General features: G+C 27.3%; 1 protein-coding gene across 2 annotated transcripts; it reads left to right on the forward strand.

Annotated features, from left to right (window-relative positions):
- The first annotated feature begins 3030 nt into the window (after positions 1–3030).
- Positions 3031–31314, forward strand: LOC107451582 (probable RNA-binding protein 46). 2 transcript variants are annotated; one of them, XM_016067736.3, is made up of 10 exons: positions 3031–3743; positions 6386–6430; positions 10094–10268; positions 13452–13632; positions 16773–16875; positions 17636–17734; positions 18091–18211; positions 22099–22194; positions 24178–24366; positions 27334–31314. In XM_016067736.3, the coding sequence occupies exons 1-10, from the start codon at positions 3084–3086 to the stop codon at positions 27423–27425; spliced, it is 1761 nt and encodes a 586-aa protein (XP_015923222.1). In that variant the 5' UTR covers positions 3031–3083; the 3' UTR covers positions 27426–31314. The 2 variants fall into 2 exon arrangements, with proteins under 2 accessions (XP_015923222.1, XP_015923223.1); XM_016067737.3 differs by lacking the exon at positions 6386–6430.
- The last annotated feature ends 40775 nt before the right edge of the window (positions 31315–72089 follow it).

Consider the following 72089-nt stretch of genomic DNA (forward strand, 5'->3'; position numbering starts at 1 on the left):
AAAAGTTTTCGGGCATCTGAAAGTAAAAATCATGCCTGTGGACATCATTTATCTGAAGATTAAATAACTCAACTAATTTGCATTTGCAATCAGAGAGACACTGTAATAGTCATTATTTTAGCTAAGATCTCTCGTAAAAATAAATACAAACTAAATTTAAGAAAAAAGAAAATGTTGTGAAATTCTAGCTCTTTCTGAGATTAACCCATATATCTATGCTCAAACATTTAAATCGTTCTTATAATTCAAATTGAAAATTTATAATTTGGTTTAGTTTGCTTGCAAATGAATAAAATCATCTACAAAATCAAAAAATACAATAGCAAAGAATTCTCAGTCACACACGTCTAACATTTTGACGAAGAGAAAGTAAAAATATCATTAAAATTGAAAAAAAGAAAGGGAGAAATGTCTCTGAATAACCTAAAAAAATTTCTACTCAAGTTTACATAAATGTTAACAAGGAATTCCTTGAATAAAATAATTCCTTTTTTTTTTTTTTTTTTGTGNTTTTTTTTTTTTTTTTTTTTTTTTTTGTAAAATTAGAATATTTGGCCATTTTTTTCTTTAAAAGACAGAAAAGTACGAATTTTTGTCTTCCGGGGTTATATAATCAAATTTTATTACAACACAAGAACTACAAAATTGAATTATTCTACAACATAATCAAAAATAAGAAAGAAAAAAAAAAGTCGAAAGGTTTTTTTTAAATTAAATCTTTAGTTATCTGAGTACATGGTTGCAAAAAAAGTATAAATTTATTACCTTTTCTTTTACATCGAAAAATCCGAAAACACATTAAATTTAAATAATATGAACTATTTAAATCCCTTAGAATTATTTCAAAATTTCAACAATGAAGGAAATTTTGCTTATTTTAAGAATTTAAAGTGCTTGACTTCAAATTCTACTGCTCTCTAACCCTCGGAAACTGTTTGCGTAGATCTTTTACGATAACTTCACTCCCTCATTTCACCTAACTCACAGACTTAAGAGTGCATGGCTAGCAAAAGATCATTATTTTTTTTTGTTCACAGCTCAAAGGAAGGAAAAGAACTCAACTTAGAAATAAAATACTCAAAAGCTAATAACTGGTTTATATCAGAATACTTATTAAAGCATCATGCAGATGACGAAAATTTTCCGAAACATTACTTTTACAAAATATGAGAATCAAGAATCTTCTTCTACACTTATATTTACTTCAAGCAAAGAATTTATAATTTATAATTTTTTCTCTTGCAACATAAAGGTAGAGTTCATCGAATTCAAGCTAATTCTTAATGGTGTTCGTTGGGAGTAATAAACCATTGCCCGAACAAAGCATAAGATCCAGTTGTTCTGCCTCGTTCTTAATACTGTCATTTTGAATTGTGCAGTTCTAGTGCAACCTAAATAAAGTACCTACCTACCTTGAATTCATTTTAAAACTTTTCTCCCTCTATCCGAGATTTTGACTTCTATGAAATGTAAGATTACAAAAATTTGAACTACTTTTATTGTCAACATAAACATTATCTTTAATTGAAATTTATTTTAATGTCAGTTTAAGTTTAAAATTGAATGAATGGTGATGATATTTTCTTGATTTTTTACTTATTCTTGATTATTCTTGAACGAATTTAAATTCGTCTTCTTTTCAATTTTTAACATTTAGGGACAATTTAACGATTTCAGTTCGATGGGAATTAAATCAAAGATATTTTCGATAGGAATTAAATCAAATGGGAAAGTGTGATACTGACGTCTGTTATTTAGAGACTTTTCTAAAGGTTTACCACTATGAAGAAAATCTTCATTACTTTAAATTTTATTGGATTTCAAACGTAATTAATTGAGAAAATTGTTAATTTGCTTCTGCTTTATATATATATATATACATTATTTCTGTTTATTTAAAAGAAATAGATAGATAATTTTATAGCACTTTTTTTGAGTCACATTATTGTAGTAAAATTTGCCGAGGGAAAAAAAATAGACCTTACATTGCTAGTAAAGTTAATTTTAGTCAAATGAAGCGTTATTTTTTTTTATCTGTAGCTGTTATGTTAAATAAATTAAATAATTTTAATTGTATGAATTAAGCGGGTATTTTTTCTTTTTCTGTGCGATATTGCTTGTAGAAACACATTAACAGATATTTAACTGGAAGAGGATTACAAGTAAGTTCCCAACAAAAACTCTCCATTTAAACTATGTTTTCTCAATCCAGAACTCAGTAAATATCTTGCTTTCTGAACTGTTTTCATAATTACAAGGAAACGAAGATTATCTTTTAAAGCATCCAACTCCTCTATTTATCGACCATAGTAATATAAAATTATTAAATGAGATTAAAAATTATTGCTTGAAGTACATAAGCCGAACAAAAAATATTGTGTTTAAGAAAATAACTTCTATCGAGAAGAATATTGCTCAGGTTTTTGCTATTTATTGACTTGTAAAAAGTTTTAAAAAGTGATGTGTTCTGAAAACTTATTAGAACATTTTTCAAGTTGAGCCTGCAAAAATGACTTAGCATTTGATTCTATGAATTATTTAAACATTTTGTTTTTCTTAGTACTTATTAAAGAAATAATTTCATTTTTTGATGCTAATTGTAATTACTAGGCATATTATGCATTTATTTCAGTTTTTTAATTTCTTCCATTGCAATTATTTTGCATTGCGTTCTTTTCAACTTTCCATCCTACCTGATGGAATTTTAAAAAAATTGCTCTATAAAGTAAACAAGAAGCCGAAGTACAGAACTGATTTATATTGTTTGATATAAAATGTAAATGTTTATTATAATAGTTTCATTAGTCTTAATTAGATGGCGCTTTTCAAATTTTCAAAATATATTTTTGATGGGTTCGTTAAGAATAACATTTTAATAAGAATTTACAAAAAAAAAAAGAAAAAAAAGGCGTGACAAAACTTTTAAGCAACCAATCATTTTAAACTGTTTTGATTAACCAATGGAAGAGAGTTCTTTAATTTAAAAAATATACGTTTGATATTTTTCATAATTACTGATTAGAACGCAATTTAAATTTGATCTCGTCGTTTGTCAATCGAGATACTCTTTGATTCAATTGAAAATGGCAGCAGACATATTTAGAGATACACATTTACTAACTGCTTTAATGGAAAAAACAGGATATAACATAGTTCAAGAAAATGGCCAGCGTAAATATGGACCACCACCAGGTTGGATAGGCCCACCACCTCCAAAAGGATCTGAAATATTCATTGGAAAATTACCAAGAGATGTCTTTGAACATGAACTTGTTCCATTATGTGAGCAATTCGGTAACATTTATGAACTCCGTTTAATGATGGAATATAATGGAGGAAATCGCGGCTATGCTTTTGTAACTTTTACAAATAATGAAGATGCATTAAAAGCCATTAAAGGATTGGATGATTACGAGATAAGACCAAATCGTCACATTGGGGTTTGCAAATCAGTTGACAATTGTCGTCTTTTCATCGGTGGAATACCAAAAGATAAGAGTAAAGAAGAAATATTGAATGAAATCAGTAAGTTTACTGATGGTGTATCAAAAGTTATTCTATACAGCAGTATAGCGGATAAAACAAAAAATAGAGGATTTGCCTTTGTGGAATATGAGAGCCATCGGGCAGCTGCTATGGCCAGGCGTAAGCTAATATCTAATAGTGTGAAATTGTTTGATCATGAAATTGCTGTAGACTGGGCCCAACCTGAAGCACAAGTTGAAGATGAAACCATGAAAAGAGTAAGTTTTGTTGAATTAAATGTTTGAAAAATGTAGAGAATTATTTAATTTTTTTAAAGGAATAATGTTTTATACATTTTACATTTTGCTTTTTTTCCTCTTTAAAATTGAGTCATAATTATTCTTAATAATTTTTGGCAATATAATTACGAATTTGTTAAGATAAATTATATATGATACTCATCCATTTCGCCGCTGCAGGCGATAAAGTCGCCAATAAAAAGCAGTAAATTGTAATTGTAAAAAACAGTAAATTAAAAATAAATAAAATATCTGAATTTGTTCGCGCAATTGAAAAAAACCATTTAAATATGTTTAATATAATATTGGAATTTTAATAAATTCAGGCTAAACTAAAAGTAAGAAGTGGTAGCAGGAGTCTGTCTAGGTTTTTCTGAGAGGTACCTATTTTGTGAAAATTAAAAATTATATTAAAAAATCAACACAAAAATATAGATTTATCATTTCTTACGGGATACAAAAATAAAATTTTAAGAAAAAGTATTTTGTGAAACTACCGTTTTTCCTAAAGTTTAGTCAGTTTTAAACTATTTACCTATTTTTGAAAAAAGAGTTACACTTACACCAGTTAGACTTACACCAGTTGCACTTACAATTAAATTAAATTATTTTCTTTAAAAGTCTGCTTACAAATATTTATAAATTTATGAATATTCTTGATTATCAATAAATTGATGATTCTTGATGATAATTTTTCATTTTCCCTTTCCTTTTCAATGGTCCGAAATGTCTTTTCCGTAAAAGAAAAGAAAATTTCAGGGGTCAATTGGGGTCAATAACTTTGAAAATTATTAATATTGAATATCAAATGAGCATTGAAAAATAATTGAAAAAAAAAATTCAGTGGTACTCAGAAGAACTATCACCATTAATTTTTTGTAGACTTGGCGAAAATAATTGACGGTTTATAATAGAAGCCAAAAATAGAATGCCTAAAGTGGTCAGACTTATAACTCCGTTGCTATGGAAACCTCGACTTATTGCAATTAATTAAGTTGTCATATTCACTAGCAGAATGATGTAACCAAACAGGGTTTCAAAATGTAGCAAGCTATAGATAATTTCCCCCCAATTTTCTTTTATTTTTATTTATTTATTGTATTTTATTTTATTCCTTAAGAAAAATATTTTTTATTTACTTTATTATTATTATTTACATATTAAGAAAATAATATGCAAGTTAGAGTCATTATTAAAAATTAATTGCTTAATAACATTATAATAGAAATAAAGTTCCAAACGTGGCTTCGTTGTCTAAATACTTTACTAGTTTATATTATATAGATAGAATATTGAGAAGACCCACGGTAACTTCATGACTCAAGTTTAAATGAGTTTTCATTAAATTGCCAGTAAGAAAATATTGAATAATTGATATTGTGTTTCTCCAGTTTTAAAGTGCGGAAATATGTACAAATTTGTCGAAAACGATTTATTGTCAACAGTTTTATTCTCTTGCCAATTTAACTAAGCAATTATAAGACCTTAAAAATCAAAATTTATTTGTTTAGTAAAATTCATCGGTGAAACACTTCTGTTTAGCATCATTTTTTCTGTGTTGATAATAAGGAGAAAGGTTGAAAATTAAATATTTTATGGTGATTTCACTTTTATTATGTCATAAATTGTTGATTACATTGTGTATGTATTTTGTACGGACGCAAATTACAAATTTAAATTACATTTTTGAAATTAAATTCTAATTCTGTGAAGCCTATACTAAGACATTATTGTGTAAACGTCTAAAAGTCTCTAAATAGAATTAATATGAAAAATAAAATATTTATTAGTTTAAAATTGGTGCATTCCATTTTTTAAACTTTAAAAATTAAAATCTTATTTACTTTAGAATAAAAATGTTATGACGGGGGAAAAAATAACTCGAACGATGGTGAATTTGTAATTATTATTATTATTTTTTTGATAAGCAATTGATAAGAATAGTACATATATATGAAAAATATAATTTATTTATATATATTTAAAGCTCAAATAAAATCTTATGGACTGACTACCCAAGTAAAAATAAATGCGAACAGTCACCTGTAGAAGATTTAAAGAGCTTGAAGCAGTATATCAATCTAAACAAATGTGCGTATTGTGCTAACTTAAAGTGAAAATTACATCTTGAATCTAAACTTGTATAGTAACTATTTAGAAACATTACGAAGGAATAGTTAGGAGTAAAAATTCCCTCCTTGGAAAATGCGACATCTATACCACCCTTAAAACTCTTTATTAGATATAAACAATCTGAAACAGTTAATGTTTTTATCTGATTCCATTTTTAATGTTACAAAAGTGAAAATTTCTATTCTATATTGTAATTTAATGAAACTAACATCTATATTAATTTAAGATATTAAATTCGATGTAAAATTTTATCTGAATTATTCTTTCACGTTGCTTTTTTTTATTACTTTTTGATTTGAAACCATCCATAATTAATAACTATCTTTGTAAAAAAATATATGATCTGAACTAAAGAGTTTTATTGCATTATTGTGAGCAGAAATGTCTTTTTTGATCACTGAGTTTATATATATTTACATGTATACTCGAAACATGTTTTGTGAATTTTGATTGAATGCAGTATACTTCAATGTTTTTATTTTTAACAGTTTTTGAAATCTACTCACAAGACAATTTTAGAAACTATATATCTGGTATGTATAAAATTATTCGAGAGAGATTCGATCTTTTCCAACTGACTTTACCTCCCTCCCTTCCATGGCTTTCATCTTTCTTCTAACGAATTATGTTTTGCTATTCATCACAATAATAAACACAATCTAAAGGCTTCGCTTGTAAACTATATTCTAAAAATACACAAGTTTGTTTTAAAAAAAAAAAAATAATAATAATTCACAAAATGAAAATTGTTAAATTTTAGATAAATCACCAAACAAGATTGTTCTAGTATTTATTCATTTTTTTTTTACTTTTCTTTTCTGTTGTGGCTAATGCCAATATTCTCGCCAACTAAGCTAAGGTATTCAAGCATGTTGTTAAATTATAGTTTGTTTATTAATTTTTTTTATATACTGTCCATTTCTGTTAATTTTTTAATGAAGTTTAAATTTCATCTTTTAAAACCTTCCGAACATTTTTTTAATGTCATAAACTCGATAAAAATAAAAGTATAGCAAACGTAGTAAGCACACTAAGACTTGTCTTATAAAAAATTATTCTTATTTTTTTTAAAAAATATGGGCGACTAAAAATGTAGTCAACCGATGCACTTAATTTTTTTCGGTATATTTCCATTTCGCCGACGCTGTTGATTCAGTTGCTATTGCAAAGAAGTCACCAGGAGCAATGAAGAAAGAATGAAAAAATAAATAAATAAAACAGATTAACACCGGAAATATTGAAAACCAGGAATTATCTGGGAAATCGAGATTCGGAAAAAAGTCAGGAAGTAGTTAGAGAAAAAGAGATTAAAGTCAGGAATTATTAAAAAGCGTAATTTTTCCTGAAAACCGGGAGTTGTCAAGGAATTTGACTCCCTAACAAATTGCAAAATTTCACTCTGCCATTTTCAATACCATAATTTGCGCTTGCGCAAGAGAGGATTTTTAAAAAAAAATCCAATTTTTTTCTGTACTGACCTTCATTTGGTGCATCCTCAAGATTCTTGTATTATTCTTCAGCGTTTTTGCAGTATTGCCCATTGGGTACTTGCACTTCAAGAACAAGATCTGCCATACCAACACTTTTGACCTATAACGTCAGCGCTAGCTGGTCGTTTATAAGCAAGATGGCGTGTAAAAGTTTAGCAAAGTTTCTCTACATAAGTTAGAATATTAATTAACGATAAGTTAATTAAATATAGAGCCGTATCGCACATTGAATTAAATGAAATATAATTAATTCTCGTCTACTTCTTTACTTAACTTAGATTTATAATTTGTTTATGTATTTCATTGGAACCATGATATATTTTTGTTTTGTGTACCTAGCGACTTCGATGCATAATTAGTTTGTCTATAAATCACAAGGCTTCTAGCTCGTCTTTGTGTAAGCCTCTGTGTAAATATATTGTGGAAGAATTGAAATCTTGGAGAAAAATTCTTTGTGAGAGAATTCAGGATGTGTCTCTTAATAAAAGAATTGATACTTGACGTGCTTGGCTTACTCGAAATAGAATGGAAAGAACAGTTGCTAACGTAAGCAAATGCCGCGTTTCAACAACCAATCAGGATCGAGATACCCAAACTACGTCCCATTGCGTTGTAGGAGTCGGAATTACGGAACTTGAAATTAATGCCCTACGAGTTACATGTTGTTGTTTTTTACTCTACTTTTGTTTTTCAGTTTTCGTTATCATTGATTTATTATGACAAATTATTATTATTACCAGTATTTTTTTTTTTTTACAATTTCGATAATACATTAACTATTAGGAACAAAGCGTTTTTTTTATCGTCTGTTAGTTTATTTAATTTATTTGATATNTTTTTTTTTAATTGAATTGAATAAAATCAAATTTCTCAGGCGTGTGCATTGCAAATTTTGCCTGATGTGGAATCACATCTGCTTTCATAAATAAATAAAAACAGAGTAATAGTATAAGCATAATAATAATTGTAATAGTATAAGCATATCATTATTAATTATTAAAAGCAGACGATTGTTTTATGAAGCAGATTGTAGCTTTTTCATTTTACGAGTTCTGATACCACTACGTTTTGTGGTAGGGTATTGAGGTTTATTTTTCGTATTTAATAATATATATAGAGAGAGAAAGTAAAGGAGAAAATAAATCTTACACTACCTAGTAGAAAATTCGGCTACCTTCTCTACCATAAATGGGTTCACAGAAAATTCTTTACTTTTTCAAAGATTTAGTTTACAAGCTCCGAAATATGATACTCATATTTATGTTATGATTAAAATTCAAAAGGAGATGAGTAACAAAATATATTGCCTCTTTCTTCGCAGCTGCTTTCTTTTTAAAAACCTACTCTCTTTTGAATAACTGCAACTTCTCATAGCTTGCCAAATAATCCTATTTAAGGAACATCATGCAATACTGTGTACTTTGAACTAACTTATTTTCGATTTCTTTTCTTTATAATTCATTCATGTTTCCTGTATGCTTTAATAAAAACAAACTCAATATCTATTTAACATAGTTATATTTTTAGTTTATCTTACTGCACTTTGTATGTTATTTTATTGACTGTACTGTAGAGAGTAGCTTAAAAATTTAAAATAATAAAAAAAGATTTTTAATTTTATTTACTTATTTAATTATATAAATCTGATCCTTGTTCTGCTCCAGTTCTAAAACAGTTTCTTGACATTTCAAGTTTAATTCGAAACAGCAAAGAAATTCATGAGCCATAGCGCTGCTCATGAAAGCTTCTAAAAGTTTTTATTACAAAATAAAAAGGAAAGGATTTTGGGAAGCGAGAATCTCCCTAGAACAACTCGATCGATTATTTTAATTCCTTTTCTTTTTTGTAACCTAGCTTAATTATCACTTTAGCCCGCCCTCCTGAACAAACTATCAGGATACCTACATTGCGAGATTATTTTTATGTTAAAATTTTATAATTTGGATTTACCATTTCCTAAAATATTACATAATTTTTTTAATGAAATCAAAAATTATATTTTCTTTACTAGTTTAGCGATTAAGAAATTTGAAATCACTTACTTAGCGATATCAAAAAAGCTTTTTGTATTATAACGTCACATTTACATTTGCGTATTTATATTTTCCAGGATTTTTTACTAGATTTGATTTGTATTATTTATATAATCAGGGGTCTGTCTAGGTTTTTCTGAGAGGTACTCATTTTGTGAAAATTTAGGCTCAATATTTGTGAGAAATAAAAAATTAACACAAAAATATAGATTTATCGTTTCTTACTGGATACAAAAATAAAATTTTAAGAAAAAGTATTTTGTGAAATTTTTCCTAAAGTTAACGGAAGTAAATTTGGCCCCGACAGACCCCAAAATTATATTAAATATAATTTTGATAAATGATTTTTATCATTTATTCCTTTATAATAATGCTCATATACATAATTTTCTTCTCGTTCATTAGTTGAGATTGATTCTTTTTGGGTATTTATTCTATTTCATCTACCTAATTATTATTATTATTATTTTATAATTTAAAGGGAACATATAGTTTGAGATATATTTTATTAAATTTTCAAACTTTCATTACTTATTTTGATTAATAATATTTTTTTAAATGGAGTTATATCGGAATAGCAGTCACATTTAGTTCCTTTCCAGCAGTTAAGAAAATTTTTTCGTTATTTTCAGTAAATGATGATGTTTTGCATATTTTTTCCCCCGTCATATAGGTCAAAGTGCTTTATGTCCGTAATTTGTCAGCTTTAACTACAGAAGATCAGCTTCTTCGCTTATTTTCTATGGGTGGTGTTTTGAGAGTTGAAAGAGTTAAAAAAATGCGAGATTTTGCTTTTATTCATTATTCCAAGAGAGAAGATGCTGAAAATGCCCTGAAACAACTTGATGGTAATTATTTTATTTAAATAATCAGTTATTATTCGATTATCAATAATAATCTGATTTTTACTAAATGATAATTTTAATAACTTACATTTTGTTGTATTACTTTTTAAATAGTGATTTCCAGTAATATTTGTACTTAGTATTTATTCTTTAATTATATAAATCTTCAATTTTATTTTATAAAAGATTGTGCACTACTAAATCGGTAGAACAATATAATATCTCTATGAGAAATAACACTTGACCTTAGTATTTATTCCTTAATTACTTATAAATAAATCTGCATGGTAAAATGCGGGCATGCATGCTCGAATATAAATAGGGAATTTTATTGTTCGAAATTAGATTGAATGTGTTTTATAGGTTCCTTAAGTTTTTTAATTTTCTTTTTAAATGTGAAAGGTCTGAATTTTTATAATGCCTTTTTGAGCAGACCTTGCTAGCGTTGTTCATTTCAATTTATTGAATAGGTATGACTTGAGATAAAAAACTACTTGAATTATAAAATGAGGCCGTCTTCACGTATCTATGTAACAGGTTTTTATTTTTTTAACTTTATTAAATTTTTTAAAATTTAATTTACTTTAAACTGTTAGATACATTTTATGAAATTTTATGTATTTACCCAATCAAGTTTCCATTCTTCCTTGACGGTTCTCATCGTTCCACAGTGTAAGACACTGTTTCCGAAGTTAAACTAGTGCGGAAAAAACTGAAGTTTGATTAACCTGCAAAGGGACCAAGGGTGTGCTGTATCGGTCCTCGTTCAACAGATCTACCGTAAAGTGCTCGTGTTCAGGTCTTCTGATTACCAAAGGGGGAAGCCATCTCCTTCGCATTTGATAAAAATTTTAACGGCATGTCTTTGGAGTATTCTCAGTGTGTGGCATAAATCAAGGACCACCATCCTCGACGGCAACCAGTGTGTGTGAATTGCGTAAAGTAAGAATAGCCCTTCAGGAATTTTGAGAAATTCAAATTTTCAAATCGGGTCTCAATCGAAGCAGAAATAGACAACCGGTAGCGACTCGGCATTTGTATCTGAATCAGTTAATAAATCTAATCTAAATAAACAAAATTTATCATGGAAAATAAATTAATTACTTGTTTGGTGTCTACTATAACCTGCTACTATATTGTGGTACAAGTTTGTTTTCGTAAACATTAATCTGAATTTGTAATTTATCTTTTAAAAAGTGGTTTGATTAATGTTAACTTTAATAATTTATAGTTTTATTAAATATTTTGTTATTTGTCCTATGCACGGTTTTTTTAATAAATGAAAATTGATTTATAAAAGTTTTGTGTCATAGGGTGCTGCCAAAATTAAGATTTTCTCTGAATCGATAGTAAATAACTACAGAACGAAAATAATTGCTATACTGTAACTAGTATTGGTCTTAATTCTTGAATTTCATCAATGTATTAATACTTTGTCAACTGATTATTTTACACAGAAATTATGTTATGTCACGGGCTATTTTTTTGCAATTCAATTTGAAATAAAGTATAGATCTGTAAATAGGATATAGATCTTAAAAGCGAAAAACTTTTTGATTTTTTTAGGTTTTTAATTTATGGTTAATTAATGAAGGGATAGTTGTAAGTTGTATAATTTATTAGATATATATATAGATGATATTAGTGAGGTATTTTAAGAATTATTTGAATAAATTCGTCATTTTTGGTTTTTGTATTTTTAATTGTTATAAATTTTTATTTTATTTAAACTAATACAAAAATATTTAACAAACCTAGAATTGTCAGGGAATTTCTTTCAACTCCAAAAATCAGGGAAAGTTGCAATTTTCTTACAAAAACCTGGAAAATTCCTTCATTATTCCTGGAAAAAACCAATCTTAAAATTGTCAATAACAATACTCAGTTAAGGAGGTTTGAATTAAATAATTCTAACATCTATTACAATTATTCATTGTAAAAATTTTACATTTTAGACTTACTGAAATGCTTCCTTCCTCATATAATGATATTTATTTTACACAAAAAATCTAATACTTGGCAAAACAAATAAAAAAAAATCCAAATTTTCTGATGAAAAATTTTGTAGTATAGATAAAATATGGTATGGATTTTCATTGAAATCTACCTAGAAAAGTCAGGGAATTTTTTTTTCTGAAATTGAATCTGAAATTGAATCCCTGTCTAAATATTTGTAATATTTAAATGTTAAAATTGTGTTTGTAAATTTTTTTGTTCTGCATAAATATTTGCTATTTTTTAATAAAAAATAATTAAGTAAAAAAAATACATTTATAGGTTTTAGGAAATATATGGTTCTTAATTGTTATAGGGACCATAAAGCTAAGTTTGCCATCATATTTATTTATATTTATGTATACATATATATATATATATATATATACCAATTTATTATATTGGTGAAAAATCTGACAAGTAGTAGAAAACACATGGTCAATCAATGCATCAGGCTACAAAATATAAATTTTGTTATCAATTTGTTCTAGATCATCTTAGCAACCTCCTGTAATTAAAACTATTTTCATTTCAAGTTAGTTCAGTACAAAAGATTCAGTCAAATAAGAAATTCAATAACCAGCTTTTAATGTGATAAATAATCTAATCGAAAAAACTAGATTACTGCCATACATCCTATAATTAAATCTATCATGATCCATGTAATTTTAAAATTTAGTTGTTCAATACATTTTTATTTTAATTTTACATAATCCTAAAATTTTATTAACTAATGAAAAATGAAATGTATTTTATTTTTCACTCACCCTTAGATTATAGAAATTATTCTGTGTTCGCATTTAGAAAATGTTAAAAAAACATCGATTTTTAAAAAAAATATATTACATTTAGAGAATATGAATTTAAAAATGGTTACTTGATATTCTAAAAATAAATATTTAAATTTATATAATTCTGTTCAATTTTTATTCAGGAGTAAGATTTATATAATATTCTTATTAAATTTTCTTTGATTTAATTCTATTATTTTGGAATTATTGTCAAAAATATTTTATTTTCTATTTTATTAACTTTAATAAAGTTCTGATAATGACTTTATAATGTATTATTATAAATATTATGCTATATAAATATTTATTCTAAAATTATTTTCATTTCAAATACTATTTAAATTTATTGAGTAATTGTTTATTTTGATTCCTTAATGGATCTATTTTGTTTCTTTATTAGGTTGTGTATTTGATGGTTGTACACTTGAAGTTACTTGGGCAAAACCTCCTGATGCCCAAAAGCTAAGATCACCATCTGATAAGAGAGATTCACTTCATAGCATCTATAAACATTTAAACTATGATAGTTTGGAAAGCAGTTTTGATCACCTTGGTTTATCTCCTGACTCTATTTTGACCAAGTAATGTTTGAATATTTTTCTCTTTCTAATTCATATGCATATATACACACACAGCGGTGCAAAATAATTACGATTCCTTGCTCAAGATTGTGGTTTTACGGTTAGGGATTTTGAGAACTTTCTTAATAAGCTGTATTTGAAATAAGTTTTTTTTAATAAATTTTTTTTTTACCTTAACTACCAATGGTTTTGTTGTTTGCAGTTAACCTGTGATGTTTTTCTACTCCTATTAATAATTCTAAAAACAATAAATAAAAAATTGAAACTACTTGATAGAAATAATAATTAAAAAAACTCTCCCCTTTCTAACATGGTATTTTTAGAGTCAGTAAGGTCAAAGGTTAAAGAACTTGCTTGCAGGTGTTTCAAACAAATGATTATGGCTGCTTTATTTTTATTATTATTTTTTTCAAGTGTGTTTTTTCATTTGATTGTATAATAAGAATTTTTTCTTTGTTTATGCATGGATGAATATTGAAAAAGAAGTATTAAAAATGCTCACAGATGTTATTAAATAATTTGTAAAAGCCAAAGTAACACTCAAATTTTGTGGATTAAGTCCACTGTTTTTGGGATGTAGTTATTCAGATAAGAAGGATAAGGATATTTACAAATATTTGAAGATTCATAAAAAATATGAGGATTCCGTGAATCTGTACTTCTTATTATTGAAGAATTTACTGCCTACTTTTTTTTAGTTGCTATACTTTATTCCTACTAGAAAAAAAAAGGAGATTCAAAAATTGATTAAGGTGGTTGGTAGATCCATTAAGCATTATGCAATTAAAGTAATTATTAATTATCATATTAATTATTCTACTGTCTACTACTATTTTGGATTTTTTGCTTGTTTCTCATATATCATTGCTGTATCAAAAAGTATTTTAAATTTGGCAAGAAAAAGTCAAAATCATTTTTGCCCTACTCTAAGAACTGATACTTTATCTTCTCTCTTTAAAGAATAGCAACTAATGAAAACATAGCATTCCAGATATTTAAAATGTTATGAGTAAAAATTTTTAGTTGTTCAAATTAAAAGCTCTAAAAAGGCGATGAGGTCAAGTTCTCATTTTTAACCAAAATATAGAATTTTAATTCAAAGTAATCAATAGATAGATTTTTAATCAACCAATAAATTAAAGTGGCTTTTAATTAATTTATAAAAACTTTAAGAATTTATGTTTCTCTCTATTCTTAAAAATTGTATGGGCCTCTGATACGCTACATTTTAGGTGTTAAACTTAGTTTTACATTTTGTTTTGCTGTGCAAAACACATTGAAATTATTGAGGTGTGTAGAGAAGTGTACGGGAAGAACATTGGAATTAAAAAATTAACATTTGATAATTATTTATTATGTTATTAATTATTAAACTTGTTAGAAGAAATACCATACGAGCCACTCTATGGACTGCAGGAAGGCAATTGCAAAACTAGGTATTTGAAAGTGACATTTGTTTATAACTTCAACATGGAGTTTTGTTTTAAAATTCTGGTTTATTCAAAAATTATTGTCACTTATTTTTGCTTTATGTTAAATTTTACTTTGCTGCTTAAAATCTATAAGAATTAGAAATTTAAAATCTTGAAAGTGTTGAAATATGTACGAGGAGTTCAATGGAATGAAAAAAATTGCAGTTCAGTTACCAGTTCGAGAATTATTTACTATTAAACTTAAAGTAAAAGGAAAAACTATATGGGTCAAAATACTCCTCACTGAAATGTAACTACAGAGTTAAATTTTGAAGTGCTATTAGGACCATTTTGAAATTTAAACTTGACTAGAAATTTTTTTAAAATTCATATTTTGCAATTTTTGTTGAAGTGAAGTTTATTTCTCTTGAAATTTACATTTTGTAAGCTCATTGTTGCTGAAGACAACATGAATAAATAAATAAGAGAGAAAGATTAGATGTGGCCAGATTTAAATTTTAATATTTACTTTGAAATTTTTAAAAATATAAAAATTGAAAAGTATAAAAATTGTTTTCAAACTGTTAAGTGCTTATAGGGACCACTGATGTATATTGTTAAAAAAAATTACTTCTCATTCATTGTCTTTTTATTGCGTTGGACATTCTGTTTTCATTCTAACATTCTAAGTTTTTTTTTTCCAAATATATTTGATTATTTTTCAAAAATGAGGAATTTTTCCATTTCTTTGTAATTATCATTATAATAAAATGTGCTCTCTCAAAATTGTAATAATTAAATATTTTGTAACCAAATGATCTTTTTTATTGACTTTTTTTTACAAAAAAAGCTTTAAGAAGATGAAGAAGGAAGAACGGTTTATGCCAATGAAAGCTGATTCTGAGAAAAAACGAAGTTCTGCATAGGCAGAAACTGTTTACCTACAGGACTGGCCTATCTTTACTATAATAACTTTGATTATCCATGTTATTGATTTGCCAAAATTTAGTAATTCTGAAAATTCAACTGATGGCAATTCAATTGTAGCTTTAGTAAAAGAGAAAGAAAAAAAATGATAAGAAGCAATCACGGGGGTTGATGAGAAACGAACAAGGGGTGGAGCCTTTTAGCAATGCAAAAAAGAGTAATGTGCGATAGCTGTCTCAAATGTTAAAGGAATTATTAACATGTTTATCAATAAATTATTTTACTAGATCAGCATTTACTATGTAAACTCAGATTATTGTGAGTTTTGTTTAAATAATATTTATGATCCATACTTCATATTTTAATAAAAAATATGTTTATATTTAAAACTTTACTTTTAAATTTGAAGCTTATTCTACTAAAAGTTCTATTTATTGGATTAACTATTGGAAGTTCTATTGAAAAAATAAACACCTAACAGAATGAAAATTGTCTAAAATAAAGTTTGTCTAACTAAATTAATGACTAAATTTATATACATTTTAAAAGTAAGGAGAAAGAAAGATTTTATGATTATGGGCCATTGAATTGTGCTAGTTTTTTTTAGTTATTTCTTGAATTTTAGAAATAAAATAATTTATTTTACAACTGTTTTAAAATTTTATATATTTTAAAACAGGCTTTAATTAAAAAAAAAATTAAAATTTCTTGAAGGATTTTTTATAATAAAGAGTTATACTTATTTATATGCCTATTTACATAAATAGTTTTTTAATTGTTTTAAAATAAAACTATTTTTAGTTATAATCCTCTTCTTTCGAGAGCCAATTTGAAGTCAAGACTTCCTTTGAGCAGCAATATTCAAAACTTCAAGAGCCCATTTACAGTCACCAGACCTATTCAAGTATGCAAAGTTTTGTTTAATTAAGGCATTCAAAGTGTTAACTTATGTTTGTATTTCTTTTTACTGATATTTTCACAAAAACAGATTGTAAATTAAGTCTTGTTTTACTATTATTCATTTAAAGTTACTATTTAGTTTTGATATAAAATCCAGTCACGAATGGTTATAAGGTGCATTGTCTCATAATATTTCTCCACTGGTTCACATTTTCTAACTTCATTTCATTGATGCAAACATTTATCTGAACTGATACACACTTCAGTTTTGTGACATTTTCCTTTATTAAGTATATTAACACTTCTACTGCCGACTGCAAATAAGTTATAGGAATTGGATTATTTCAAAAGGTGATTAGAAATTAATGTATTGGTTGATAGTTATGAATAATTAATTATTATCTCTTATTGTTGATTATATTATTCAATATTTAGAATTCCAATATTCTGTATTGTTGATTTATTATTCAATATTCTGAAAACATTCAATATTCAAAATGATACTTATTTTAAAAAGCTTTTAAGCTATAAAGTTAGCAGTATAATTGGTAAAATTATGGTCAGCATAAGGTAATAGCCTTTGTGCAATGCTGACAACAGTACCACTATCTTTTTGTTGGTTTTGAAATTGTTAAGACTTACATTACATTATCCTTGTTGACTGACAAACTGACTGTTGTTAGGATTGCTTTTCTTTGAATCATATTTTTCTGTTAATCGTTTTCTGTATTTTTTAAAAAGTTAATTGCGAATATTTTTTTCAGCTACTGAATTATATTTGCCTCGAAAATGGATGGGGAGAACCAATTTTTAATGTTTCTTGTATTGAAACTGATCCATCAGAGTTATTCTTTGTTTGCTCAGTATGTATTATTTTTTATAAATTTTATTAATGATGTAGTTCACATTCACCAAATAACTCAATGATTAACTTCTATCTGGTTATTTCAACATTTTTAATTTGATATTCTTATTATGTAGGTGTATTTTGCAAAATCAGCATATTAATGTGTTATTATAGATGGGTTTATATGACAAAAATTACTTTTGTAAAACTGATAAATTATAAGATATTTAAACACAAAAATTCTTTTGTTTCATCAAATTTTTTAGTGTATTACATTGAACTGTATAAAAGTGATTTCAAACTCAAATACAGAAATTAAAAATCTTATTTTATATTTTTATTTATTTGATTTATTTACTACAATTCATATAGGTTGTTATCCCAGGATTCACACCAATGGTTCGTAAATTTATGTCTGATAAGGTGTGCCGATCTCCAGAAGAGGCTAAATATAATGGTGCCAGCTATGTTTTGAAAAAACTTAGTATCACTGGTAAAATTCCTATTGCATATTATTTTGTTATTTTACATTTGAATTGAAAGGGATGAATTTTTATTAGGTTTTATCATTTTATTAAGTAAAATACAAATGAAAAAAAATTATGACACTTTATTTTATAGTACAATTTTAATTAACTGGGATCTGATTTGCCCCATCCCAGAAAGAAATGAGAAAGAAATTGAAATGTGGATCGGAGCTGTTGAAATATGCTTATCTAGTCAATCTTTGGTACAGGCAACTGGTTTTGCTTCCGTTCTGGAATGCTGGTGAGGTGGAACTAGGTGAGATATGATAGGAAATACCTTAATGGGGGAGGGGGTCCTCACAGAATATGTCTACATTAATAATGATTAATATGTCCTTGCAATATCAGTTTTGTTCAGATTAACATATTTCCACATATTCATTCCATTTTTTTAAATCAAAATTTGCATAAATTAGCTTTACTGGGATATTTTTTTATCTGAGATGTAGCATTTCACGATCATCCTGGTTAATCAAAAGTTTACTTATAACTGATTACTTTTGTTGCCTTAAGTATATACTATTCTTCAAGTTTACCATGTAACCATATTATGTTTCATTTCATTTCAACCTTAAATTTTGTTACTATTACAAACTTTTCTTTTTTGTGAAAATCATATCAATTTTTGATTTATACTTAGCTTAATATTTTCTTATAAAAGGCATTTTTAGATTTTATGAAATTATCAATACTATTTAACTGTCAAATATTAATGAATGAAAAAAAAAGCATCTTACATTGATCTAAGTGAATATATTTTAATGAAAAGGCAGTGTAAAAAGCTGGAAAAAATATGAGTATATAAATTAATATAATTGTTTTAGTATTACGAGGGCAACTGTTGTGCAATAGTTATATGTTAAATCAAGTAACAAGTTGACACACAGTTCATTTTATGATGCTTTAAGTGTAAATTAATTCCATGAGAGATCTTCATTCTCTGAGCATTAGTTACATTATTTCTGCACTATAATACTAAGGTAAATAGCTAGTTTTTCTGCATCAAAATACCGGTTTTACTTATTTTATTCAATTGGAAAGTAGCGTGTGGCAGAGAAATATATTTGTACTAGTACAATGTTGTCAAGGAACTCTATGCTTGGAGGGTTTATAATATATGTTAACTTTTGCACCTTAAGCAATATTTCTCATTAAAATACTTATTTTTATTATTTAATGGTACACTTTGGTTAAAATACTCACAAAGAGTAAAAAATATATGCATCAGATTTCCATTTCTTTTAGGTTTAATAAGCTTAATTTGCCCATAAAAGATATGTGGGTGACTTTATTGAATGTAATTTCTGTACCCCTAATTTTCTTTTAAGAAATGACAAACAAGTAAAAAGGTTTTAATTTGTACAAAATGTAATATTTTTTTAAAATAAAATAAGAATAGTTTAATTAAAGAAATGAACTATTTATTTTTATCTATTTGGCAGAAACTATTGTTTTTGTAATTACAGTACCTGTAATTACTGCACTTTTCTGAAATGTACTTAAAGGAGACAGCTATTACCTAAGCTTTTATGCTTACTGTACTGTTCAAAAAAACTTTTAATATATTTGATTCATTGGGTTCTGTTATTACATGTCTAGTTTCTTTTTTGTAGGATTTTGAACTATAATAAGGAACATCATTATTTGACAATAAGAACCTTGTTAATAAATATAAGAATACAAAATTTTAAAACTTAAAGGCAAATTTATGCCTGTATTTAAATAATCTACTTACAAGCCTTTAGATGGGTATAAATACATTCTATTTTGTGTTCCAACTATATTTGAGTATCAAAGTTTTAAATTTGTTAAATAAAATTAAACAGATAAGAAAAAAAATTCCCATTTTTATTTATTTATTTTTAAATTTTTAATTAAAAGTTTACTTTAGCATTTTTGTGTTAACTTTTTACTCTTATCAAGAATTGAATGATTTAGGTTATTTGCACAATTGCTTTAAATTATAATTTTAAAAACATTAATATCTGAAATTAGTAATTTTTTTTTGTTAATTTTTGTATAAAAAATTGTGAGTACTAATAAGAATTGGGGTTATCTGAAAATATTTTTTAGGTATTATAGAAATTTGCAATTTCAATTTTAATTACTCAGTGAAATTTTTTAATTTTAGATAAATTGTATAAATATTTATATAATTGTATAAATCTGGGAAACCTTCCAAGAGTAGAGTTCTTGGACAGCAATAAAACTTTTCCTCGAGTAAAAAGTTAACTGAAATTTTACTGGGCTGTTTCGATAAAAGGTTTTATTGGTCATAGTAACAAGATATACAGAAAAATGAAATGAGTCATTTAACAAATTCCTCTAAGGCCAATTTCACTCATTTTCAAACCATAAACAATTTAAATGAAAAATACAAATTATATTTTAAATTATTATAGAGGGAATGGAGTAGTTTAGAAAAATATATATCTTAAAATTAAAAAAAAGGAAAAAAAATGAAATTAACGAATTTTTTTTTCAGTTTATGGCCATTATTGTCCAAGCACTCAAAAACATAATTTAAAATAACCAATAAGAGATTTGGTTTTAAATTGCTATGTGTTTGTTTATAAAATGTGGTGGGGGAAAATATAAATAATGCAAAGATGTTTTTGAAATAAAAAATTAAAGATTCTTATGGAAATTGTTGTAGGCAAAAGTTAACATTTTGAGAAAATTACCCATATAGTTTTTTATTATACATCATTTTATTAATTTGAAAAACTTTTTTTAACGCAATAAATTAAAAAACCCAAAATAAAAACTATCATAAGAACTGCGAAATATTAGTAAGACAAACTATAAGTTACTTTCCAAAATAATAGCTATCAATATAATTCATGTCTTTTAAGAAAATAGTTTAATTTAAAATAGAGCTTGGGGAGAAAAATTATGTGAAATTTATTTTCATAGTGTCAAGTATCAAGTAAAGTAATTAGATTAGATTTTAGATTATTATTACTAGAAAACTACTCAATGAAATATAACATGATTAAATAGTCAATGACCTTCACTGAATGAAATATTCTGAAAGTTTGATTTTAACCATTATAGTTTTCATTAAAAAGTGCAATGAAAAAATAGTTATTACCATTATTAGGCTGGTCACAAGACAGGGAAAAGTAAAGGAATTTTATAAATCTGGAAATCTCAAGAAATATAATTTAAGTACTCAAAACATCAGGGAAAAGTCAGTATTCACTTTCCGACTTTCCACATTTAAGAAAAAGGATCTTGTAAAAAATTTTTATTTTGAATTTTAGTAACAATTGTAAGTGTTAATATATTTTATGTACAAGAATGTCATAAAATTTATTTATGAAATACCCACTGGTTACAAAAATCAGTGAAACTTAATTCAAAAAGTTAAAAAAATGTGAATAATGTTTTTTTTCTGAGTATTTGTGATCTACCCTGATAATATAATGAATAAAAAGTTTGCAACACAACCTTGTTTTTAATCTTAAAAATTGCATTTTAAATTTCTTTATTTAAACTAAAATTTAATTTAACTAAAATTTAATTTAAAATTTTCCTGGATAAAAAAAAATTCATTTTGGTTTTATTTAAAAAAAATTCATAATGATTTCAGTATATTTAATTCTAGAGTTTTCTGTTATAGAGTCTGGAATAACTGAACTATTTGATGTAATTTCATTTTGAAACTTTTTAAAAATGAAGTTTCCAATACTTTAAATAGCCATTCTTCGCCATATATATGATCAAATTCTAAAGTTTATAGCTAATTTTACCAGTCACTATTATTAGCTAAATCTGCATTGCTTATAAATTTTTTTTAAACAAAAATGTATGTATGTTCACAATAATATGCATTATTTTTTTTTTAAAGATATTGATGGTCCAGTTGTTCCTCCTTCACCAAGTGCTTCAAATTCTTTTTCAAAGAATTATTCTATGGGAAGTGGTTTGTTTTCTGGAAAATCAAGTAAATATATTTAAAATAATTGATTGAATTTTTTCACTTTGTAAGTTTATTATTTTATAATGGAATCTATAACTTTATCATAAAAGATTATTCTATTATCATATATTCTATTAAAGCAAACCAGAGTGGTCTGATTTCTAAACTTGATAAATGCCATCCAGAATTTTAATTTATTTTTAAAAGACAATGGATTTTCAAAATCAAAAACTGTAATTTTTATTCGATCATTTTGAAATTTTAACAAAGAATTTGTATCATTAATGCCAATGTTGACAAAATTTTTCCTTAAAGTAACTGATTTTAAAGCTATTTTTTAAATTTTTTTCCTAATTTTTCATAGTTAAAAAATACTTTGTGAGTTTAAGTTTTTAACTTTTTACCAAAATACTATTTTCTATCCATACACTAGAACCTTGGTCGATCGCTTCTCATGGGACTATTCATTATGAATGATAGATACAGGGAATGCAGGTTAACATACATTAAGTATTGACTTGAAAATGTATCTGAAGCAATAAATTAATGGACTTGAAAATTAATAAGTTTACTATAAGTATAAAAAAAATTATTGAAAAATATTTTGTCCATTATGCAAAAACATTTATGATGCAAACATATGAACACATTTATTTATTTAAATATTTCTAATGCACATACTCATATAAATACAGAATATTGCTCTTTCTCCCTCTTCTGTAAATGTTGGCACTAGCTGTGGTTTCGTTTTTACTTTCTCGTAGTATCACTCTGCGCTACTTGAGATTTGCAATTTTTTCTTAAACTGACAACACCACACCACAAGTCTCAACATTTTCACAAAACTGTAACAAATCCTTATATTTTCTTCATCATTAACATCAGGAATTACTATTTTCCTTCTCAAAGCAAAAGAATTTTGATATTTTTAATATGCCATCAGAATTTCTGAACAATAGATGCTAGAATTTTCTGGTTTTAAAAGCTATCTAAATGGATTTTTATTCACATTATAAGAATAGCATTTGTAACGAAACCATTAAAACACGAAGGCACATATGGTAACAACGTATCAAGGTTCGACTTTATTTTAATAGACTTAAGCGGTTTTGGTAACCATAAAAATATAAAACTTATGTAAGGGTTAAATTTTCCCATTTCAGCCAAGAAATGCATTGTCTATTTATAAAATAAGTATATTTCTTACATTCCAATAAGAGACAAAAGTATTAAATAAACCATATCAAACAGCCGTATTATAATAAACTTATGTAGTTTTCAGTAATCAATTTATTATTTACCTAATTTTTTACTTGACTTTTAAGGAATAAAGTAATTTTTCTGAAGTCTAGAAAATATTGTTCTTCTTAAAATTTTTTTTTCACTATAACTAAGGAGACAAGTGATATCAAAGGAAAACAAACACTAAATAGTAATAACTGTCTATTTTAAATTATATAGGATTGTAAGTAATAGATTTTGCAGTAGGAAGCTTTTTATACATATGTTTTAAATTCAAAATGTTACAGATTGAAATTATAAGAATAATTTTTAGTGGTAAGTAATAATTTTCTTTATTTTTATAAATAATCTTACATCAAAATTACTTTGCTTTCAATTTTTATTTATTAATGAAATTTTGTTTGGTTATTATATGATCACCCATCTTTTACTTTTGTCAACTTTGTTATGGAACTCTATTAAAATCTGCTTTATGCGGAGGGGAAAAAATAAATGTACTTGTTTTTGAAAGAAAGGTTCTTTTAAATTTGAGAAATATATCAGAATTTCAAGCAGTGGGCAGGAATAAATGCTTAAGTTTAAGGAATGCAGGCCTTTAAGGTACACATTTAGACATTTTAAAATTGATTGGTTTGATTTGTTTGTAAGTAATATCTGTTTCTTCCATGGAAATCAATTGCTCTATTCAAAACAAGCATTTGTTGTTTTTGTATTAAAAAAAAAAAATTGCTTTCATTCATTCTTTATTGAAATTTTGTCCCACAGTTGGTAATTTGGACTTTTGTTCTCCGCAAAAAAGTTCTCCTATTCAACCCTTTAAGACACAAGGACAATTCTCATCTTTTTTGAATGAAAGAGGGCAGGGTGATGGATTTATGAATGCTGCTCAGTCTTTAGACGGGAATGCATTTGATGATTTAGAAAATTGTCCCCCTCTGTTGGATCCTAATACTCGTAAGTTTATTTATTTATCATTATTTTTTTGGTTTACTGGATTAGCTTTATTTTAAATGCATATAGTATTCATTATATTTTTATAAACTTAAAATTAATTATTATTAAGTTATTTACTAAGACAAAGTTTTTAGTTTAGTTAATTTAGTTCAAGCAATGATAATTCTTTTCGAAAATGTGAACTTTCTTTCACTAAATGGTTATTTGCTCTTTATGATGGTTAATGCCTCCCTTTCCCCTTGTTTATCTCTTACTAACCAAATGAATGGTGATATCTGATGTAATTAATGGGTTTGATACAACTACTAGACCCTATTTTTTTCGGCTTTTCTTTTACAGTTGCTCAGTATTTTTGCTGACAAAGCTCTGACACTGGTATTATTATATATTTATATCGAGCAATTCCAAGAATGTCCTAGCTCAGTTGGTTAAAGAGTTGTGCTAATAACAAGAAGGTTATGGATTTGATCCTGCCATAAGTCAGTATTGCAATTTTAAATATAATGTCTGACCCAACTAATTGTTTTATTGATAGAAATACTAGACCTTATTTTCTTCAGCTTTCTTTTACTGTTGATCAGTATTTTTGCTGACAAAGTTCTGATATAGTCATTATTATGCATTTATATTAACCAATTGCAAGCACGTCTCATTAACTCAGTAACTTTGTGTTAATTACAGAAAGGTCGTGGGTTCGATCCTAGGCCAGTAATATTGTGATCACAGTTCATAATTGTTGATGTTCATTATTGTTCATTTATGCAATATTTTAATAATGACTAATAATTATAATAGTAATAATTTTTATTATTGGTATTTGTAAAACAATAATAATTTGTAGCAATAATTATCTAGATAAAAAGATTTATTTAACCTTTTATTTCTATTTAACACGGTTGGTTTCACTATGGATAAACCAATGCATCTCACCTCAAATTGCAGTTTACTGTAGGTAACAAATATACAAAGATGAGAAAATTTTAGGAAAAATAAAATGCAATTTTTTTTAATGCTAAACAAAAAAGTTGGAAATAAAGTAATTTAAAAACTTAAAATCATTTGAAAAAACTTTTCTATTGTTCTGCTAGTAAAAGTAAGAAATAAGAGTGTAACTTGTAAAAATTAAGTTGATATAGTCGCAGTGATAATTTTCCAGATGTATGTTCATTTTTATGAATTTACCTTAAAATATGTTGTAAGAATTTCTTATAAAATATTTAAAGAAAGCTGTTAAAAAGTCAGCAGTTTTTGCTTAATAATAGTAACGTCAAGTAAACTACCGAATTTGCATTTTATAAAAAGTTTTGAAAGAAATTATTGCAGCACATTTTAAGATAAACTTTTTCTGAAATGAACTTAATATAACTGTTTTTATTTGTTGGTGGCTGGAGAAGATATAAAAAAATTAAAAAACAAATTTCTGTTAAATTTCTATTTTTTTTATATTTTTCTAGTTTTTTAAGACATTGCAAAATTTTAAAAATAAATAAATATATAAATTAAAAAAAAGAAATAGACTTCATTTTATACGAATAAAAATTGCAAATTGTAGTGCCTTCAATTTGAAAACTTTCTCCCCTTACATAAATTCATAAATTTATGTGATTTTCAAGGTATGAATTTTGAAATTTTTTAACTTAAATTAGCAAATAAAATTATAAAATTGAAATTTTTATACAAGAAATAATAATTTAAGATAACATTTATTTATTGTCATATAATATTTCCATTTATTTATTTTAATAATATGTTTTAAAAATTTTATATCATTGTAAATAATGTTCTGCAAAACTATTAAAATTAGTTTTTCACAAAATGATGTACCAATTTCGAAATAGAAAATTAAAAATAGTTTTGAAGATATTTTATTGACCTTGACAACAAAAATAAACAGCATATCAGGCACTTCTTATCTTTCATAAAAGCATTTTGTGAAAGAAATTTCTTAGTTAGCAATTTAACATCAAGAATATAAATTTTAAAATTGATATTACAACCTAGAGTTCTAATTATGTTTTCAATAAGAATAAGAAACTTAAAAATTTCTTTGATTCCTTTAAAATACAATTTCTTGTTTATGTTAACAAAACAAAATAAATGTATAAAAAATTCTATAAATTAAAAGTTTTGCTTAAAAGTTCTACACTTTTGCCTTTCATAATAATTTTAAGTCCATCTAAAATGTAGAATATTAGCCCATAATTTGCCTGGTGAGTCATGGAGATTAAAAGCTCCATATTTAAAATATAAATGAATAAGTAGAAAAATAATAATGAAAAAAATACATTATATTACAATGAAAACAACTTGTTCTTTTGTTATTGAATTTACAGAAAAAAAGAAAAAAGATGTATTTTTCTCACTTGAATTACCAACCTAAACCTAAATGCTAATTAATAAGTTAAGAAAATTCTTAGTAAGTATGGAAAATATTTATTTTTATTATGTATAATTCTATGTGTTACATATCCTTGATCCAGCAATTTTTAAAAATTTTATGTGACATTCTCTGTCACACTTTTTTGCCAAGTTCGTTAGGGTGTGATTTAAAAAAAAAAAAATCAGTGTTCAAAAATTCAAAATTTCAAACTCTTTAATGCTGAAAAACTGCTTTGTCAACTAACAATCATTTGAATGATTAAAGTTTTGAAAAATCTTTCATTGGCACTTTTCAAATTGTCCAGTCAAGAGCCAAAGTAGCTGTAAATTCATTCATTTGAACAAAATAAATGAGAGATTTGGTTTAATTAATCTTTTTATTATTTTTTTCTTTCTGTTTCATAAGTTTATTTCTACTTTGGTGATTCCTTCAGTGGCTGATCAGCTCACTTCAGGAATATTTTCAGCTTTATCCAAGTCTTTTAGTTTTTATCCAAGTCTTTTGTGTTGATTTTGTCTTTAATTGTTATTGCAGTACTAAAAAGAATTAAATGTATGTGATTAAGTTTGTAATTTTTTTTTCTTTAGCAATTGAGCCTAATAGTATTCTTGGATTGCTAGCATCTGTAGCTGCTGCCTCGAATGTGGATCTTCCTATTTTCAACAAGCCTAAGCTCTGAAGATCTTTGTTGAATTTATTGATAAGAATTTCGTATATATATTGATTTCTTTTTCTTTTTGTTGTACTTAAAATAATTCATGATATTTTATGTGATGCTGAATACTTTTTGATTGATAAGAAATTATTTAGCTGTCTCAAAGATATAGCCAAAATTATAAATTTTCTACTTACTGTTAAAGAGCCTTTAACATTTACTTTATATTTGAAGACTTTGAGTTCAACAAATTTGTTAATGAGTTTTATATGAAGTGAATTTATAAATCACTTTTTACTATTTTGCTGATATATATATAGTTTTTTGAAGTAGCGTTACTTGATAACCATAACTGGAGAAATTGTTAAATTACTATACCAAATTCTTATTTTCAAAAATGTAATATTTCATTTAACATTTTTTTCTAATAATTGTTACTTACTTAATATGCTTTGAAAACTTTTTTGATAATATACTAATGAGGTAATGGTATTCAAAGAAAATTGTTGAAAGCATCAGATCCATTCATCAAAATCTTAGTTAATTATTTTTTTTGTTACTCTTTTTAAATATAATCAAAATTGTGTTCTCAGCTTCTGCACTAATTTTTTTTTATGATGTTGAGTTAATAAATGGTAAAAGAAATTGTCTTTAAAATCTCTGTTAAGAACACTTGTTGAATAACAAAATTATTATTGTAATTTAAACAAAAATATTAAAACTCTTTGAATTTTTTTCTAAATTTTAGTATTGTACTGTATTTAAAATGTGTACTTGTTTATTAACAGATTAATTTTTGCAGTCATAAATTTAGTATTGATCAAGTTATTCAGAACAATTATATAAGGTTGTTGATTTCAGCACTTTATTTAAATTTTAAATATCTAGATATAACTTGTTGCTGGTATTAAGCTTAAGAAAAGTATCTAAAATTTATAATGATGTTTACAATCCCTTTAAATTCCATCACTTTTTCAATAAGAACTGGATTTAAAAATAGAGCTTTTCAGTATTTAATAACTTAAATCACCGCTCATAATTTCAATAAATTTTCATAATCATTTCCATAATATTTGATTCAAATTTTACTTACTGTTAAAAAAAATTACTGTTTACTTTAATTAGTTTTTCTATTGAAAATTCATAATATTTAATACATGTTGACTCTTTTTCAAGTAACTCGGATCTTCAATTTAAAAAGAAAAATCTATGTATTTTTTTTGGTTTTGTTAGTATGATCTAACGCAAACAAATTTATATTTTTAAAAAGAAATTTCTTAAAATCGTAATGAAAATCTAAAGTTTATTGATAAAACCTAATGTTATCATGAATATATATGCAAATGTTATAAATATGTTTGCTTGTTCGTATGATGCATTTGGTTGCAAACAGGTTTATATATTTTTATAATAATTTCCTTTAGACTGTAATGAAAATCTCAAAGAAGTTGAGGAAACACAATTTCTCTTCTTAGTTTTCTTGAATTTATGTGCTGATGTTAGAAATATTGTGTTTAAATTATACTTTAAAGAAGGAATCAAAAAGAAATTATTGATTTGATAAAGCTTCAGCGTGTTTTTTCATAAAAGATTTATATTTTAAAAAATAATTATAATATTGTTTTTTGAAATATTTTAGTTTTCAGATAATTTATTGATAATGCCATTAAAGTTATTAATATATATATCCAAGTGTTATTCAACATTAAATTTTTCATGTGACTGTATCATACTTATAGCAATGATTTTTAGAGAAGTAATAATATTTCTTTAATTTTATAAGTTTTTTTAATACTCAATTTTATTTTTATAAATTATTGGACTGAAGTTGTTATTTTTATCAATGACTTTAAAACACTCAGTATATTTCACTATACTTTTTAATATGTTCTTGCATAACATATTTTGTACTTTTTTAAGTATGAAAACTGGGTAAATGCAAGCTCACAAAAAAAAAAAAAGCTTTTTAACATATTTATTGCCTAATTTAAGATTTTATCAATGTTCCAAAAACAATGAATTTAAGATTTTTAAATTGTTTAAATGGGTTGTTCTTTTAATAACTTATTATTTTCAGAATGAATTATGCTTAGAAAGACATTTCATATATTTATTATTTTTCCTAAAAATTTAATTTTGTTGTCCTGTGTTATTTTAAATTTATCCCCTCTCATTTATTGCCATACAGAACAATAACTCTATGCTTGAATTTAAGTTTATTTACTGAAGAGTGCAGCTTATGGATATTTGTTTCACATATTTATTGTATACATGTTATTTTGTTATATTTATTGACTTTTGCCAACATCCGAGTAAATAGAATATTAAACCTATGCATTTTTATTTATTTTAATATTTTCTATTTTTAAGAGATAAAATCTTTTGAATTCTAACATTCATTTTTATTACATTCTTTATGTGTGAATAAACAATAATGGAATTTTTTTCTGCATTATAAGCATAAAACTATAATGAATTTTTTCTATGTTTTATTTTTTATCTACTTAGCATTGCTTGTTTTTAAACAGTAATATTTTTGAAGCTTAACAGAAAAGTTTACTTAAGTTTATGTTAAATGGTCTTCTTAATATTTATTGAATAAATTTTATCTTGTTATATTTGTTAACTTATGAATGCATGGAATATTAGGTCAACGTTTTTAAAGTAAAGTTATATTTTTGCTTTTAAATTTTTAGAGAATAAACTCTTCTAGCACACTATATGCATTCTTATTTTATTTATTCCTTGTGTATAAAACTTATAGAATATTAAACCTATGCATTTTTATTTGTTTTAATATTTTTTAATTTTAAGAAATAAAACCTTTTGAATTCTAACATTCCTTTTTTATTACATTCTTTATTTGAGAATAAACAATAATGGAATTTTTTTTTGCATTATAAGCATAAAACTATAATGAATTTTTCCTATGTTATATTTTTTATCCACTTAGCATTGCTTGTTTTTAAACGTTAATAATTTTTGAAGCTAAACAGAAAAGTTTAGTTAAGTTTATGTTAAATGGTATTTTTAATATTTATTGAATAAATTTTATCTTGTTATATTTGTTAACTTATGAATGCATGGAATATTAGGTCAACGTTTTTAAAGTAAAGTTATATTTTTGCTTTTAAATTTTTAGAGAATAAACTCTTCTAGCACACTATATGCATTCTTATTTTATTTATTCCTTGTGTATAAAACTTATAGAATATTAAACCTATGCATTTTTATTTGTTTTAATATTTTTTAATTTTAAGAAATAAAACCTTTTGAATTCTAACATTCCTTTTTTATTACATTCTTTATGTGTGAAGAAACAATAATGGAATTTTTTTTGCACTATTAGCATAAAACTATAATGAATTTTTCCTATGTTATGTTTTTTATCCACTTAGCATTGCTTGTTTTTAAACATTAATAATTTTTGAAGCTAAACAGAAAAGTTTAATTAAGTTTATGTTAAATGGTCTTCTTAATATTTATTGAATAAATTTTATCTTGTTATATTTGTTAACTTATGGATGCATGGAATATTAGGTCAATGTTTTTAAAGTAAAGTTATGTTTTTGCTTTTAAATTTTTAGAGAATAAACTCTTCTAATACACTATATGCATTCTTATTTTATTTATTTCTTGTGTATAAAACTTTAATGAATTTTTCCCTTTTCTTATCGACTTTTCATTGCTAGGAACTGTATTAATGAATTTTTAAAGCTAAATTGAAAAATTCGAGATTAAAACTGTTATGATATAACTTTTTATTGGATTTATGTTACTTTATCTGATGAATTGTGAAAGGAACTATTTATTTGTATTTTAAACTATTTAATTTATTACTAAAATGTATTTTATCTAATATTACTGTAGCTATCAAAATTTTTTCATTGAAAATAAATGTTATTTATTCATTTTTGTGTGTGTTTTTAGTGCTTAATACTCTGTTTTTATAATTTTTTTCCGTAATTTTTGCCTCTCAGAGAGGAGAAGTATATTAGTAAAAGAAAATATTTATATCCTTTTAGATTAAAATTTTTTCATAAAAATGGTTATACTATCAATGATATATTAAATCAACTTATCTTACTGTTTTTAAAAATTGAAGGAAAGGTGATTCTTATAGTTTTAAGTTAACATTAGTAGCAGACTATTTTAAATGAAATTAAGCTGAATAATTAAACTTAAATAACTAATTTTGTTAGTCACTTTGTTGTTTTGTAATTATTACAAAGAAATTTTCAACCAGTTTTCAATATTTTGAACTACTTACGAGTCCCGAAGTGGAAACTGTCCAGCATGGCAGTGGATGCTGCATATTTTCACATCACTTGCAGATTATTTTTTATTCAGATTAAGAAATAATAGTAATAATTTGTTTGTCAAACAATGTAAATTTTTAAAGTTTTTTAAAATTTTTATTTAAAGTATTTAAAATTGTCGAACAAAATAGAGATGAAGAGAAAAGGTATATATTTTTGTTCTATCTCTATCTTAAGAAATCATTTCTTTTTAAAAATTAAGACCCAAAACAGGTGCTGTCTGCATGGGTGTAGTACCTTACACTACCCTACAATAATGAAGGAGACACTTCAGTTTTTGACGAATTTTTAAATTTCTCAAGAAATATATAAAAGATTTTTTTGTAACTTTCAAGCTAATTAGTACATGCATTTTTCCATACTTAGCAATAATGTTAAAACTTTCAGATGTTTCAGGGACTGACAATAGATTTTGATAGAAAACAAGTATTTCTGAACACCCTATATCAAGCAATAAGCATGTGACTTATGCCAATTACTTTGATTGTTATTTGCAATAACTGCATAAAATTTCATAAACTTAAATGTTTATGCAGACATGGAGATTTAAAAAAAAAAATTTTTTTTTTGTTGCTATTACTGTAAAAATATTCAATATTCAACAAAATTTTTGGAGCAATTAAAAATAATTACTAAATTATTGTTATAAAATTAAAAATAAATTTGTAACAATTTGCCTAAGATATGATTATTTAAAATAATTCTTCTATACTGCACATGTGTGGAAAAAATGTGAAAAATCTTTTTTATAATATTGTAGTTAATCATCTTTGGCAACTAATGAAGAAGGTCTGCTTTGAATATCTTAAAAGTTTGTAAAGTTTCAGGCAATTTTCTAAGTAGTTTTTGTACTTTTTAAAAGAAAGCTCAAAATGGTATGGGATTTTCCACAAATATCATTTTGTACTATTAAACAAGATATATTAAAATGATACCGACATTGTTGGGGATCATGCCCCCCCCCCCAAAATGTTTTCTTTCACCTGTTTTCTTTTTTTATACCATCACAGTTTGGTGTCCGGATGATTATTGTAAGGTATCATTTGTTATTAAATTTTGTCTTATGATACAAAATGAAATTTGTGGAAAATCCCTTATCATTTTGAGCTTTCTTTTGAAAATTACAAAAACCACTAGAAAATTGTTTGAACCTTTAAATTTTTAAGATATTTCTTCTAATTTATTTCTTCAGACAAATCTCTTGAAGACTATGTTTCAGAAGCTGAGAAAATTTACTAAAAGAACAAGGTTGAAGGATGTCAAAATCATTTCAAAAATTTCAATGTCAGAACTAAAGAGCAATTCAGAAAGACGAGTGCATAGGTGCGATTTATCAAATGCTACGAAATAATAAATGGATGTGTAATTCACAATATTTTCCGGAGTTATTAGTTCATTCTTGGAAATAGAGAGCAAATGGGTCAGGTGGGATAAAGTAGGTATATGTTAAAAAAACATCTATTTTCTCCTTTTAAATTGAGATAATTTGTTTAATATTTTTAGAGATATTTATTGCGATTGTGTCAATCATTTTTATTTCAGTTTTAGAAATTGTTAAAAAAATTTAATGTTTTCAAACTATCTGTTTTATGATCAAATTTTATACAGTATGTAAGTTTAAGAAGTTGATAAACTTACTTTTAATATCATTAAAACTGGCAAAAACAATTAATTTTAGTTCAAACTAGTTGAAGGATATCTAAAGAACATCTACATAGAAATGTCAAAATTCTATTTATAATGAATTGTTTTTTTATGGTGGGGTAAAATGGGTGTATGGTTAGACTCAGCTGAGTGTTGCATCATTGGGATATATTTTTTTACTTCTATGTTATCTTTTGCAAGTATCTAATGCTCTATATTTTATACTGAAATAGCTACAAATAGTTTACTTATTTGGTTTTAATCCTTTAGTTGTCCTGGAGGAATCTTCAGTACCTTGGCCCACCTTGACCTGTCTTGCTAAATATAATTATGACGATCATTCCAATAATTTATCGGTAATAGTATAGGGGAAAAATGATCTTTTTTCATAACTTTCAAGCAAATATATCACCTGTTTCGCCTCATTTGCAAGTGGAAGATTTTTTAAGTTTTTCTAAATTTATTCTAAGTTATGCATATTTTTCACCATCGCATACATTTTTCTCTAAATATCTACTCACATTTAAGTCAGCTTCTTATTTTCGCACTAATTTTAACACTGAGAACAAAATTTCTTTTAAATTTTATTTTTTAAAGAGAAGAATGATAGAGGGAAATAATAATATAACACACATATACAATCAACAAAATAGCAAAATGTTACAACTTAGTCAGTGAGAATATTTAAAGATATGGATGAGTTTTCACACAAGTTTCTGCCTTCCTATGGCAGTTTTTCACGGAAAATAAAACAGTTTTCTTAAAATAATCCTATTGAATAAAAATGTATATCTGCTTTAAATAGTAAAAACGCTTTAAATTATCACTGTAGATATAAATTTTTACACTCTCATTTAAATTTCAAATAATCCAAAAACTGTGGTGTTTTTTTTGTTGCTTTTTGATGAAAATGTGTTGAGTTCAGCAAAATACGTCCGAATTGAAACCTAATTTTGATAGCCATGAACATTAAAGCTTTAATTTAATAATATTAAAAAGAAACATTTTTTAGCCTTTACTTTTTAAATATAATCATGATACATTTATTTAAGAGCCTTTTTTAAAAAACAATATTTGCATTTAATGAAATATGTTATATACTAATTTTGGAACTATACCTACTTTACCCCACTCTGTGGTAAAATATGTAAATCAAAACATGTTCTTTTGAAGATGTAAGAAAACAATCAAACAAAATAGATAAGTTATGATGTATACGAATTATGATCTATTATTATGATCTATATGAATCCAATGTATATAAAATGCATCAAAATTTTCAGTAAAATAAATTTAATGGTTTAGTTTTAGAGCCTTCTGAAAAAAAAAAATTGAAAGAGCTTGAGCTTTGAGAGAAGGGCCACTTGAGCAGCAGGTTGACTAACGAAGGGCCGCACATATATTTAGACATGTTAATGACAAATGTAGTAATGTTTATCTAAACATTAGCGTTCCATTTTTTTTATCAATAAATTTAGTGACATCAATAACTTAGTAGTGTTCCATTATTAGAATTCATTCAAAAATTAAAAAACTTGCTATTTTTATCATATGAACAATAGATTTATCAAAATAAATAAATATTGAAGAAAAGAAATGGTTTTTTTTATCATATGCAATACGAAAATTCATTTTAGAATTAAATTCTAATAAATAAAAAAGAACTGCAATGCCTACAGAATGAAAGTAGGAAAAAGTTCAGTCATATTTAAGTATTATAAATTCAAATTAAATATTTTAATTGAATTGATTAATTTAATTGAATTTATAGGTTTTAAACAAAAGCCTAAAATAAAAACAAAACTGTGATAGTTCAAAATAAAATTCAATGCTTATTTTGTAATGTACTTTATTATTTTATTTTATTAATTATTAGATTTTTTTCTATCGTAAACATTTTCTTTTTCTTATCGAAAAAGATCACTTAAGCAACAAAAAATTGAAATCTAAACTACAAACAGTGAGCAGTTTAAAAATTCCCGTTTTCCGCCATTTTATGAATTTCTCAAGTTGAAATAACATTGTATTTAAATTAGGGAGGGGTGTAACGAGTATTTGGCCATTCTGTGAAAAATTCAGTTGGTTGAATGATCAGTCAAATATTCGGCAGAATATTTTTTAGATATGTATTTTTCTAAGCATTTTTTATTTTTGAATTTTTATGCATATTACTTTTTTTTTTAAATTGTAATCAGACAAGTCAATTTTGTCATTTTTTCGATACTTTGAGAACTGAGAAGGATTTTCTTCCATTTTTTGCTGCTTTTATTATAACCCAGCATTTTAACAGAACGTCTCATACTATTAATTTATTATCATTCTTTCTCTGTACTGTAATATAAATAACCAGTAACATAGAAAAGTGTGATTTTCAGTATTAAAGTTTTGTTTCAGGAACTAAGAAAAATTTGTTTTTTCTGTTTTTCTTTTTTTAGGCATTTTTATTATGACTCAGCATTTTTTTTTAAAAATAAAGTTACTAATAAAGTTTATTTTACAGCAATTTTTTTTCTTCTGAAATTATGGCAATGAGAAAAATTTAAATTGAGATTTTCGGTATAAGTTTTTCATTTAAAAAATTAAGAACGTTTTTTCTATCTTTTTATTTTCTTTAAAGAAAAAAAAACAAACTTTTTTTAGACATTTTCATTATGACGCAGTAATTTTTAATAGCATTTCTGATGACTTAATTCTTTTTTCTTGGCTTTTTCTGGTAATTGAAAAACTGAGATGTTCAGCTTTAAAAATTTTTTTCAAAAATTAAGATTGATTTTTATGTTCTTTGTTTCGCTTTTCGACATTTTTAAAAACGTTCTTGATTGACGTTCGTCTTGATTGACAAAAACGTTCTTTTTAGAGTTAATTTATGAATACGTTTTTCCAGGAAATATTATTCTGAGCATTAAAATTTTAGTTTCAGTGTTACTATGCTGCTAAAAGATTTTGCTTTTTGACCCCAAGTGTACGGCGTTCAGTCGACTTTTTCTTCTTTTTTTTGCCGAATACTTGGTTTTTGACCAAATCACAATTCATTACCACATTCGACCAAATCATATTCGTTGCGGAAATTAAAACGAAGGAAAAATAACTAGGATTTACGATAAAACTGTACCGAAATACCGTATCAAAAAGTGATTATTTAATTGCTCGATTAACAATCACGTGTCGTAATAACATCATAGTTAAATAACGGGATTGTCAAAATCACGTGGAAAAGTATAGAAATAATTGAGAAAAAATATATTTATGCTGAACTCAGCACGAATAAAGGGTGTCAAATGCATGATTTAAAATTTGCATGTCGTAATAGAACAATTGGAATTTTTTATAATACGTGGGAACGCATAGCAATAACTGCCGAAAAAATTTTTTGAAAAAAAAAAGGAAAGAATTTCAAAAAAAGAAAAAGATAAAAAATCACTTAGATTTAAGATGAAATCGTCACATATAAAGTGCACGAAAAATGATTATTTAAATTTGCTATGTGAAACTCGCGTCGTAATAAAAATTCGGGATTTTCGAAATCACGTAGAAAAGCGGATATAACTGTTTAAAAAATCATTTATATTTACTATAAAATCGGCTTAAAGAAAGCGCGTTAAACGTACATATACTAAGGAATCGTTAAAATTGATTGTGTCAAAACGTGATGACTTAAAAGTGCGATTAAAAATTGTCATTTTTTAAATTTTTTTTATTGTGTTTAGAAGATCTCGCGGGCTGCACTTCAGTAGTCGAAGGGCCGCAGGTTGTGCACCCCTAGTATAGGGAAAAAAAAATTAAAAAATCTTTTTCATAACTTTCGAGCCATAGACCTGTTTGCAAATGAAAGATTTTTTAAGTTTCTCTAAATCTATTCTAAGTAATGCATATTTTTCTCTTTCGCATGTATTTTCCACTAAATACTCACTTTTAAGCACTCACTTCAAATACACTTCAAAGACACTCACTTTTAAGCCAGCTTCTAATTTTTGCACCATTCTTCCAAACTATTTTTTTCGACAGCAACTAAATGATCAACTGACACATAAGAAAAGAAAGAAAAAAAAGAACCACAGGTGTTGTCAACTCAAGCAGCGGTAGTCAATTGAAAATGTCCGTCTCTCACACATCAAAACTCTTCTCTGGAGAATGCCTTGCCACAAAAACCGGACGTATATTATTCGCTTCCCTGACACCCGAATAAAATGCTAATCGAAGATAATCAAGCAATGGATACCTATCCTTGTACAATAGTCGAGGGCTCAAATGTGCCGTACAAAATGTCGAAAACTCCGGTGAATGAAAATTGTACTTTTAGCATCTGGGGCTTTTTTATTTTCCTTCAAGCATATCCAATGTGGGTAGTAAGGCATTTGAAAAGGAATGACTTTCTTTTTTAGAGTTGCTACAATATTGTGCTGTCAATACCTCTAACCACCCGTGTAATTTGGAGGCCTAGGGGTGGGAGGGCGAATCTTTTATAACTCATCGATGTGGGACGGGGTTTTCAATGACTCGACTCAAAAACATTTATGCAGCTGTGAATTAGAGTCGGGTATCATTTTACTTTGCCATTTTACATACTTTGAAATATCAAAATGTTGTTTCCTCATAAAGTTCTTTAGGGGGAATTTGCAGTGGCGTGGTGTAAGGATACCTAGGATAAATTCTTCGATTGAAGGATAAATTCTTCGAAGCCCCCGAAAAGAATATAACACACTGAAGGGGGGGGGGATAAATAAATCAAAAATACATTGAAAGGATTTATATTTTACCAATCAAAATTCATTCTTGAATCCGATACTTAATATATAAATTCAAGCAGAAATTATTGTTTGATAAAAAATTAATTATTTTAAATAAAATATTCTTCCTCCCCCCCCCCGTAAATATAAGGGGAGTCGGTAGGGTATATACCAATAACATAATGCTATAACTGACCTTTTTTGATGTACTTTTTCTTAGCATCTAAACAAGATAGTGTTTCAGTTTTTTTTTCTTCTTCACAGAATATTTACATATACACGTTTACACTGTAATAACTGTTGACGCATATCTTTGGCAGAAATTTAAAAAAAAAATTATAACTGAGAACTTTTAAATTTTGAAAAAAGTTTCATCAAAAATTTTTTATAACTCAAAAAGTATTCCTGTTAACGATAAAACATTATCACAGCATGCAACTGATATAATTTTAAGTATCCCTTCCCCCCACAGAAAAAAAAAATCAAATCGATATCATAAGTAGTTTCTTGGGAAAGGTATATCGAAAAAGGTCAGTTGTAGCATTATTGTACCGACTCTTCTTAGAGAATTTTCAAGTTTTGATAAATTTCATTATAAAACTTAATAAAAAAAAATCATTCTTTATTTTTGATAAAATTGATTGAATTACAAGCATTACTTTTTTATTTTCACGAAATGCGTCCTTTTTATACGTTATAATGCTTTATTTTGAATTGTATTAGTTTTTAAATTTCAGTAATAATATACATTTTTATTTTGGAATAAAGTGAGTTATGAATTTTTTCATTGCATGTAATAGTTTTTTTTTCCTCCAATTATACGAACTTCATGATTTTTTAAGGTACGTTATTTAACATAGTATAATAAATAACAAAGACATATATTTGTTATAGGTATCCAGAATTACAACTGCATAGTATAGTTGATTATTTTTACGGAGAATTCGGAATTTTGAACCTCTAAATGTAGGGGTATAAATAATATGAAATAGGTATATGGTCTCGAAAGTTTAAAACTTTGGTTCTCATTATGTTAATTTTGCTTTTTACGAAATACCCTCAATTTCTGGAATTATTTAACTATTTAAGTAAATCAGAAATGTTTTACACGCAATTATAAAATTAGTTTAGCCAAATACTATTCCAAATAATCCTTATAGGATTTTTTTCATTACTTATAATTATTTAACTTAATAATAATCAAAAACATTTTAATAAATTTCAATTGTAATACAAACACGTTTAATTATTTAAACTACGTAACTTTAAATAACAAATTTTGAATGAAATCGGCTAAAATATTTAAAATGTTTCAAAAGAGTAAAAAGATAATTTGGTGAAAGATAATAAGGAAAAAAAAAAAAAGAAAGAAAAAACCTCACCCACGGACTCTAAAATACAATCCTTAGAGCACGGATCTAAAATAAGGCCATATTTCAACTTACGAAACAGACACAAATCTTTTTCTGAATCCTAATGAAGAAATCTTTTCAACGGAGTCAAACTTTTGATCATAAAAATACGGGGGAGGGTATTAATCTTGAAAAATCTTGAGCAAAAAAGGAAAAAAAGGGTGTGGTTGTAACAGCCTCTTAACCTCCCCCCCACCCCCCNACCCCCCCCCCCCCCCAGTTTAAAATTTAAGTCTGTAATGTTACGTTTTAGGTTTTTCTTTATAGTTTTGAAAGCAATTGCACGGATGAAATGTTTGACTTTTTAGTACTTTTTAATACGTTTTCACATAGGTTTTCTGCTGGAGTAACGTCATAAATATCGATAATTTTTTAATTTGAGGATGAATGTTTTAAAATTTTTTTCACTGTGACATTGAGGTTTCTTCCGGGCACTGAGCATCGGTCTATGGAAGTTAGCTAAGAAAAGGTGTATAGATATATTTTATTTTTTAATTTCTGCGTTAGATGGCGTCACTGTAGTTGTTTGAATCAATAAGAAAATAACAGCTAAATCGAATTCTTTTCTTCAGAATTTTGAGAGAACGCGAAACGGCAGATTTTCGGAGTGAACTAATAACTAATTTTATTTGATTCGTTGAAGTTGAAATTTTTTTATTTCATTACGCACAAAAAGTTTTTTTTTAATAAATAATTTAAATAGATTAAAATAAAATTTATTTACTTATCCTAAACATTGAAAAGTTGTTTATTAATTAGGAGTCTTTTTCTGGTTCTTAACATTTTGTGTCTTATGTTAGTTAAATATTATATCTTTCATTTCTGATCTACTATTTTTAACTAAAGGGGAAAGAAAGCAAAAATTCTACAAGCTAACAATAAAGATTGAAAGCCACATTTCAAATCTTCCCTAATATTTAAATACTCGCAAAATATTATCATAAGTAGTTTTCATACTGAAGTTTCTTTTTATTTTTCTGTGTTCATTCAATTCATTTCAGGCTTTTTGCTTGAAATGACTTTTATTGTTATTTAAAATTTTTTTTCTTTCTTTTTGTAGGATTTAATGTTTTACTTCAAGATATGGAGAAGTTATAAGGAATTTCCACTCTAATACTAGTGTATATAAAAAAAGGGACGTGTTCTTTTTTTCTTTTTTTCAAAGAGCAGCAAAAGTGGTAACACTTCGCCCAAACAGTTTCAGCGCCGCACTTTGACAAAAAGTCTTACTACTAGTAAGATTGATCTGCGTTTACCATTTTCTTTTAAGGTTTTTAATTGAATTATTATTAATTTTTTAATTGAATTATTAATTGTAATCGTTTGGTTATTTGTGTTATTTTAGTTTTATGAAAAGCTTAAATGTAAAATCTTTAGAGATGTCGCGTGTTAAGTGAGGTCAAAAGTACGTATTGTAAAATAAATTGCATTTTATTTTAATTTCTCACCATTTCTTTGATCGTAAATTTATTTTAATGCCTAAAAGAAAAAAAATATATATCCACGTCATCCATATTTATATGGATGACGTGCACCATTAATCCTTTTAAACTAATAGAAGAATAAAATACAAAAAATCGTTAGAATGTTTTCCTTCATGTCTGATTTCACAAAATTTAATTAAATTATAATACAGAATGTTAAAACAAGATTAAATAAAAATATAACAGGAACACTTTTTGCGTAGGGGAGAGTGGGGTCAATTGTAACATTTTTTACTTAACTATTTTTAACTAACAAAAAATCCAATATATTATTAGTATTAATTGACAGACGAGTAAAGTAGACTCTCCTCTAGTAGAAAAAAAAAGTAAATACCTTATTTTAAATGTTGTTATATTAGTTATTAACAATTTTTGACAGTCGTGCACTTGTTACAATTGACCCCACTTACGGGGTCAATTGTAACAGTTCATAAATTCAACTAAAACATAGTTAATCATACAGATTATCATAGTTGTGATATATTTTTTTATTGATTAAAATAGTAGTGATATTTTAGGAGTAAAAATAATAATGAGTAGAGACCTAAGGGGTTAAAAGTTTTAATTTGTGCTGTGAAAGGTGACAAATAAAATAATGCACATGCAACATAATATAAATGACATAGGAAACTATTTGTGGTTCTTAAAGAGTTAAGTAATGGTTTGTAAACATAAGAAATGGGACCTAAAGGGTTAAACAATTGCAATTGAAATTATGAATTTATTTTCAGCTGTTACAATCGCCCCTTTACTTATTGTTACAATTGTCCCCAAGACGTCATTTCAGCTTCATTTGTTAAAAACAATGCTAGTTAATTGACATAACTAATCTTTTTCTTTTTGAAATATTAATTAAGGTGTCCACTTACATATTCGGTTAATAATTTTTATTTGTTTAAACAAAATTACTTTGTTACAATATAATATTCTAATACCAAAAAAAGTACTTACGCAGCGTCAAAATATCTTTTGTGATGTAACTCTTTCAAAAGTACATAAAAATGGTTGACAGCAGGGGTGTACATGTAGATTTATTAAATACACCTTGTGCGCCACCTAGGAACCAAATCTAGAACCCGACACTCGAAATTTTTGCTCTGTTACAATCGTACCCTGTTACAATTGACCCCACTCTCCCCTATAGTTATAGTAGAACTAAAATCTGAGATAAAAGATTTGATTTTTAAAAAATTTATGATTTTACGTGAATGCATAATATGGAAAAATTTCAAGGCAGTAATATAGTTTTACGCACTCTTATCTGCATTTAACAATCTTTATTGGAATAAAGCAAGAAAAAATCCGACTTTAAAACCAAGCACTCTCACATACACTTACAGAGAAGTACATTATTCGTTTATAACAGTGGTTACCAACTGGCGGCCCACGGGCCACATCCGGCCCGCCTTGTTTTGTTGCCCGCAAACTAAAATATATTAGTTGTCATTTTTTTGCGAACATTTTTCGTAAAAAATCTATATGGGTTTAAAATACTTTTCTATCGTTAAAAAAACCTAATTTCTTCGTTTCTGTGAAATTTAACATATCAACGGTGCAAAAAATTTTATTTCTCAGGTAAAAATCTACTTCTTATTTTAATTTCTAATTCAATACTTTTTTTTGTACAACTTGATATAAGTCTGACAGTAATATTTAATGTTCCTTCAAGCATAAAAGTTTTATATAAAATTTTGATGAAGTTGCGGCCCGCCATTTGACTGGTGTTTTTAATTGCGGTCCCCGGCCTCATGTAAGTTGGAAACCCCTGGTTTATACTATAAATATAATCATCGTTTTTGATATAATTGTACAGAAGTAAACAAGAATATTTATGGGTTATTCTGATCTGACATAATGAATGAAGTAAAAATTCCGTAAAATTGGTATCTTTTTCTAGAACGTTGTGAGAATATAAAAAATTAAATTATTGATCAGAATTTAGTTTATTTATCTTATTCAACTATCCAAGAAGTATAAAAAACGAAAAAGCGCGTTTGTTTCTAAATATTTAGCCAACCTAAAAAAGTGAGGGAAAAAAAAACGGATTTTTTTTTAAAGTTTTCATTAACTTTAAGTACGATGGGCGAGCGGAAGATATTTACTGATTTTAAAATTTTCTCTGCCATTTTTATTCTTATTAAAATAGGCAACTTTTCCGAACTAAATTGTTCCGAAATTCCAAAATTCATTTTCCCCCATTTCTGATTGGGAAAATAGATTTTGATAAATAATATCTTCTGTAAATTGAGACTGCTTTGTTTTAATGTTAAGAAAATATTGAGATCTCCTTAGAGAGGATCTTAAGAGGATCCTCTTAAAGAGGATCTCTTTAGAGAAAACATTAACGCTTTACGGAACAAAAATTACTAAATTTTCAAAATTTAGTGATGAAAAGTCATAAGAATTGTGGTCATCGTATGCACGATTAGGTCAGAGTGATGAACTTTATCTTAATATATCTCAATATTTAAAGTGGTTGATTAAAAGCTGCGTTATTTAAGAGATTGAAACTACTGTAGTTTATATTATTGAACAAAATAATTGGAACAGTAATTCTTTGAAAGGGTTAAAGGAATTGCAGTAGACATTTTATTACATTTTTATTTATTATTATTTATCATTATTCTTATTATTAATATATATTCTTTTTTTATTTACAATTAGTCGACTTTCACTGCTTAAAAAAAATATTTTTTCCCAGCAGAAAATTTATTGCGCTGCAAAAATATTTTTTTTTTATCATCAAGAAAGAAGAAAAACCGAATTTCAATATTATTCATTGAAACTTAACAAATTTCCCTTTAATACAAACCAAACCGACTTAAAAGCTTTTAAACGAAATTAAGTCCATTTTGAATGGATTTTATAATCTAAATTTCTCGGTTGAGGTAAACCTACGCAATCCAAATACACTTCCAGCTTCTGGTGTTGCTCTAATGGACAGACCACGGTTCAGCCTTGCCAAGACCATCTGTCCAGCCGCATAAGCTCCTGTCCCCCAAAGTGTGCGCTTGTGCGTGTGCATTCTCAAATCCATATCTAACCTACTGGATTTAACTCCGGATAACTCTGTCCCGTGACATGCATCTGCGTGTAAAATTTGTCAGGGTTGGAGGATTTAGGACTTAGTTTTAGAGTTGGTTGCAAAGGGGGTTGGAGAGTTAAGCGGTGGAGTATTTGCACTGGGAAGTAATAGATGAGTGTTAAAACGATACCGCCGAATGCTACGAAGTTGATTAATGTTCAGTCTTGCTATACATGGATTGTATTGTTAAATGACTTGCTCATGGGTTGAAGGGAGAGGTGAAAAAATTTACATTCTTAAATAGTAGCGAAGTTTTTGTAATGTTTTAAAAAGCTCCAGCAGCCCTTAAATTTTTAAACATTGAAAGAAGCCTCTATTTATTAATTATCGCGTTTAAATTATGCAAACACTGTTATTGTAAATTTGGATCATATGACTATGCATATGAATATATGTATGGTTAAACATGGATTGTATAGTTAAATGATCTGCATATGATTGACTATTTGACTGCAAGTCATTTAAAAATACATAGACAGTATTTTTAAATGACTTGCTCATGGGTTGGAGGGAGAGGTGAAAAAATTTACATTCTTAAATAGTAGCGAAGTTTTTGTTATGTTTTAAAAAGCTCCAGCAGCTCTTAAATTTGTTAAATATTGAAAGTAGCCTCTATTTATTAATTATTGCGTTTAAATTATGCAAACACTGTTATTGTAAACTTGGATCATTGTTTAATCATACACCATATGAATACGTGTATGGTTAAACATGGATTGTATAGTTAAATGATTTGCATATGATTATACATATACTGTATTTTTAAATGACTTTCATATGGTAACACGTGAATATCTATGATATACTACTTTTTATTTTATTTTATAACCGTCGTTGAACAGCCGACCCAATTTTAAGGGTTCACGACTACTAATGTTCAACTCCGCTGCCTTGTAATTTTGAACCCAATCCAGAAGACAAGGGAACTCCTGAATCGAGTATTGGGTGAAATTCGCCTTCGTGGAGGACGTTTTGATGGAGCTAAACCACATTTGCGTTACATGCAGAGGAAGACCACAAGAACCTCCCACTGTTAACCTGACGGCAAGGGGACTCTAACCCATGATCCGTCTACCATTGAGGATATTTCATGTCACCACTGTGGTCGGTGCAAGCCGGATGCGGAATATGATATGCTACTTGTACAATGCGCAAAATAAGAAGAGTGGGCTCTCTGAATAACCTTTAATCTAATGATAGGAATTTTGAAGTCTAGTGATAGAATGGGCCTTATTTTAGATATGTTAAATAATTAGTGCTGATGCTGTTTTAGTTAAGAAATAAGACTCAAAAACTACTTACTCTGAATACACATACATGTTTTTCAGTGTTTTCGGATTCTTAACTCTCAATCGCAAACTGGAAAATATGCTTAAAAAAGCGGTCGAAAATTTAGACCCTAAAATGTTAATTTAATCTTTTCCATATTTAGCCATACCTCAAGAATTTTTTTAAGTGAATTAATAAATTTTGTTTTGCACAAAATTATATTCGTCTACCCAAATATAATTCCATACAGTTAAAAAATTATTTGTTATTTTTTTATTCAATAAGAGTCAAAAACTAAAAAACTTGAATTGTAAGAAATAAAATATTTAAAATCATCTCAAAAAATGATTCAAAATTCAATGTTATTTCAATATAATTCAATGTAATTTCAAAAGGTCAAATATAAAATTTTAATGAAATAGGTTTAATAATTTCTAAGTTATCCAATTTTAAAAAAGTCTATACTTCAAATATAATTCTGAAATTTAATTCTCAAGTTTTTAAATTTCAAAGGCCTTGTTATTGTATACAACATCAGGACCTATAAGAAAAATAAGAACAGCAATATGATGAGATTACAGCCTTACATACCACCTATTTACCCTGAATGCTTAATTATTATTATTATTGAAATTAATTATTCATGCATTTATTGTCTTCTTTTAATTATTATTTTATATAAAGTAATTAATTTCAGTAAATTAAATTTACATAAAAATATCAACTAAACTTTCTTCTTAGCTTTATTTCTTATCAAATGTTATTATTCAAAGTGAAATAAGTTCATTTGGAGCTAAAAATATCAGTTATTTTATTATTATTATTGTTTTTTTTTTTTTTTTTTTTTTTTTTTTTTTTTTTTTTTTTTTTTTTTGCATTTTTAATTATCATTATTGAATTTTGAAGTTAAATCAGATTATAGTGTTAAAAACATCACACAATATACTAATATATTTTAATTCATTCATACACTAAATATCTCGGTGCATGAACAAATGAACTAATTACAATTTTCAAAATTAACTCATTTTAATAACTGAATCAATAAATTTGTGGAGTTTCAGACTGCCTAAATTGTAAAAAGGACTTTCATACTAGTATGTGTAAGCATTGCTATGTTTTAAATGCCTTAAAAAACTTTAAATTGAATAATATGATATCAAATCAAATGTCTGAATCTCTAAATCAAAGCTAATTAATATTTCTATTAGTAAAAACATTGCTCTTGGAGTTTCTTTTAGACGATAGGATTTTTTTCATTTCTCTACTCCTATTACTTTTCACTTTAAGACAAAAAGCAATAAAATAAAATTCTTTTCTGATTCAGTTGTATTTTTTAGATGTGGAAATGTAAAAGTGTTTTGCTCAGAGCAATGCTGACCACGTTCAAATACCTTTTAAGGTTATACTCCTGAGAGTTGACCAAAAGGGTTGCCAGAAAAGAGAAAAAAGTTCTAAATCGTTTGGCGTTTAGAAAAAGTAGAAAAATTTTAATTAATTTCCACTTCTTGTTTTTACATTTTGTACAAAATTTTAACACTTTCATTAAGACGAGGTATTCTTTTTCTGAATTTCGAAAATTAATAAAAAAAAAACTGTTAAACGATGAACAAAAAAACATTCATTAAGACGAGGTATTCTTTTTTTGAATTTTGAAAATTAATAAAGAAATTGTTAAACGATGAACCAAAAAATATTCATATGTTTCAAAAAATTGTTCTGTCTCTGTGTTATGCGATTTGTTCTGCCCGTGATCTGATGATAAAAGTTCTAGTTATAATTTGTGTCAGAATGAAGTTTACGTATCGGAAATTTGAATAATTTTTTGCTGAGGAGCTTTATTTTTATGCAACTTATCGTTGAAATGTTTTTGTAATCTTGTAAGAGAGGTAACAATTCAGAAATAGTGTATTAGCTTGTTAAATCGTGGTCTGATAATAATTTTTGTTCTATGCGTTAATGATTGTTTAAAGAAATTGTAGCTGGATTTATTTGGAATTGCAGCTAGTTTTAGATAAAGTTTAAAATCTAGAACTGTTATAGACCGTTGTAAAGAAAAACTCAGCTCTAAAAAACCTTTCCCAACATTCTTTTATTATAAATATTAAAAATGGTAATTTGTTTTATTTAGTTTCTGGGCTAATTTAATACCGTATAAATCAATCGTTTTACATGAAACTTCTAATAATGAAAACCCATTATTATTAAATGAGTTTCGTTTTTAAAATTCAAAAGACAAGAAACCGTTTGTAAACTTAACCCTAGATTTTTCTATTCTTTTTTAATTATTTTAATTTCTATTTGGTGGCTTGTCATTGTTTCAGAATAAACCCACCCCTCAATTAATGTTACAACGGTTTTTTTCCCTTCAAACAGTTAGTACAAAAACTGAAAATTTGTTTGCAGTTCAGTTATGTATAACCCGAAAAGTTTGATAATTAGTGTGTAATATTATGGAATAATAAGTGTTATGAAAATTTTGAGCAGTAAAATTTGTTTTTATCTGATCTGTTTTTATCGTATCCAATATTTATCCTTTATCGAAGCGTGGAAGATTCTTTTAAAACATTGAAATTTTTCATCATCGGAGATGAAAAAATGAATGCAGTTAATTGCAATATTTATACTCCTTTTGTCAAAATGTAAGCCAAAAAGTTTCGAATCGACATTTAAAAATTTGATGGTAAATATACCTCTACTCAATTTAAAATAACATTTAAACAATTCTAATCTTTTAACGAATTAACCTGTCTGATTACTGGAGGAAACTGAGAGGAGTTGAAAGGTAAACTTTAGAAACAGCATTTATCAGACAATTGAAATGGTTTCATATTTTTTATTCCGCTTTCCTCGCTAGTAATTTGATTCTCGCTTACTTAATAATTAACATCCCCTTATGTGTATATTTTTTTTATTCCATTTTCGACAAGCATTCTAGAAATTTATATGAAATGTGATTATTATGGAGCACGCTGTTCAATAAAATTTGTATTTGGTGCATTTGTACATCCGACTTCAGTTTGTTTTTTGTTTTTGTATCATCAAGCTCTACATGAAACATTAAATATTTTATTTTATAACAGTTGTTGAACAGCAGACTCTATTTTGAGTTCACGCCTGCCAAAATTCAGCCATGTAATTGTGAACCAAATCTAGAAGACAAGAGAATTCCCGGATCAAGTATTCGGAGAAATTTGCCTTCGTGGAGGACTTTTTGATGGAACTAATCTGAATTTGCGTTACATGGAGAGGACACCATTAGAGCCTTATTTCACTCATATGCCGAATTTAGAGCCTTATATCACTCATAAATATACATAAAGCATCCGACGATTATGTTCAGTCACTATAGAATATGGACATGTTCTATTTCTTGGTCAAAGTACAAGACATCACAATTTATGGTTTACTATTTAGGATAGGTTAAATTTTGTAATTGTGATGTGAAATCTATGAAATTTTAAAATTTTGAATTATGCAACTGCTATTTTTAATTGATAATTAAGTTGAAATTCTAAATTAAATCAAGTAACTTTATGTTTATGCAACAACGAATTTATTAAAATACAGAAGAATTAATAGATTAATATTAAGTGCCGTATGATAGTAGAATAATCGGGCTCTTTACAAATGACCGCAGTCTTTTTTGTAATGTTACGAGCTAATTGTAAAAATTTGTAGTATTTTCTAATCAGTCTGACACTTTTTGGGCTAATTGTAATTAGTTTAAGCCTTTTACCTTTAAGCTATTTTGATTTGATTTCATAACTGTCGTTGAAAGCCCATCAAATTTTGAGTTTACGACTACCAATGTTCAACTTCGTAGCCTTGTAATTTTGAACCTAAACCAGAAGACAGGGGAACTCCTTGGTCAAGTATTGGAAGAAATTTGTCTTCGTGGAGGATTTTTTGACGGAACTAGTCCATATTTGTGTTACATGGAGAGAAAAATCACGAAAACCACCTACGACAGCCTGATGACAATAAAACTCTTAACCATGATCCGTCAACCACTGAGGATATTTTATGTTCTCAGTGTGGTCGGTGCTTCCCGGAGGCGGAATTCGTATCGACCAGCTATTGCAGGAATTCGAACCCAGTTCACCTCAATGGGAGACGAGTGCTCGATTTACTAAGCCTCTACGACTCAATATCAACATGAAGTATTGGTTATGTTAAGTTTTCCTACTTGCCTAAATTGACCCCTCTTCAAAAATTTGAAAATGAATTCTCCCGCGCAATTGAAAAAACAACATAAGTGTTTTGCAATATATTTCGAGAAAATATATTTTTCTTTCCCTTGCTAATGCTATCGAAGTTAAAATAGAATTTCAGAAAACTAATAAAAAAAATTTGATCTTTTAAAATAATTTTTTTCGTTGCATAATGTAGTTTATAAAAAAAGATCAAGTATCTAAAAATCTCAATTTTAAATTTTATGTAGCTGAAGCAGCTTTGCTCAAGAATCGGATGATAGTATAATATTATTCATTTTTAATTGTTAAGTTTTAGACTCGTGCAAAATGAGTAAAGATGATTTCTCATCATTCCACTTGGCATGGTGTTTGGCGACATTTCATTTTCTATAACTGAAAGCAACATCTGCTTTGTGATACTTAAGTTTGTTCCCTCAAAGCAATTTTTCGCTGGTTCCGGAATCACACTTGACCAAGGGGCGAATGCTCTTCAGAATACTAATACGGTATATCGCATCATCACTCGAATTTCCGAATATCTTCAGTAACAGATGGTGACAAAATCGAACTTCGAAAATGGAATTTTTCTCTTGTCATCTCCCACTTTCTTCCAAGCTTTTCTGAATATATGACAGTTTTCATAGAACTTTATATGAAAGTGTTCCCTTTCCTAACTTTTTCTTTATTCCGAACACCAAACATTCTGAAATATTTTTTTCTAGCAGTTTTGCAGTGTTCTTTTTTAAAATCTCACAATAAATGTCATGAAAGTTTAAATTATGAAATCAGAGTGGTTTTCAAATACCGATTTCGCTAAGTATAACATATGAAGCTGAAGCATACACAATGGTTGAAAACGATAATGAATTAGCTGAAGTTTTCGAGAGGAAATGATGAAGGCGTATTTTTGGTAAAATGCATTTTTGGTAAAGTAAACTGTACAAAATCTACAGAGATTCGATTTTAATAATTATTCTTAATATACAAAAATTGAAAAGGACTGGTCACATTTTCAGAATACCCGATGCCAGAAACCACGAAAAAAATTTTCTTTGCTATACCTCCAAGAATTCGAAAAAGAGGCCGTTTTAGACAGTTTGGAAAGAGACACGAGCAACCTCAAGGCTATGGATGGAGACCCAAGGCTAAAGATGGGGCAACTTGGAATAGAATTTTAAGAAAGGTTAAGGCCCACACCGGGTAGCGGAAGGAAGGAATTTGCTAATTATATGTAGAATTACCCAAAAATTAAAAGTTGAAATCACAGACAGAGGGAATGACTAGTTGATAAGTATAAAGTTAAAATTGAAATTCAGCAATAAATGCTAAAATTGAATTTAGTTTTAAGACGGCATAATATATATACAATAGAGGCAGAAATTTCGAGAACATGTTTTTTTAAGGTAAACAATTTCTGCAACAGCTCCTTCATGGGGCATTGAGGTTAAGGCAAACGGTATGATTGTGGCAAGTTTTAAGCACACTGAAACGTCTGACAATATGATAAAACGATAATTGAAAATTTTTACAACTTTAGCAATTATAATCGTTTGATAAACGGTATGCCAAAAAATCGATAAGTGGTACAAACTAATTGTAGAAAAAAAAAATGAAAAATTCTTTGTGATTGATTTGAACACGATAGGATTTATCATCAAGTTAAAATTTTTAGTAGCAGAGAAACGGGATTCCATAATTTCTAATCAAAGATTATTTTTTAAAAACTACTAAAAGTAGTTAAAAATGTATACTTTAATATTTTAATCGTCATTTTTTAACAAAGTTTTTTACATTAATATTAAATGTAAAAAAACCACCAAAAATCCTAAAAATATTCTTCTTGGGGGGGGGGGAGAGAGGAGTGAAAATTAAAAATTTTTAAATTATGAATAAAAATTTCTAATGATCTGTCAATCAAAGTAAAAGATAGAGAAAATATAATTGTATTAACTAAGATATTTGTTGTATACGGAAAAATATGTTAATTACCTGATAAAAAAAACTTCATTCACTTCAAAAATATACAAATAGTAAATAACAGTCGACATTTTTAAGCGCTTCAAAATAGGAGTCCATTTTCAAGACTTGCCGGACATGATGGCAGCAATTTCTGAAGTGCTTGAAACATGTTAACTGTTATTTATCATTCGTATATTTTTGAAGCGAATGAAGTTTTTAAATCAGTAATATTATTACAGCTTCATTTTTTTGAGGGATTATTTATATAAACATGTTAATTGCTTAATTAATGAAATATAATTCTTCGTTACACTACCCAAAACCTAATAACTCAGACTTGAAAATGAAGAAAAGTTATATAATCAACCTGATATTTAATACTCTTACATTGATAACACTAAAAGAAGGCAAATTTTTTTTGGTCAAATTTATTATTAAATTTGATACATGATTTTTGATCAAATTTGTTATTAAAAATGGCATGAGCATTCCTATAGGCATGGAACATTCTTCTTCTTAAAACTTCCCAAAACCTTATTTTGGATTGGAATTCCAAATTAAAAAAAGGCTATATATTCATAACGGTTTAAAATTTTGCATTAACAAATTTATTGAGCCTGACAAATAATTTTTAAAAACAAATTACTTTTAAAGAAAAGAACGATAGTTGCATTTAAATAAATCGAGTTTTAAATATATGAAGGGCAATTGCATTATAATTCCAAGGTGCAAAATTTAACAAGAGTTTATTTCCTGTCAAACTGAAAAGCAAACTGATATTTATAATTCGAATTTGACCTCTCAATGACTTGTTAGATAAAATTTAAAACATACCCTTATACAAGGTTTTCTCTAATGACCGCCACTTATGTGTCCTTTTAGAATGCTACTTTAGTATGAAATAAAGTAAGAAGTATGCTCATTATGCATAACATGTTAATATTTATAGGAAGAAGAATTAAAAAAATTATCGAACAAATTGCTTTGATGGGAGACGGAACTGAAAATATTAATACCTGTTTGATTGCAAAGAGATTATTGGGAAATCCACCAGTTCCAGAAAACTGGTTGTGCCGATTACATTAAAAACTTCCTTCATAGTGTTTTGGGGAGGCTTGAATATGTTTTGTTTATCATTAAATAATGATTTGTGAGCCCTAATATATAGATATTTTTTATTCCTCTTTGATAGGGATATTAATAATATATATGGATGGTTATTTCAGGAACTCTCAGATATATGAATCCGCGCGATGTGGTTAAAACATCATTTTAATTTAAATTTCACACGTTATCGCATTACATTTAATACAAATATACTGTTAGCAACCATATCCAATAAAAATTATCAGGATTATCGTAGAACTTTAACTATACTACTGATGAAACATATTCTAACGAAGAAATATTTCTTGACACTTTTAGAAGCGAAAGTTAGATTTTTACCTACGCTGGGTCAGAGAAGATAAAAGTAGTTTTCCTGCCTTGATAATGCCTCAGCAGCGAAAACACTTCTACACATTTTTTATTTATTTATTTATTTTTTGAACCTGAAAATCAAAATGCTTATTTGGTTTCCTATGAAAATATAATTTTTTCCTATTCCGCCTATTTTTTCAAAGAATGGTCTTAAGTCTTATTCTTATTTTATATGATTCCGATTTTATTTTTTATTTTTATTTTTATTGTAAAAGTACTCAGAATTTATTTATAATTATTCTTATCATGTGGAATTTATTTATTATTTGTATTAAGATTATTTCTTCCGACAATTTAGTACTGAATGATGCTTGACAATGATGTTTTTATATTCTTGATCATTCAATATTCTTTCGATATTTTTGATTATTTAATATTCCTTTCTCAAGTTTGTTAAAACCTTAAGAAATATTATTATAACCATAAAAATTAAAAATTATAACCTACCTTAAAAATTCTCAGAGTATTTAGTGAAATTTTTCATTACATTTAAATAATCTAAGTATGTCTTATTTTATGGCGTAACATGAAAATTTTAAATATAAAAACTCTAATTCAAGTATTTTTAAAAAAATTTTGCTCACAATTTTTGAAATTTTACGTTTTAAAAAAGAATGATCTATTTTCATGTGTTGTACGTTACATGTTACATTACATTACATTGTACATTACATGTGTTGTACATTACATACATTTGAAGAGATTGCTTTTTTAGTTTTTCTTTTACATAAAATTTATTTCTTAAAATAGTCATGTCTTGTCAAATAATTTATTATTTTATTTTGTTTCCACAAGTTCTTTTTTTAAACCTTAAGTACAAAACTACTCACGTACAAATTTTTAAACAAATTTGAACGAGGCGTTATTTTGAGGCAACTACCAGTGATAGTGATAATTTGAAAAATGAGAGACAATTTAGTTGCGAATTCGAAATAATTTCAATGACTTATTTGATTTTGAAAATACGCTTCCTTATCAATAGTGAAACAGTTTAAACATTTTTTTACAAATAAAAATTAAATTTTCTAAACATTTATAAAAATTAAAGAAGTTCTCTATTTGTGGAAGATTTGTTGAGAACTTTTTTTTCGATTTATTGTGCAGAAAAAATTTCTAAAATATGCTTATTTAACAATCTAGTGGAGCTGTCTGATCTTTAAAACCTAATAAAAAATATTTTCAACATATGACTTATTATCAGGTTTTCACATCGATTGATGCTATAATCAATTTAATCTAAACGATTTCCACTTCAATCAAGTAAATTGTTGATAACCACTCTGTAATTAAATTAATTATCCTGACAATCTTTTTCAGTTGAGTTTTTCAAGAAAAAGAATAAATTTATTCGAAATTTGATGTAAAATATTCCGCGTTGAATTAAGCGGTATTTAATGACAGGGGTATCAAAATACTTCCGAAAAAGCCGATGACTTACAAAATTGGAACCATTAGTATGGCAACACATCTGATGTCTTCTTCCGGGATATCACATGTTTAAAAAATCAATTTTGATTCGCTGATGACAAAATATGCAGATACCCTGAATCTATTTGCCCGGAGCAAAGTTCCATCGTCGCTGATTAGTTGGATATTTCTTTTATTTTTATTTTAATGATATGGAAGAAGGATTTTTTTCCCTTGGTCTTTTGGGGTTTAATGTTAAGTGCGGTTGTTTTGATCAATGTTGATGGGTGTGAAAGGAAGAGTTTTGGGGGAAGGAATGCAGATTTTACTTCTAATGTTTTCTCATTTCTTATTCCTGATAAGATTTCGAGTTTTGAGGAAGTTATTTGCAAATGGAAGGTATGAGATGTCTAGATGAGAAAATAAAGACCTAAAAGTTTTAAAAAAAACTAAAAGCGTTGCACTCTTATTAATTTTTAACCCACTGATCGGATTTTAAGATAAGTGTAAATCAGGGTCTATCTACTTCTTCCAGAGATTGAATGCATTTCTGTTTAAAACTAAAATTAAAATATCGTAGTTCTGATATCTGATTTTCCTTTAATCTATAACAGTGATGTTTTCAGTTTATGACAACTATTATAATATTTTTATATTGATAAAAAGAAGTAGTTATGAGGTTCAGTTTGCTCAGTTTTTATTTTATTTTTTATATAATGATTTCAATTTAAATCTTTTTTAAATGTTTTCAATTTCAGATATTTTTTTAACGTTTTTATCTTTTAAAATAGTTAATTATTTTTAGTATTACTAAGGAAAGAAAAATATATATTGTATGATCATAGATAGAGAGTAATTTTAAAAAAGGAGAACAGTTTAGAAATTCTTTGCAAGCAAGCATATTAGTAAAGATTATGTGTTCAATATTTCCGGTAGGAACTGGTTCAACACAAAAAAGTTTCTTTAATAACAATTAATCTTTTCGTATCTGAAAAATAGTTTGATTTCTTTTTATAGTTTTATTGACCAAAGGTCACTTGTACTGGTTGTATTAATAGACTTGTTTCGTTCTAACTAACCACTATTTTCATTCGTTTATTGGCAAAATTATAAAGAAAATTCTTATGAAAAAGACAAAAAAATTGTTTAAAGTTCGAGTGTTTATGGTTTAGTTTCTCTTCCCTGAAGTAAATATGAAAACCGATGGAAATTGGATACAGAGAGAAAAAATTACTGAAGTTAAATTCGTAGTCATTTCTGGAAAAAAAAAACAAAAAAAAAAAAAAAAACATAAGATATAGAAAATTAGAAAACGTTTTTCCTATTGCGTGATTGGGCATCTCGACGTCTGCAATATTGTTTTTCTGTTATACATTGTCCTAAAAAACATAGATTGAATGTGTAAATATTCAGAAAATCTAAATTCGAATTCAGAAAAATCTAAAATTTTGTTTGAAATCAATATTTAATGTTATACTTGGTGCTGTTTCCTTGTTTGTATGCAAAATTCTGATCAATAAGTCTGTTTTTTTAATTTGTGCGCTGTCCATCAGGGGCGGAACCAGAAATTTTTCCTGGGGGGGGTCATAGACTCAGATCCCCCCCCTAATTAATATTTTAATAAATTTTTTTTCTAAATATTTTAAAAAAAACGGGTTTTTAATGCTAGTCTTCTCATTTATTTTTTTCAGAATGAGCAATAGAACAATAAATAAATAATTCAAGTATTCAAAATCTTTAAATAATAAATGTAATGAGTTTTTTTAGAAACTTTGGCAAATCTGTCAATGATTTGTTCAATATCCAAATCAATTTCTCGATGAATGTTTAATAATGTGAGTCCATTTAATCGTTCTTGATTTTGAGTTGCTCTAAGTTAAGTTTTGAGACGTTGAAGAGTTGAAAAGAAACGCACAATTGTCTGTCAATTTCGAAATCCCCATTTTTATTTCAGTCACTATGTGGGAGAAAAGTACATTTGTCACAATAGGATTTGACCCTTCCCCCATAACTTCCAATTGAATTTCTGAGTTAGTCTACCAAAAGTAAGTGATGCACTACTCCAATATCGAGATTCCGGACAAAACGATTAAGATTCACTTAACTGAAAACTAAATTCACCCTGAAAAATTCGACGAAAAACGATTGTAAAAATTACTCAACTTCACTCTTTAAATGATGGGTGAAAAAAGTGATTTTTCTCTAATATAGACCCCCGCCATGCCACGATGTCTTGGTGAATGCTGTCGGAGGGTTACGCCCCTGGGTGACATCTTTCCCTTAGACATGGGGTGGGTCAACATCACCCCAGAGGTAATGTTCCCCCTGGGTAGGGATATAAATTATCTTTTTTTTTTCCTTCGCTCGTGTGAGGAGGATAAGTTACAGCTGTTGATTATGTAAAAATAAAGGAAAAATGATTGTTCCTTCAAAGCCAGAAGTTGGGAGTTGTGGTCATTTTTTTTCTTCACACTTTCATGATTCAATCATCCAAAATCAATCATTTTCGTATTAAAAGATATTTACTAAAAAAGTAGCGGAAAAAAAAGAATATGGTTATTGTTTATTAATATTAAAATATGAAAAAACTCATAAATCAAGATTTCTTGCAAGATTACAGGTAAAAAAAAAAACTTTTTTTTTACTTAATAAAAGAATTATTTTTATTTAATGTTTAAATACATAAAATAACAACATTTAAAAATATTTATAACTAAATTTTCCAGTTTCTAGAGTACCATTTAAAAAGTAACCTTAAAATAGTCAGGATATTTCATGATAATTTTATGCGGAGTGTTCTGTAAACATTAGAAATCCTCTGTCAAAAATTAAGTAACACAAGAGATCGTAAAATAATATGAATGGTAATAATGCACAAAACTATTTTAAAACAAGTAAAAGACAAGAAAGGTATTGGGATCTGCTGAAACAAAACTGAGTAAGGTGGAACTGAAAACAGCAAAAAGTGCTTAATATATTCGTATACTTTCTTTTTTGTGATTTTGTGTATCGCTGTTTTTGGTTCGTGGTTTTGTTAAGACATCTTTCTAGAGCTTTTACTTTATAGCAGGTATTTTAAATCCTTTCAAAAATTATAACTCAAAAAATCAAAGATTATAGAATACATGGAATATATATCTTTTATGGAGCATATATTTTTTTATTATGAATTTTAAGTATACATAAGAATAATTGAGTTTCAGAATACATTTAGATTTTTGAAAGACTGCACTGAGAAAAAAAGTATGGTCAAAACTACCAAAATACTGTAAACTTTACCGTGTTTCTAGCTATAGGAGAGCACCAAAAAGCTCGAAAAGTTTTACTGTTGCATTTTTACAAAGATTTTGGTAAAGTTAAAAAAAAAATTTGGTTTTATAATGTATGGTAAATGTGGTACATTTTGTTAATTTGATCATGAGATCTTAGAATATGGCAAAAAACCATTTACTATTCGGTTAAAAATGCTTTTCAAAAATGTGTTTTTTACTAAATGCTGGGTAATAAGAATTATAATTTTGAAAACCAGAATCTCCGGCAAACAAATGCATGGTTTAAATACCATATATTTTGGTTTTATTAACCAAAATTATGTTTTCTTTTTACCAGAAATTTGATAACCATACAGTGAGATAATTTTACCAAAATTATTTACTCAGTGAGAATAAATTTAAAAACAAATATCGATCGAATGTAATTTTAAAATAAATGTATGAATGTATATTTTTAATAGGCAGTGATTTGCTTGGTTTTTTAAATTGCATTATGAAAAGTGAAGAATTTTATAGCAGAAGTTCTTATCGAATATTTGATTAAATTCGTGCGTATATCTCAATTTGCAATTACGTGATAGTTTAATCGAATATTTTTCCCAAGGATTTATTTTGGGAAGCGCAATATTCTATGAAATTGTGCTTTGTACGAAATGTTGCATAGTTTCTTCGACAGATGCTTGCAGATTTCAGATTAATATATAATTTAGATTTTGAATCTAAAATCAAACCCGCTTTTACAAATATATTTATCAATAGAAGAAACAAACCTACCACCCGAGTAATTGCTAAAACATTCGCGATTCCTGTGACAGGAATAAATCGTCCCAAACCGTGAAGATTCGAACTTTTCAAATTTTCGTATTTTTAGCAAATTTAGAGATGGGAACCCATATTAAAATGGCATTCTACTGATATATTATTTTGAGGGCATTCTCGACAAGAAATTCGAATAAATCGAATATTGAAATTCCACGTTTCACAAAAAAAATGCAAAATTTCATATTTTGTGGAAGGGGGAAAAATAAAACGATCAAGCGTATTCGAACTTGGAACTGAGGTAAACATGCTCCGTTTCAAACGCACCAAACGAAAAAAACTTGTATTTGTTAGAATAAGAAACGAACAGTGGCAACAAAGACTACTCCCACTCGATATCGTCCTGGTGGAATACATTCTTTCAAAGTATCGGAAGTCACTCAAATTCGATCGCAAAATGATAATCAAATCCCTAAAAAAACTTCTGATTCTGGAACGGAAATCAGAATACGAAGGAAATAAACAAAAGAATAAACTTTAGCATATCGATTTTTTTTAGCAGTGCCGCCTTTTTTTCTTTTATTTCTAATAGGCAAGTTATCAATACCAAACCGGTTGCGCCAACCATTGGATATTTGATTTGAGTAACGACGCTTAAAATATTAACAAACAGGTCTTTTTTTTTCCATATAATTTTATAAATACAACAAAAATTACTCGAACATTTTTTATGAGTTTTTATTAAAAAAAAGTTTGAAGAATAAGTACTCGAAATTTCAATTGTTTTAATAATATTTATCCACATCTTAGATACGAAAGTATTTTCCTTCAAAAACATTGGACCAACAAGAATGACACTTTTCTGAAGAAAAAAAAGGTTTGTTTATTTTATTTGTTATGGGGAATATGTACTCACATTTCAATTTAAGTTGGTTTTTCTAAAATGAAGGATAGCGCAAAAGTTCCATTTCCAAAAAATGTACTTAAATACTGAAAAAATTCCATATCTTTATATTAAAAAAAAAAAAAAAAAAAACGCATAATGGTATATGAAATTGTAATTAAAAACTACCCATAAGTATTGAGAGTCTGCCAAAGTTATGAAAACAAATGCTAATTTGACATTAAATATTAAATAAATTTATATTTATAATTCGCGATAATAGATTTAACTCTTTTAGTACCCATGAGATCAGAAGTGGTGATAGGTTAATAATATTTATAGTCAATAAGAAGTTATACTAACGTATGGTTTTTTTTTAAATGTCTGTCTTTATGAGGTAAATCCACTTTCACTAGACACTTTCTCATTATATTTCGCTTGTTTCCTTCCTTTGTTTTGAACCAGACTCAGTATGTTACACCATTTAATTTCATTTTCTAGAGTCCATTATGTCAATTGTAAAGTAATGCCACATGAGCGCAATACAATTGACAACCAAGGCAACCTTTTGAATTTTTTATTATTATATTTTACATTAAATTCAACCCATACAATTTTAGATTATTTTGTTGTTGCTAAGGTTTAGGAAAACAGCAGTGGTTCAGGGAATAGAGCTCTCGCCTTCCAATGAGGTGACCCAGGTTTGAATGCCAGCGGTGGCTAGTTGATACAAAATCTGATCCCGGATCGCACCGACCACAGAGCTGATTTAAAAATATCTTCAGTGATGGACGAATCATGGGTTTGAATCCCCTTGACGTCGGGCTGATCCTGGGAGGTTTTTCTTGTTTTCCTCTCCTTAGATGGAGGTATCATTTCCTTTAACCTATCATCAAATCGAAAATGCATCCATGCATATTTGCCCATTGAAAAAATGCCCATAGATTTGCCCATAGGCGGGTTAGTTCCATCAGAAATTCTTCCTCGAAGGCTAGTTTGCCCCAATGCTTGATTTAGAGATTTTTTTTGTTCTTTTTGGATTGGGTTCAAAAGTCAGTTGAACATTGATAGTCGCAAACTCAGAATTTGGTCGGCTGTTCAAAATGCTGTTAACAAAATACAATGAAAATTTTCTTGAAATAGAAATTCTCAAAATAGAAAATATTTCTATCTGTGGAACACATTGCATAAAGCACATAATTTGAAAAGTTCTTTCTCTTTCCTCCCTTATTATTATTATTATTATTTTACGAAATAATATCAAAATATCGAATAATCCAAGAAAGGAAGTATAAAAAACAAAATATTGAAATTTTGATGAATCCGCATTATGGAACACAAACAATCTCTTCAATCTGGGGAAAATTAATCGCAAGAGAAAAGAAACAGTGGGAAAAAATGTCTTCCAGTGCTGGTAGTGTATTTACCGTTCACTATCTAAGCAGAAACAAAAGAAAAAGAAAGAAACATTTGCGGACACACACCCACTTACAAAAGCTCTATGAGACAACCATTTTCACCCCACCCCCGTTAACAAGTATTTAAATACCGCAGTCAAGTACTGATTTGAAAGGGAAAATCGTGTATCTTTCTCCTTATCAGGAATAGAAAGAATAGCTTTCCTTACAACTGATACCGTTGAACTTTGAGATCAGTAACGACAAATATTCCCCCTTCTTTTTTATTATTCTTTTCATTTCCCACCATCTTCCACACAAAAGACGGTGGTATAAGTCGTTTTTCCTATATCTTAATACAAAATAGATAGATTATTTATTTTTTGTAATTTTTTTTCCCACCAGAAGTTGCCAAAACAAGTAGCGTAATATAGTTTAGAAATAAAATATTACTAAAATTTATTTGACTTTCTGTTTATTATGTTTGCATATTTTTTATTCAAGTGAAGTGATATCGAATTGAATTATACCTATATGCATTGAATCAACATGCATAAATTTTCTTGAGCAAATGAAATAAATTGCAAATGTAGAATGAAATTATCGATATCGAATTGTTACACAAAATGGGATTGTCTAAAAATTAATCAGAGGAGAACAGAAATAAAGGAAGGAACTACAAAGCATAATAAAAGACAAGAACGCAACGTTAAAAATTGTAAAGAAAATTTAAATAGCATACTAATTCTAGTACTACACCATCTTCAGTGCAAAGTATCATACAGAGGATATGATATATTGCAACGGAACCCTGAGGTTCCTTTGAAGGGTTACAGGGGTTCCGAGAGTTAAATTTTTTAAAACCAATACTAATTCTTGAAACTTATAATTATGTTTTTATCAAAATAATAAGCAATTATTTCTTTGATAGTTTTGTTATTTTTATGAAATTACTTAAGTAAGATGCCAGTAAAAAAAAGAAATGGCGAAATTTCTTCAGCGAAAAACTGCATCACTTTTCCTCGTCAAACTTTTGAACACAAGATTAAAATGACCAAATTCAAGAACAATGAATTATGTTTCTTAGATAACTATCCTCAACATTTATCAGAGTTTATTTCGAAGGTCCTAATTCCTCTTATTTTATTCATTTTTAGCCAATGTATGCACCAAAAACAAATTCAGAACTAGACTAAGTACCAATACAGGTCCGCGAAATCAAGTGCTTGACATAAAACTTATTATTTTAAAAGTTTTATTGATAAAACGATCACTGAAAAAATTTCATTCTTAAAATTTATTTTATTACTGTCGTTGAACAGCCAACCCAACTTTTTGGGTTCATGTTCAACTCCGTAGCCATATAATTTTTAACCCAATTCAGAAGACAAGGGAACTCCTGGATCAAGTATGGGGAGATATTTGCCCTCATGGAGGACTTTTTGATGGAAATCACCCGTATTTGCATTACATGAAGTGAAAACCACGAAAGCCTGCACGATCAATCTGACGTAAAGGGGATTGTAACCCATGATCTGCCTATCACTAAGGATATTTTACGTCCGCACTATGGTCGTTGGGAGTTGGGTGTGGAATTCGTGTTCTCCAGGCATTCTATAAAAATTTGGTGAATTAGAACATGTCATAAACTAAAAATAATTGTACCTTTCCTGGGAACTGTATTTTCCCCCACTGTAATGAAGAGGCTTTAACTGAAATGTTTTGTATTCAATAAAATGGATGAGTTTTTTTGTGAACGGCGATTTTATGTTAAATAAAATGTTTTTGTAACAAAATTTTATCTGTTATTATATCTTATAGCCCTTTACCGACAGTTACTTTATTACGGAACTTTGTTACTTTGTTTTTGCTGTTATGTTGTAATGGAAGCTCAGATTAAATAGGTATTAGAAAATTGAACCTCTGATTGGTGCAATTGAGTAATAATGCTCTCTAAGTTTATCAAAATTATGACTTGAATTTCATTATTTGTTATTACTTCAACCGTTATAATTTGTTTTTTTCAATTATATATTGTTTTCTTATATAATTATTTAAAATGTTGATAATAAAATTATTAAATATAGAATTCGTTTATCACAATGGAAATAATAACTAGTTTTTCAAAAAACATGTAGTTTAAGGATTGTTTATAATTTAAAAGTTGAAAAAATTCGGAAAGCACGGGAGAGATTTGGAAACAAAGAAACCAGTGAAAGAAATATATAAGATAACAGCACGATATTCTAAAGATTATTAATAATCCAATTTATGCAAGCCCTAATCATTTTTCATAAAAGCACATTTATAATACTCAAATCAAAGTGCATCAAGGAATCAAAAAAATCCAGATTAACTTTTTCTGGACACTGTTACATAACTCGAACATTTTCTCTTCTAAAGCCACTGGCTTTACCAGAAGCTGTAAAACAAGCTCATTCCAAACCAAGTTCCAAAGAAGTTAGTAAACTAGTTTTGAAGAAAGAAACTTGCTGTGATCAATCGTTTTATTAGCGGACACATCCTTCCTGAGAGGAGGAGAGGTTCATTTTCACCACAAATCCCTACCAAATAGCTGATGCACCAGCACACACTCTCGGTTCTGGACAAATCGCAGTCGTAACGCTGATCCATCGTTTACGGTCCTAGATTACGGACCTAGAGTGGGCACCTCCACTTCATTACCGGAGTTACCCGCAACAGAAGAGTTAAGAAGATAGTAGGAGGACTAGTGAGTGACCAAGGATTTTCTCCCGTCATCTTCCTTTTAAGAGCTGTATTCTTCTTTTTTCGCCCACGCCAGTTCAGGTGCTAGTTTTGCATAAGTGAATTGAAAATATGTTCAGAAGATCTACCGTCATGTGGGGCTACTTCGTGCAGGATTTCGCAGTTTTTGAACTTTGACATGTAAAAAAACTATGTTAATTCAAACTTTAGTAAAATTTATCCTTATCATATTCATAACTGCACTCAGACAAGTGAATTTGATCAATATTGGCATTATTTGTATGTAATATTTACAAATAATAAGTCAAAACATATCTTGCACAAAGTAGCCCCCAAGTGGGGCTACTTTGTGCAGCGATAGGAATTCAGTTTAATAATCATGTTTTTAGTAAAATGTTGATATAAAATTGTTAAAAAGTTTAATTGTTGATATTTTTAATAACAAAAACATCAAGATATGTAAAGATATTAGTTTGAAAATAATTTTCACCTTTAAAAAACCATTTTTTATAAAGAATTTTTTCTTAAAAAGAATGTTTATTTCTAAACATTTGAGTTTAAACAAAAGGAAACCATATACATTTTTGAACATTGACATGGATGAAATTTCAAAAATAATAATTATTACATAATCATTAACATTTATAATATTGATAAATTTGAACATAACATGCTTGAATGAACATGACAGAACTTGCTCTTCAGTTTCTGTCAAAATCACCTGATGTCCTATGAAATATATTTTTATGTGTTAAATCGTTTGATTGATTCATTAGAAAAATCTTCGTAGAAGAAATATAATAGTTTACCAGCACGTTTCACGTGTTTCTTGTGAATTTTATTAGAGATAGTATTTCTGTGGATTTTGTACTTCCGAGAAGCTTCTGCAATCGACATACCACCAGCAACTGCTGGCAAATATTGTTGCAGCTTTTCTAAATAGTAATCATGGTAGTTTCTCGTTTTAGATATTTTTTTATAGCGTCTGACAATTTTTCTGCCGAGAAAAAAAAAACGAATGAAACTTTGCACAAAGTTGCCCCACAGTGCATTTTTTTCATATTCCGTTTATTTGTTATTAATTTTCAAAATTTTTCAACGCTAACATGATATAATTGTTTATTAATATATAAATAAAAAAATTTGCACTTACGACAATTGTTTTATCAACGTCTTTGCATTTCACAGCTAAAGTTTCCACGCACACTTTTCGACGTCCGATGTTCTCGGAAAGTTGTTGACATTGGATAAACAAAACACACTCTGAGATTGTTTTAAAATTCGAAAAAATGTTTGTAGTAATAGCGGAGACTTCTATCGTCAAATTCCACACATTTTTAACTTGAAAAAAACATAATACTGAATAGCAGCACTTGAAAAGTGCCAAATTCGAATTTGCGCAAAGTAATATATAAATCGCTGCACAAAGTACATGACGGTATTCTATTTCTAGGTTAATCAAAGTGGAATTAACAGTTTAATGAAAACGATTTTATTTGTCAGATGAAATTGAAAGTGGCATATTAACTAGCTATTGTAACTTCGTTAGTAGCAAGAACTTTAAAATGAAGTATTAGTAAGTAAGTAAATAATTAGTCAGTAACAAATGACCAGCTTGATGTAGTTAGATTCAATTTTTTTTATTACTTTACGTATTAGAAAAATGTTGACTTAATTTGTAAGAACAAAATGAAGAGTTCATGTGTGTGCGTTGGTGTCTTATAAGTCCAGAGCCGCTTGTTCTATCATCCTGATATTTGGGCAGAGGTCACAAGGGGAAAACTTAGCTCCCTGTCTTACAATTCGTTCAAATTTTCAGTTAGTTCACTCGATAGAACTGTAAGAAAAATAGAATTTTTTTCACATTTTTAGAACACACCATTGATAAGAACGAGACTGCAGACGATTTTCTTTTCTTCGAATATTTCTAAAATCACATCGGTGTTATTTGATGGCTAATAGCTCTCAATATAAAAGGGAGTTAATTGCACGTTATTAAATTTCATTCGTTATGTCAGAAAACTCAATGGTCAGCATAAACACGATGTCATAGGTGGATTACGTCACCAAGTTAGTATTTCTAAAGGAATTTGAAACCGAGTGTTTATTTTAGTCATACTTATGCATTTAAAAGGTTAACCTATAAAACTAAATGACTTAAAATGAACAATAATTTAAATTAAAAAAATAATCAGTTATGTACAGAAAAGCAAAACTAGTGAGGAAACAAAACTAATTCGCATAGAAGAAAAGTAAAAAATTGCAATTCTTTTATTAGGGGCAATGATGCTTGATTAAATTTGTAATTTGCTATTATAAAACAGAAATTCAAATTAATGAAAAGTTCTTATTCTTTTAGAGCAACCGTGAAAATTCTCCATACTGTTATTCACTCCAACGGGGCTTGATTAATTTTGGTAATATGTACAAATTGAAAACCATAACTATAGTGCTAAAAAAATGAATGCAAAAATGGTATTAATTCAATTAAGAGAAACATAAAAATCTAACTACTGTAGACGCCAATGATATTTAGTGAATTTTGGTAATAAATATTAATTGAAATGTAAAATATATCCTATGTACTATAAAGCAAAATTAATAAAGAAATGGTACTAAATCATTGGGAAAAAACACAAAAACGTGACATATTATTATTGACGCTATTGATACTTAAATAATTCTGGTAATAATTACCAAATGAAATTAAAAATAAGCTATGATAAAGGTAATGGAAAAATGGTACTTATCCGTTTAAGAGAAGCGTATAAGAAATCGCCAAATTATTATTGATGTCAATTATGCTTAATTATTTTGGTATTAAGTACTAACTGAAATAAAATAAAAAATACGTGTATATACTCTAAGTACTATAAAGTAAAATTAATAGAGAAATGGCATTAATTCGCTTAAGAGAAATAAAAAAAATCGTCATATTATTAACGCCAATGATACTTAATTAATTTTGGTAAATGACACTACTAGTATTATAATTATTGGCGCTGCTTTAATAGGTAAAAAAATTACTAATATAGGTACAATGTATAATATAAGTATATTTGATACCTATTAAAACTGTATCAATACTGGGAAGCTAAAATACAGATACTGTGAAGGGAAATTTTTGCGGTCCCTCCAAAGGGATAAGTAACCAATAAAATCACGTGATTGCTGTAAATTTTTAATATTGAGTTTGCATCGAGCAACAGTTTAATGCCAAATGTTTCTGAGTACAGTTAATCTTTATTTTGATATAATGAACTATTTAAAACATATTTTGCTTAATCTAAAATCAGTGAAAGGATAAAATATAATGATGAATTTTTAAAAAAAAATGAAATTTTAGCTTTATTAAGTGTGTTGGTATGTGGTACCTGTCTTTCAGTTTCATCCAGGATTTCGTAGTGTTTTTCAGTACTCATTTATTGATTGCTAACTTTTTTCACCCCGTACGAAGAACGGGTATTCAGCTAGTTCATTATAAACTAATTGTGTTATATTATAGAAAGTAAAACCTCAAAATATTGATTTTAAGATTACATTGATGCTATTGTTCAACATTCAAAATTTATTAAATTTTGAATGTTGTTTATTCGAAATTTATTCATTACATTCCAACACTTAAAACAATACATTCAAAATTTGCTAAATTGCATTCAAAATTTATTAAACTATATTCAAAATTTATTATTCAATGGGTATTCATCAAGTTTATTATATACCAATTGTGTTATATTATTAAAAGTAAAACAAATTTAAAATGTAAAATTTTTAACTTCTTAGGAATTTTTTAAAATTATTCTTTTAATTTTATTTTTGATGTTTGTCAACTACGTATGACATTATATTTATTTTAATTGTTATTTTTTAGATTTACATTCAAAACAGTATGAATCTACAGGATTGATAGCAATCTACAGGATGAAGCGTAATAATAACTCTTAACATGCACTTTTAGAATTCTTTTCAAAAATGAAATAAGAAAATAGATTCATTAGAGTTGCTGAAGTAGTATGTTCCAAGAAAAACATAGAAACGCCCACAAAATCTGCGGAATAATTGCTCTGAAAGGTACTGATAACATCAAAACTTGTTTTATTGCAAAGGAAACAGAAAGATGTTGATAGGTAATTATTGAAAGTACCTCCAAGATTTATCAAATTGGTTTTGGTGTTTTTCATATCACATTTTTTACTGGTAAATTGTTATTTCCTGATTTAAATATTAATTTGCTATCCTTAACAAGTATATTTATATTTTATTTTTATATGGTTTTTCATTATGAATGATCATTATGGAACAATATGTATATTAAACCTTTATTTCAGAGTAACCCTATCTGAAACCTTTATTTCCTAAGACCCCGAATCTCTAACTTGAAAACATTAACATTTAAAATTATATTATACACATTTCTTTGCAATATGCATTTTGTATTTTTGGAGAAATTTATAAGAAAATAAAAACATTTAAGACTACTATTTCCTTATAAGTTTAAGCAAATATTGTATTCAGATTAGCTTTGAAATAATTGTTGAAAATAACTTTCAAATTCCCCGCAACTTTCTAATTATAGTAAAATTGTCTGTTCTCTTAAAACATTATCAATATTTTGCACATAAAACAAAAGTTTAAGTGAAAAAAATGAAATCTGAAGAAGAATTATTTATAAAATAATTTGTTAAAACTTATAAAGTAAAAAAAAAAAAATAAACATTGATAACTTTTTTAAAATTCATTTAAAGGAAAATTAATGTATTCGTTTGGTGATAATAGCATAAGGCAAAAGAACAAAAACATAGTTTCAGTTCACCGCATTCGCAGTGGGAAACAAAAACTGACCATGGGTTATTTCCTCCTGAACTTCTCACTCTGTACACCCTTTTATCTGTCCATTCAATTCGATACTAAGCCTTCGATATTGTGTCCGAAGCCATACCTTGAAAAAGAAGGGATTTACACACCACCCCCAACCACTATCCTCGGGGAAACATTCCGAGTTCGTTATGGGCCACGAGAGGGTTAACTAGGCTATATCTCGTTTGCACTCACTCCCTCGCCGCTAAGCTTGTATTTTTTATTTTATTTTCTACCTTATTCTTATCGCTCCCTCTTTGTTTGCATAATGCAATGGTAATGAACAATATCCTTTTAATATCAAATTAAATGTCATTTGATATTTTAAATTAACTGTATATTGGAAGAGAAATATCCCCCCCCCACACTCTCTTGCTTCAGAGCAGAAAAACAGCAGCACTTCTTGACTTTTAAAGTTAATGCATTGAGAATAAATAAAGAAAATAAAGGTCACGCCTTTCTTTTAATCCTGTCCACAAGCTTCCAATTAGCAAAATCCACAGATCCCTAACATTCTGTTCATGTTATAGTGTTTACACTTTTGGATTTTATTCGCTTCTTCGAAGATTATTTGTCGACTCTTTGTTGCCAAACCATGATATAATGCAATTGGAACCTTCTTCTGCTTGGAAAATTCTCAAAGATTGTCACTTAGAGCTTAATCCCTTAAGTTATTCGACATTTAAACATTTGGCAATACAAATGAATGTTGTACAGACTAAAATAAGATCTTCTCCCTGAAATCTCAATTTTTTTTCTTCCAAAAATGTCCCTTAAGACTTTTTTTTTTTTTTTTTTAATTACGCTTTTCAATTGTGTTTTCAGAGTGTTACTCGGGATATTCTCTCTTTAAGCTTATTATTTATTTCAGTCACAAATATTTTACTTTTTTGCAACTCCAGAATACCAAATGGTTAGATTAGATTATTAAAATTTTTAGTATTAAGGAATATTCACTGTTCGTGGTTTTTTTTTTTTGTGTTTCCTTTGTAACATGTTACATCACTAAGTAATAATGCAAATTACACAAATGATCTGTCTCTTTTCATCTTATCACCGTTTCATGCCCCCTCCAATAAAACGATAACAATGCCCTTTCTATTTTAGTTATCATCCATCACTACACCATATGGTAACGCAAATGACCCGTCACCATGGAAACAAGAACGATTAACGAAAACTGTGCGACTTCGAGATTACGCAGCTGTGGAACATGGAACACGACAACAATCGTCGAGAGGTGCAAAATTATGCAGGAGGGCAGGAGAAACCACCAATCACCTCAACTCCCCCCTTTTTATCGTTTGGCTTTTGCTGAATTATTCTCGACGTGGTGATTAAACAAGAGAACAAACTTTTGTGGTGGGATGTTGAATTTTAAATTATAGAGAGTTCTTTGGAAGTACTTACAGACCGCTTTATAAGAGGAGCCTTTTATATGCGTTACTTCTCTACTTTCGGCAGACGAGGAAAATGTTGTTTTTAGGTAACAATTTTTGGCAACAGCCGGCTCGCTAAAATCGACGGACAGTTTTGGAGAACTGTTGATGGGGTGTTGATATGCAAATTTTTGAAAGTACTTTCGTAAGTTTCACTCAGGTTATAAACTGGAAGTCGTTTAGAGTCGTTTTGAAGACTCGGGGAAGAAGTTTAAAACTGTTTCTGTGGCGTTTATCTTTTACAGCCTGGTATAAAAATAAATAGCGGAAAAGTTTTCGGCCATCTTGTTCTGCTCAGTTGGTAAAGCACTTATATTTTAGTACTTGCGCACATTGCACCTCAAGTTCAAATATTATCTCAATCGGGTTGACTTAGAATCTTGACCTTATAAATGAGCAGCTACACTGTAAAAACCTTTACTGTATAGTTTCCTCCATTTTTTATGTTGAGGTAAATGAAATACATTTTTAAGTACAGAACCGCAATATCAGTACAAAAAATTGTATAAATTTGACTAAAGAATTGTTTGAAGGATTTTGTGCAAATATATCACTAAAAAATAGCTCTTTTTTTTTTTTTAAACGAAACGTTTTTTGCAATTTAACCATAAAATAATTCTAATGAGCATGGAATATGTGTTAATGAATAACAAGAACTTAGGGAATGAATAAATAAATAAAACTATAACATTGAAAAAAGTAAAAAAAAATGTGGCAACATAATACACTGTAAAATTTATTAGTTTACCTCAACGCCTACATTGATGGCAACTATGCGCCAAATTTTTTACAGTATATGAATGCGCAACCTAAAGCTCAATTTTATCTTTTAAAAAAATTTTAGAGACCAAATTTTGCTGTAAATAAAATATAAAAGCTTTTCTTGGGAATTAAATTTAAGAATAAAATTTTTTAACGTTTAAGTGTATTAATTTACAATTTTAAATTTAAAATTATGATTAAATTTCAGCATATTTTCTATAAAACGAGGAAGTTTGCTCCATATTTATACGTTAGTGGAAAACAGCTCTAAAAAGAGGAATAATATATTTTAGGCTCAAAAATTTTAACTGTTTTACATAATTTTTTTTTCTTTAGGCATCTTTGAAATGCTCTAAAAAAGTAGTGGTTTGTAATCAACATTTTCAAAACATTAAAATATAAAAATTCTTCACAATGATTTTAACTAATTGAATCATCTTACTTTTAATTTAAAAAAAAAGTTTAAAAGAACTTATTTAGTTTAAAAAATTACATTTTAACAAATTTATTTTACTTGTAAATAAAAACGAATGATATTTAGAATACATGAAAAACTATGCGGCAGTTGTTTAGTATTTAAAATCAGATTAAGTAAAAACAAAAGGAAATTCTTTGAAATTTTCAAATCAATCTTTCCTCGGAATTCAAATTAAAATGTGCAAAAAATTAAATTTAAGTGAAATTATAAACAATTTCAATAAAACTGAAAAAAATAAATATTTCCTCGGTATAAAAATTGCAATAGCTTTTCTTTTATAACATAATTAAAATAAAGGATTTATGAACCAAAGATAAAAAAAAAAGAAAAAAATTATTTTTTTTCTAATTTACTGTTTTTATTGCTTCTAAAAATTTTTTTTTTTCCAGAGTTATAAAACACTAATTTCTAAGATTAAAATCAATAGATTTATTTAGTAGATAAAGGCACTACCATTGTGTAATAAAACGTGTAAAAGAATCTTTTCACTGACTCGTTCAAAAATTTAATAATTTTGGTAAAATGTTCTCTTTAAAATCCCATACACCCTCCTCCCCCAAATAAATCCCGAAATAAAAAACCAAAAAACTGATGGAAAATTTTAAAGGATTCAGTAGTGTTAATATGTCTTTTTTTTTTTTCTTTAATAGAACATACTATAGAGAAAAATTAATATCCACCACCCACCGGCTACGGGGTTACTAAATATAATTATTTAATATATAACACTAAAGATAATTATATAGTATATAATATATAACAAGTGACGATTAAAAGCTTGTCTGTCATTCGTGATCAAAACACCACTTTTTTTGGTTAAAAATACTTCGATAAATTTGCACTTTATTAATTTTTTTAAATGCATATTGAGAGCCGTGGTGGCTCAGGGGATGGAGAGTTCGCCTTCGAATGAAATGAATTGGGTTCGAATCCCAGCGATGGCTGGTAGATACGAATTCCACACCCGGTTCACACTGACCACACTGCTGACGTAAGAATATTCAGATCCCTTGCATGAGTTAGATCAATCAAGATCATGAACAAGATTAAGAACAAGATCATTAGTTAGAATCCCCTTGCAAGATAGTCAAAGCAAGGGGGGTTTTCGTGGTTTTCCTCACCATGTAACGCAA

Source organism: Parasteatoda tepidariorum, chromosome 7 (genome assembly GCF_043381705.1).
Source record: "Parasteatoda tepidariorum isolate YZ-2023 chromosome 7, CAS_Ptep_4.0, whole genome shotgun sequence".
Taxonomy (NCBI): Eukaryota; Metazoa; Arthropoda; class Arachnida; order Araneae; family Theridiidae; genus Parasteatoda; species Parasteatoda tepidariorum.

What these genes read in the sequence shown, in the direction of transcription:
- LOC107451582 (XM_016067736.3), top strand. Translation starts at nt 3,084, where the DNA reads ATGGCAGCAGACATATTTAGAGATACACATTTACTAACTGCTTTAATG. An exon ending in CAGTCACCAGACCTATTCAA is followed by an intron (nt 16,876 to 17,635) that starts GTATGCAAAGTT and finishes TATTTTTTTCAG; the next exon opens with CTACTGAATTATATTTGCCT. An exon ending in TCTGTTGGATCCTAATACTC is followed by an intron (nt 24,367 to 27,333) that starts GTAAGTTTATTT and finishes TTTTTTCTTTAG; the next exon opens with CAATTGAGCCTAATAGTATT.